Source organism: Microchirus variegatus, assembly GCF_963457635.1.
Source record: "Microchirus variegatus genome assembly, chromosome: 6".
NCBI classification, from domain to species: domain Eukaryota; kingdom Metazoa; phylum Chordata; class Actinopteri; order Pleuronectiformes; family Soleidae; genus Microchirus; species Microchirus variegatus.
This window is the reverse complement of record NC_139807.1, coordinates 6,043,609-6,115,697: the sequence shown is the minus strand read 5'-3', so window position 1 is coordinate 6,115,697 and position 72,089 is coordinate 6,043,609. Positions and strand designations below refer to the sequence as shown.

The 72,089-nt window shown below is 40.1% G+C and overlaps 2 protein-coding genes across 2 annotated transcripts; both read left to right on the top strand.

Moving 5' to 3' along the window:
* Window positions 1-27,465: 27,465 nt before the first annotated feature.
* On the top strand, window positions 27,466-29,237 carry nkx3-2 (NK3 homeobox 2; the record flags this gene model as incomplete). The annotated part of the gene is made up of 2 exons (XM_083891096.1): window positions 27,466-27,838; window positions 28,813-29,237. The coding sequence occupies 2 exons, from the start codon at window positions 27,466-27,468 to the stop codon at window positions 29,235-29,237; spliced, it is 798 nt and encodes a 265-aa protein (XP_083747222.1).
* A 6,693-nt stretch (window positions 29,238-35,930) lies between these two features.
* On the top strand, window positions 35,931-63,042 carry rab28 (RAB28, member RAS oncogene family). Its single transcript, XM_083891543.1, has 7 exons — window positions 35,931-36,014; window positions 41,385-41,481; window positions 45,034-45,122; window positions 47,197-47,326; window positions 58,810-58,913; window positions 59,007-59,084; window positions 62,582-63,042. Exons 1-7 carry the CDS (start codon window positions 35,940-35,942, stop codon window positions 62,672-62,674), a joined length of 666 nt encoding a protein of 221 aa, XP_083747669.1. The 5' UTR covers window positions 35,931-35,939; the 3' UTR covers window positions 62,675-63,042.
* Window positions 63,043-72,089: the final 9,047 nt, after the last annotated feature.

Sequence of the window (72,089 nt, the reverse complement as noted above, 5' to 3'; positions counted from 1 at the left end):
CGCGTTCAGGACGTGTTTTTACTCCATGTCTGTTCAGTATTATCACATTTAATCAGTCAAAGTAAAGTTAACTTCACTGGGAAATGGCTGGTTTACCTCCCGGAGACCCGCAGCTGGTCTCCATGATCGTCAATCATTTAAAAACACAGGGACTCTTCGACCAGTTCAGGAGGGACTGTCTGGCAGACGTCGATACGAAGGTAAGATAGTAAACAAAACACAATTTGTTGGCATCTTTATATAACGTTTATTTGTTATAATATACTCATTGAAGTATTTAATGTATGGGACTGAAATGCTTGACCATAGTAAACAGACCTCTGTTATATCGCGGTTCATTATTTTACTACCGTGACATTTCCATTTATTTTTCACTGCATTTACTTCGACATAGAGACTTGATGTGGGAGAGAAAGTGGTGGTATTCCATTTTTTTCTTTTATTATTATTTTTCTTTTAAAACATTTGAACAGAATTTGTTATTTTAGCATATTTGTGATTCTGGGCTGAAATTGAATCGAACCTGGGCTTTCACATTAAACTGGCACCAGCAAGTAGTAAATGTTTCTGCCATATTATGTTTTTGATTTTCTCCTCTAAAGTGCTATATCAGTTCTTATTGTTTTAATGGGCAGTGCATTAGAGGGCTGCAACTATATATCTTCCACTGATATAACTATTGATGTCAAAGTGATGTTATCCTCTAACAAAGTGAATAAATAATGTTTGCTGCTGTCATAGAGATGCAAAGAAATGACAATATATTAACATTTAAGAAGCTGAACTCAGTGTGACAGCAGGTGATTAATTTACTACTCATTTAATCAATGAAGTGATGCAGCCCTGGTAAATTATATTAGATTTCCCCTCAGTGTTGGTAAATTCAGTGAAAAACAAGTCCAAGAGTGAGCTCGTTTGTCTCTTACTGAAGAAATTAAATGTTTAAGAATGTCCATGCTCGCATGTATTTATATTTACACATTATAACTGATTTGGTCCTCAGTGGTAATTTTCTTGCTTTTACTTTTGCAGCCGGCCTACTTGAACCTGAAACAAAGAGTGGACAACTTTGTCTCTAATCACCTCTCTAATCACACATGGAGCCCACATTTGAACAAAAACCAGCTGAGAAACAACATCAGACAGCTCGTGCTACAGTAAGTGTGAATGGAATGACTTATTTTTTTTGTCTTTTCTTTATCTCTGCTCATGTTCATAGTTCTTTGGTGCAGTAGACGTCTACATTATGCTCTTTCTCTTAGATCTGGCATGCTGGAACAGGGAGTGGACAGGATCGTTGCCCAGGTGGTGGATCCCAAAGTCAACCATATCTTCAGACCTCAAGTGGAGAGAGTGGTCAGAGAATTTCTGTCTCCTGGCAGCTCTTCTGAGGAGCCGCCGGCCCCACTGCCGCCAACAGAGATCAAACCAGAGTGCAGCATTCCTGAGCAGGGTATGTTGTGCTTCAAGTCCAAATAAGAAATACATGTTTTTGATTTCTTGCTATTCATCAAACAAAAGTTCAATAAATAATTACCCTCTTTAAACATATAATGAAGTCAGGTGAGGTCAAGTGTACACTGATCTGCAGAGAACAGCTACCTTGTTTGAAATTCTTCAAATTAAAAGCGACTTGGAATTCAAACTACTTCACTATTCCTGTAAATATTATACTTCCCCCCTTTTTATAAAGAGAACTATGTACACAATTCTGAATACTTGAAGATTATGTGTCAACATAATCACAGAAAAATTTGCAGATAAACACACATTGCCTCATAAGACACACTGTTCACCTAAAGTTACCTGATTACAAAGTAATCAAACTCCTATTTGATTCGAAGAATAATTGTATTTACAGGGTAAAAAAGAGGCCTCAAGTCACTTTTAATAACTATTTATTTTGTTACCTTTTTGCATCTGTGGACTGGCTTCCTTTGTTGTGTTTCTCGTTGTACTTGCAGTGGTGGAAAAATAGCTAATATTTGAGTTGCATTCATGTGTTTTATTTTAATTTTTTGGCCATTTTTGTGCCAAGACCTCTATACTTCACTGAAATGAGAAAACCCAAACATACAGGTTACATACTGTACGCACACCTTTGATGGATGTAATTATCACACCAATTTTATCTGATGCTATGTACGACGTAAGCATTAATCTTTTGAGAAGTTGTTCCATATTTTTTGATAAATGTGTTTTAACATTTGGGGAAAAAACTTTCTTTCCAGGATTCATAATATACTGTATATAGAGTGAGAAGAGTGAATATCCATTCTTTACATACTCCTGTATTGAGATTTAAAACGCAAACAAGTTGAAGTATCTGTTGAATAAACAGTCTCTGACGCTTATTCACAAAGATAACACCTGCTATGACATGATCATATGTTCACAGCATCAACATCGGCTCCAACTACCACCGCAGCCAGTGACGCCATGTCCATCCTGGATACGATAACCTCTCTCAACCAGGAGGCAAGTGTCAGAGCCAGCTCAGGCACAGAGAAAGGTCATACAGGTCAAGCTTCAGATGAGCCCATGGAGCTTGTGGAGAGTGATCAGGAAATGAGTATTGTGGAGGAAGAAGATGGAGACCATGAAGGAAAAGCTGTGGAAGAGGTAGAGGAAATGAAGGAAGCATCAGAGATTTCAATGTTAGAAGTGAAGACGGAGGACACTCAGGAGCAGATGGATCTGGATAGAGAGGCGGGGTTATTAGAAGAGGTGAAGATGGAGGATGAGGATTCAGAAGCTCAGGAGCAGAAAAAGGAGGACAGAGACTACGTCATCAGCAGATTCACTGGAAAACCCTCAGAAGAGAAGCAGGACGATGAGCTGCTGAATCCTACAAGTGAAGCCAAGCAGAAAGCCAAAGAGAGGATAAAGGAAGGTGAGTTGTTGTATCCTCTGCACATGTGTAAATGTTTCATTTACACATTCTTCCTTCTTTAATGGTATATTTTAAATGGAGTAAAAGAACAAAATGTTATTCTATAGATAAAATGTCCTTTTCACTGCAGAATACTCTCTGGAGGACTCTGATCTGGAGGGCCTGAGTGACATCACAGTGAGCTCCGTCCACACCAGCGACTTGTCCTCATTTGAAGAGGAAAGTGAAGATGACGAGCCGATGTCTGACTCGTCTGAAGAAGGGGAGCTTCCTCCTGATGGTCTGAACATTTCACTTGTGTCTATATAAATTATGAAATGTAACTGAAGTAAAAAAAAAAGTGTGAGAAACGGCCTGTACTACAGCTTTTCTGCGACAGATGCAACATTTTTTTTTTGGTATTGTCTTTCCAGATGAAGGTGAACAGGCAGAAAAGAACGACGCCACCGAAGATGCAGGAGAAGAGGAGCGCAAGCCTCGCCGCAAAGCTTATGTTCACAAGCCCTTCCTCTACTCTCGTTACTATAGTGACTCAGATGATGAAATCACCGTGGAGGAACGTCGCAGAAATGCTGTAAGTTGTCTTATTAAAGGCTTTGCTCCTTTGCTAAATTAAATTATGATATATTGTGTAGTCCTTCGTTGTAAAGCCATTCTTTGTTTTTGCGATTCTGTCATTGCTGTGTCTCTCGTGTCCTTGGCTGTCATCTCAGGCAAAGGACAAAGAGGAAAGGCTGCTCAAGAGACAGCAGAACAGAGAACGAATGGAAGAAAAGCGTAAACAGAAAGCAGTGCAGGCTGAGGAAGGTATTTCTGTCTCTCATTTTCGCTTTCAAGTGCGTTTAGAGTTGTGGCCTTGAATTTAGATAGTATAGTCATCCATTTTCGTCATTTCATGTCATTTGTTTTCTTGTCTTTTCTGCCCATTCTGTCCATCTCCACCTTTTTCCACGGAAGAGTAGGGACACATGACATTTTTTTTATCATTACAGCAACCTCAAATGTTTTTGAGTAGACTAGTTTTAGTTTTGTGTGTTAACATGCATTCTGCCATATAGGCTAATATACAGTCCCTCTCTCTTTGAGGCCATTACAGCTATCTTTAAACCTGTTATTGATTGATTTAATGATCAGATTGTGTTCTGCTGGTGTAATAGCTGTATTTTTCACAACATTTTGGAATGTTATGATCAACACAGAACGCAAAAAACAAAAGGGTGGAAGCTCTGCTGGACCGGAGCGTCCCAGGGCCAAAGAAGCTCGTAAAGAGAGGAAAGTACTGGAGAAGAAAATGGCTCTCAACAGGAAGAGGAAACTAGACTCAAGGTAAATATATAGCTGCTTCTCAACACAATCAATTTCTGTGATATACACTCTGCAAATGTATCATTTTCCCCTTTCAGAAAAGAGGGAGATGTTGTAAGCAAGAAGAAAGGAGACACAGGAGGAGAAGGATCCAAAAAAATGGTATGTGAAAGTTGCCATGGGTAAAGTGGCAATCTATCCTTGGACCATTGAGTTGTAAACAAACAACATTGTGTTTGATTATCTCAAAATTAGGAAGTGAAATCTGCTACCTCCAAAACTCCACAACCAAAATTGATTAGGAATTTGTCGGAGTCAGCATCGTCTGATGAGAGGCACAGAAGGACAAGCGGCAGCGTCTCAGAAGATTCCAGTGAAACCAAGAAGCTGTCTGACAAAAACCGGACACACTCCTTCATCCTGGAGTTGGAGCAAGGTTCCCAGGAGGCTCTTAAACAACGTTCGGTTGGAAAATTTGATCGTCTGTCCCGTAAAGAACTTCACTCTAAAGAACGCAAAGAGAAGGAGCGCAGCCTGTCGGATGAACGTGCCAAACTGAAACAAAAGCAGGAAAAGAAATCTGAACATTCAACAGAGGAATCTCAGCAGAAGGATGGTGTTAAATTGGCAACTGAAGAAAAAGCTGAGAAGAAACCTAAGATTAAAAGTGACAAGAAAATGACAGGAAACACAAAAGAAGCGAAGGCATCCGAAGGTGTAGCTGATGAGGGTCTTAAAGATGGTCCTAAAGAGGCAAAGAAGGTTAAAGCGCCATCCACTGAGGCTGTAAAAGTAGAGAAAGACAAGGACAAACTGAAGGAAAAAATGAAGGAAAAGGACAAAGATAGGAGCAAAGAAAAAGAAAAGGCTAAAGCAGAAAAAACCTCAGCAAAAAGTGATTTCAAGCAGCTGCTTCGACCTGAGTCTGCCGGTTCTTCTGAGGATCGGTCTGACATGGAACCTGCACCAGACGGCAGCAAGAAGAAGGAGAAACACTCCAAGGATATCCTGAAAAGATCAAAGAGCTGCACTGAGGACAGGCAAGGAGAAAAGCCCAAATCTACAACTGAAGGTAAAGACAGTGAGAAGATTAAACTAGATCAAGACAGCCAGAAGTCAAACAAGCCGATCTCCGAGACAGACAAAGATCCAAAAAGAGTCAAACCAACAGAGAAAGCCAAACTCTTGGAAAAATCCAAATCTAAAGTTGAATCAAAGACTCCGTTAAAGACTGATAAGAAGATTCAAAGTTCAGAAGTCAAAAGTGCAGCGGGCGCATCCATCACCAAACCTGAGACGACAAAAGAGAAGAGAAAAGAGGGAACCGCAAAGGAACAACGGAAAACCTCTGAAGAACCGCCGCACGAAAGATCGGAAAATAAGAGTGCAAAGAAAAAACTGGAGAAGAAAGATAAAGTCCCAGAAAAGAACGCTGATGCCCAAGAAGAGATGAAAGCACCCGTCGAAGAAAACCTGGAAAACGTTGACAAATCTTCAAAGCCTTCTGTTTCTGCCGTGAGTCTCGAGACTGAAGAACCACTTAAGAAACAATTTCCTCTCCCAGACACAAGCACAGACTCTGAGCCTGTCACCACCACTGTCACCACCTCGTTCTCAGACGACACCTGCGATGCTTTAAGTGACATCACCCCCGAACCACCTGAAGGAGAAACAGAGGCGCGACTCAGCGAATTGCCCTCTGTGCCGGCTGAGGCCGACGCTCTGCTGACTCTCATGGATGTTTGTACCTCAGCGGAGATGAGGCTTCCGACAGAGAGCGTCCAAGAGGAGGTGACTCATGAGATGGCACTTGAGGAAGCTGACATGAAAATGAAAGAGGCAGCACTGACTCTGCTCTCCATGGATCCGGACAGCACAATGTCCACCAGGTTGATGAGTCATTGTCCAAGAGAAGAACAAGAGGTGAATCTGCCCGCACCACAACCGATGGAAATACCTGCAGCTACCGAGGAAGAGAAGCTTCCTCCTGAAACTGAGGTCACAGCCTCTGAGGTGGCATCAGCTCCATCTGAGCAGACTGCTGAGTCTATGGAGGAAACACCAAACAGTGCAGGTATGAGGATAAAAGAGGTCAAACTGTTAATGATATTCTCTCTACACATGTCCGAATGTTTTCATAAACAAATGCTTTATGCTTTTTTTTTTTTACAGAAGAGCTGGAAAGTCCAGAGAAAGAAATGGACACGTCAGATGTTGAAACTCCTCAGGTCCTTCCTTCACAGGTAATTTCTGATTATTGATTATCAAATTAGGTGGAAAGTTTTAACTATTTTATTGGTGCCAGTAAACGTTGATTTAAAAAAATTGCCTCGCAGGACGACAACACAACCTCTAATGATATTCAGGCGCCTTCGAATGAGGATAAAACGAGCACTGCTGAAATCACTGCTGATCCACAGTCGCAGGATAAAATGGCGTCACCAGCATTTCACAAAGAAGGTAAAAACAATAATAATATTCACTTTTTTTCCTCGTATCCTTCATCTTTGCACATTTTTGTCTCTGTGACATTCAGTGTGAAGTATGTGGTTTGTGTCAAGACATTTAAATCAACCAATCTTTGTCGACATCTCTACTTTCGTTAATATTTCAGCTGCCGATGTTGTTGTGTCAGAAACAGAAGAGGTCAGAGGAAACGCGGAGGAAAACGCAGCTTCCGTTGTTTGCGATGCCTCTGAACAAGACTCTGAAATGCCCAGTAAACAAGGTGACCGCTAAAAAACCTGTGGCTTACTGAAATAAATCAGTATTTTCTTCTTGCATTCATATTTAATGTTGTTGTTTTTTATTTTAGATGAAAGTGAGCCAGATCTTCCTGTCACAAACACAAGCCTGGAGGTGAGTTATCATTCTACAGGTTCTAGGTTTAATTGTGTGTTAACTTCATTTTTAAAGTGGGACTAAAATTGTTCAATCATCTCTCAGCCGTCAGTGGAGACAGTCGCTGAGGAGAACCAGGCCACGACGGCTGTAGATGAGGGTACAAGTTTCTCTTCACCGCTAGATGAATCTGAGAAAAAGACACAGGAGGAAGACAGTGTTGCAGCTGAGCAAAGTGATCCCCAGCCTGTAAGTATTGAACCTTAATCTTAATCTGTGCAGTTTCTTCTCGTCTCATTTCCCCAATTTCTCAAACTTTGGATCTGTGACTGTTTTAAAGATGGAAACCAACGTTCCAGAGATGTCGGAGGAGGTCAGAGAAGGTGAACCTGAGTGTCCGCCCAAACTTGTTAAACAAATCAGTGAGTTTTAGCAAAACATATCCACATCTATTGTTACTTTTTGGAGGTTGTAACCGCATTGTTTGTTTTCGTGTCAAATGCTGGAATGTTGACAATAGTTTTATTGCGTGAGTTGAGATATCAATGCATGTTAAACTACAGTTTGAGTTAGATTAATTCTGTCAAATTATGTCCTGCATACACATTTTTATGAAAATTTTTATTTATTAAAATGACAACAAGTCAATTCACAACACTGGAGTTGAATCTGGTGATGCTGCAACAACTGTTTTTACAGATTCTGTCTGTTGTAATTTTTTATAATTTACAGTTTGAAAAAGGTGTTATTGTCTGTTTCTTAGGTAACATCTCCAGCACAGACAGCCAGGAGGACGAGAAAGCATCAGACCTGTCAGAAAAGGTACCCTTTGCCTTAACAATCTCTTTGTACTGTATGAAATTCAGCACCATTTTATGTATGTATTTTTCTGTTTTGTAGGAAGAGAAGACAGAGGGAAGAGGAAGACGGAAAAGAAAACTGTCCACTCAGAAAGTTACAGCTGTGAAAGAATCTGGTATATTGGCCTTTATATAAAAAATGACACATTCAATTAGCATTTTTAATGACATAATCCATTCAGAAAGCAATATTATCATTTAACTGATTGTGAAATCTGGCAACTAAACTTCATCTTTTCTGTCAAATAATTATCAGGTGATGAGAGAGATGAAAAGGAAAGTATGGAGCAATCGTCTGTTGAGGTAAATGCATTCATCGTCATTTCCCTCCTTTCAAATAATGATAATGTAAAGAAAACGGCACATAAAAATCCATTCTTGAAGAAAAAAATAGACTCATTTTGTCAACTTGTTTTTATTAATGTCTCAGGAAACTGAGCAGGAGAAGGTTGTCAACGTGAAAACACCTCGCAGGGGAAGATCATCTAGATTAACCGAGGAAACGGAGAAGGAGAAGGACCATTCCAAGGAGTCCGAGAAGACTGAGGAGACACCGAGCCGCAGGGGACGACGTTCAGGAGCTGCACCCAAAGAAACCACTGCTGGTAATCTGTTAATGACAAATATGGGATATGGACAGTGATAATTATTCAGATGAAAAACATCTTGTAGTATTTCTTTTTCTTTTACTACAAGGCAGCTTAAAGTAGCATTTCTTTTATTTTTAACTTCAGATGAGACGAAAGACGAGGACGATGCTGATAAAACCTCTTCAGGCAAACCAGCAGAGAAGGAAGAGGTAAGAGACGGTGCTTATTTCAGCACCTGAGATAAATATGAGCTCAAAAAAATTGCAGTACAAAAACACCAAGTACACAACCCAGGTACAAACATGTATATTGGGTACATATTCAAATATTGTTTTCTTAATTTGTAGAAGACGGAGGAAGAAAATGCACCAGAGATCCATGAAGATTCTGAGAACTCCACTGACATACGTAAGATGCTTTTTAATTTTGTACTTAACCTCTTGTTCTTTTAGTCACTGCTCTATATAATGACTGATGATGATGATTATAATTGGTTAAATAGTATTAAAATCAGATTTCTTTTTAATCACATTTCTTTGTCAGGTAAATCAGCAGTAAAGAGAAAACTGTCAGAGGAAATGGAGGAAACTTTTGAGGTGAGATTTTTGTCTCCTCACAATAATATGATTCAGTTAGTTGTATTTTAAATTACAATTGGTGTGTCTTCATCTACATTCAAACATTATTCTGCAGGAACCCCAGGCAGAAAAAGAGACAGAGGAGGAAATCAGTCGGCAAGAGGAGGAAATCGGTCAGCACGAAGAGGAAAATAGTCAACAAGAGAAGGAAAAGGGTCAACAAGAGGAAGAAATCGGTCAGCAAGAGGAGGAAAACGGTCAACAGGAGAAGGAAAAGGGTCAACAAGTCGAAGAAATCAGTCAGCAAGAGGAGGAAAACGGTCAACAGGAGAAGGAAAAGGGTCAACAAGTCGAAGAAATCAGTCAGCAAGAGGAGGAAATGGGTCAGCAAGAGGAGGAAAACCGTCAACAAGAGAAGGAAAAGGGTCAACAGGAGGAAGAAATCAGTCAGAAGGAGGAGGGAAACATACAACAAGAGAAGGAAAAGGTTCAACAAGAGAAGGAAATGGGTCAACAAGAGGAAGAAATCAGTCAGCAGGAGGACGAAAACAGTCGGCAAGAGGAGGAAATTAGTCAGCAAGAGGAGGAAATCGGTCGGCAAGAGGAGGAAATCGGTCAGCAAGAGGAGGAAAGCGGTCAACAGGAGAAGGAAAAGGGTCAACAAGTGGAAGAAATCAGTCAGGAAGAGGAGGAAATCGGTCAGCAAGAGGAGGAAAACCGTCAACAAGAGAAGGAAAAGGGTCAACAGGAGGAAGAAATCAGTCAGAAGGAGGAGGAAAACAGTCAACAAGAGAAGGAAAAGGGCGAACAAGAGGAAGAAATCAGTCAGCAGGAGGAGGAAAAAGATCAGCAAGAGGAGGAAATTGGTCAGCAAGAGGAGGAAAAGGATCAGCAAGAGGAGGAAATTGGTCAACAAGAGGAGAAAAAAGGTCAGCAAGAGGGAGAACACAGTCAGCAGGCACAAACTGAGCAGCAGTCTGAAAAAGACAGTGGTAAGACGTGTGCAAGAAATACAAAACCTCTTGTTATCAGTTACATATGAGTAAAATTCGCCTGTGTCGCTGTTAATTCTTTGGTCATTATTGCCTCTGTATTGTATATTTATTTATCTATTTTTTTCCCAGGTTTTTCTCCGTCATTGAGCCAGTCAGAGGAACAAGAGGAGGTTAAAGAGGAGAGCGGCAGTGAGAAGAAACCAGACGATGTACGTTGTTTTTTTCAAAAGTAGTATTTTCCTTTTCAGACTCAAAAGTATGCTTCTTAAATAAATCCCTGTTTTTTTTCTTATCTTCCCAGGCTGAGGAGGAGCAGCAGCAGGAGGACCAGGACATGACTCCAAAGAGAAAGAGAGGGCGGCCTTCAAAGGCAGCAGCAGCCACTGAAGATTCAGGTTAAAAATGTTGTGGCGGAAAAATTAGACATTTAAACACCTGCAGTAATAAGTGTGGCTTCCATAACTGTTTGTTATATTTTTCTTGCAGATAAAAAGGACAAAAAACCTGAAGAAAAAGAAAGTGAGCCGAATGACGAAGAGGAGGAGGAGGACGGAGAGGAAGAGAAAGGAACTGCGACCAGAGCGACCACACGGTTAGCGTCACGCCTGGAAGCCGAAAGGTAATTTAACTGATCATGAAAACTGTTCATGGACACAACAGTTGTTACTCTCTGTCTCATTCATATTGTACTACTTGCACTTGGTCTCACGTTGCACTGGACTTCTGTTTAAAATTATATTCACTTTTGTTTTCAATTACTTCCCTCTGTTGTAAATAACTCTTTCTCTAACTATTTTATTTTCCTCATATTATTTATCTCTCCGTCTTCATATGCCTTCAAACCATTGACCAGAGCAAATTCATAGTATCGTGCAATCGCCACCGTGGATGTAGTTTCCTCAGAAAAATGACATTTTCCACAAAGGACCTGTGTTACTGTGAAACCCAACCTAGAGAAGAGAGTTATGACAGTGTCTTTCACCAGTTATAGAAATGGGTGACAGTGGAACAGCCAAATCAACATTATTATGGTCTGTTGCATCTTGAAGCTGAAATTGACAACTTAAACTTGTTATGATGATGATGATAAATCATTGTACAGTGTAACAGAGAGAGGGAAAAAGAGCCCAAAAGAAAAACAGGTTTGTAGCTTCATATCCCGATATATCTCTTATATGGGGATATAGCCTAAAAATATCAAGATATTATACTGTATATAAGCTATATCGCCTTGCCTTTAACCTTGACATAATTTTTTTTATATATATTGTAATATAGCAATATCGAATGATTAAAAAAAATATATATATATATATACATATTGCACAAGATTTTTTCCCACATCACCCAGCCCTAAATTATGTATTTACCTTGAGTAAAAATATAGAAATATATAATTACTCTAGATATTCTGAATCAGAAATGGTACATTTCATTAGGGATAAGCCGATATGATACTCTGTATCGGGCCGATACTGATCAAAATCACTGGATTGTATATCGGACAGATGAAACCTAACCCTAACCCAAAAATCCTATATATATACACATATGTGTATATATATATGTATGTATGAATATACGTAAATATAAATATATATGTGTGTGTGTGTGTGTGTGTGTGTGTGTGTATGTATGTATATGTATGTATGTATATGTATATATATATATATATTTATATATATATATATATATATATATATATATATATATATATATATTTTTATATACACAAACACACATATATACACTTATATACGTTGTGTGTATATATATATATATATATATATATATATATATATATATATATATATATATCATGTATATCATGTATATATCATATATATCATGTTTCACTGTGCCCAGGCTGTAAAACTGTAAATAAATATAAATATATTTTCCTTGTTTGCCTCCCGCAACAACAGCATTTTAGCCGAGTCATATTGTGGGCTGTTAATTTCTTCTTTATGTGAGAAGAATATTTGTAATGCACTTGGAGAATTATGACTTTGAGTTTGTGGTATCAGTATCAAACATAAAAAAAGTGCCATCCCTTCATTCTATTTCCTTAAATTAAAAAAAACAACAACAACTAAACGACAAATAACTGGAGCACCTGCAGAAAGCACCAGACGACAGTTCTGTAACGTGTCATGAAATCAAAGTCATCTGTGCAAATCCGGCGGCCGTAAACTGTGCGACACTGTATCGTCCTTGGTCGTCTCTAAAGTCAGCGGTGATGAATGACTCTCTGATTATTTTAGTGCTGCGTGTTTGCACTCTGAAGCACCCAGGAGGCATCATCACTGTCACATTCTATTAAATGAAACCCAGGGAGATTTAGTGCTGAAGTAACAACTGTTGTTTCATATTTGTTTTTATTGCTTCGCAGAAACAAGCCAAGTAAACCATCCACCCGGGCAAGTCGACAGAGCGGTAAAGACGAGACCGCAGCTGGCACGCGGTGAGTTTGTTTCACTGAGGTTCAGCAGAACCAACCCGCTTGAAGGGGGAATCCGAGCAAATCTGACTGCTGGGTCTTTGCTCTGTGAAAGAGGACATTTTACCAAACGTTTTCCCGGAATTTCTAAACGTTTTTTCGGAGTTATTTGTGCACAAAATTAAAGTAAGAAATCATTTTTTTCTTGCATTGCCTGAGCTTGAGGGGGAAAGTATATTAAATATCTTGAATTACACTACAGCCACAGAGTCACGGTCAATAAAAAGTAAGTAGACTTGTGAATAATTTGTTATGGTGATATATTGGTGTTTGAGGAGGTTTTTGTGTATAAGTACAAATCCAGAGAATTCAGAAATCCTTAAATAGGCTTAAAAAAAGAAGATAAATTGATTTATTTTTGTCACTTTAGATATAAGTAGTCTTCTTATTTCCCACTGCACTGCACGTCAGCGTATAATCATAGAATGAACAAACCATAATCTTCTCTTAGTGATTTCCATAAACACACTCTATAGAATTTATTTTTTATTTTTTATAATCAATTAGAGCAAGTTCTCTGATTTGTCAGCTTCCTAAATGTGAATATTTTCTGTTTTCCTCACTCTATAAAACAACGAAATCGTTAAAACTCAAATTTAAGGACGCCATTCGAGAAAATAACGGACAGATACATCGATTATAAAAATAATGGTTACTTTTTTAAGTTAATTAATCAGTCAGACACTTATTTTATTCATTTGTGTCGTCGTTTGCTCTGTGAGATACCAGAAATAAAACACAGGAAATGAGATTTCTAAAGAGCCGTGTCATCGTCTTCTCATGACTTGATGTTTTTTCCGACCAGTGGTGAAAAACATGGTCGGTGGGATGGAAACTTTGACCACCAGGACGTTTTGTAAAAACACAGGAAAAATATTAGCAACACATTATGCTGGAACAAGGGAAAGTTTCCAGGAATTTTTTTTTAAATATTATTTTAATTGTATTTTCAGCATTCATTAATTATTAGCGCCAGTTGAAAGACATATTATTACTTTACTTTACACTTATTGCATTAGTGCAATTTTCAAAAGTGTGTTTGCTCCTTTATTTTCATTTGTGGATATTAATTCTAGATTTTATTATTTTCATAATCAATTAATCTGTTGATTATTTTCTCAAGTAATCGTTTGTGTTTGTCAAACCTGGAAATGATGATGATCTCGACTGTCTTGTTTTTGTCCACAAACCAAAATAATTCAGTTTTAATGATTTCTTTGTTTATATGGATCAAAGAAATTAAGAAAATATTCACGTTTAAGAAACTAAAAGAATCAGAAATCGTGTTTATAATATTGAAAAAAAAGCTTCAAAGCGATTCATCGATTATCAAAATAGTTTACTCTTAATTTAGTAATTGATTAATAATCAAGTAATTGTTCTACTCGGCTCTAATTAATTCCTCAGGCTGTTGACTGTTGCTGACACACCCTCTTACGTCTGCGGCCAGGTCTATGGATTATGCAAATGTGTTGTTTGTCATTGTTTTCTCTGTCATCTAAATGCATTTGAACTGTCTTGCATAGAAAACGATGAGTTTCTTTTTATTTGCAGTTTCAAAAGCAGATTTCTGTTCATTTTTAGCTTAAATCATTTCCGTCAAATCCTAGAGCTTTTTCTGTTTTGGGGGGTTTGTGTGTGGACACGTGCTTGTTTCTTAGTTATCGTATTAACAAAGACAAACGTGTACAGCGCTTAATACGACACTTTAGACAAACGCACTGATCCGCTTCCTTGTTTGCCTCCCGCAGTGGGACCAGGGGCCAGGCAGTGGCGGCGAAGGGGGGTCGTAAACGTGAGGCCAGCCCCCCTGCGGTGCGAACCCGGGGTGGACAGAAATCGGAGGAGCCCCCGTCCAAGAGAGCGAAACGTTGAAACCTGCGACAGCAGCGGACAGTGTGTGTGTGTGTGTGTGTGTGTGTGTGTGTGTGTTTTTATTCCCCTTCTTCTTCTTCTACATATCCAAGTGAGTTTTGTTGTCGGGGGTCAGAGAACCTGTGCAGTGAGTTAAAGCTGTTTGTGCTTCATAGTTAAAAAAAAAAGAAGAAGCTCTGGATAGTATTATACCCTCTCTCTTCTGATGGTGGAGTGTAAACCTGAGGATCTGTGTCGAAATCCCCCAGAATACTTTCTACCGCACTACGCCCATATGGTTTGGATCAGCCTTCGTCATTCCTGCGTTTATTCAGTAAAGCCCAGTAAACCAGAGTATTTCAGGCCAATCAAAGGCCTAATGTGCAGCCCAGACCAGATGAAGAGATGAAGAGGATGAATTGAAATTGGCTGTCGAGTCAGTCAGAGACTTTAACATCACCTTTAGTCATGTTTTATCGTTTCTGATTCGTAAGTCCAGACGATGTTTAGACGTAGAAATCATCGCGAATCATCCCGGATTCATTATGAGTTTTATTATTTTAATATTCATTCTGTGAATGAACAAAGTTTCCTCCCTATTTTGTTTTATTTTATGTTTTTAAGTTTTTTTTATATGTATACTGTTGGGCGGGTTAAAGGTTTGTATTTCTCTGAAATAACAGTAGTGTTAGTTAGTCACTGAAAGGAGAAAGGAAAAAAAACATGACAGAACACGAGCAGTTTGTGAAAAACTCGGGTCTTTTTCATGACATATTTACACCCACAGATTTTTTTTTTTACTTCAGTGTAAAGACACTTCATAAATGTGAATATTCCTTTTTCCCCCCGTTCTGTCAAGAAGGTATAAATCACTTTAGATTCTTACTTGTGGTTGGGTTTTTTGTTCCCCGCTCCAAACCCTCGGGAGGGACGTCTTGTGTTTCTCATAATTTAAATGTGTTACAACAAATGGTCACAGTGCTAGTGTACATTTAATTATTATTGTTAGACACTGACATAAATTTACGGAAAAAGGATGTATAAGTATGCACAACTTTGTAGTGTAACGCTTAACGCTGGTCAGAGGTGCTTCAGTACGAGCGTAGAGCCGCTTATTGATGTAATCACTTCACATTATTTTATTTATTTATTTCCTATTTCTTAAATGGTGCATATCTTGCAGTGAGCGTCTGTTTATATCTTTGTCTTGCATCATAGTCGACACATTAAGAGGCTCTAAACTGCAAAACAGGTGATGTACAGAACATACTGTGTAGATCGTTGTAAACTGAATCTCGTACTCGTTCTTTCTGGCTTTTCGAAAGCCAGTAATATTTGAGTAAAAATCACAGAAATATCTTTATTTATATAACACAATTCAAAACAAAGTAGGGATGCAACAATTACTAAATGTATTGATTATTAAATTAAGCAAATCAAATATTTTAAATAACGAAAGCAAGTTTTTTTTTTTTAGTTTTCAGCTTCTTAAATGTGAATATTTTCTGTTTTCTTTGCTCCATATAACAACAGAATCATTAAAACTAAATAATTTTGGTTTGTGGACAAAACAAAACATTTGAGAACATCGTCATTTCCTAGTTTGGGAAACTTTGATCAACATTTTCTAACGTTTAATGGACAAAACAACTAATAATCGTAAGTCAATTAATTGATTATTAAAATTATGATTTGTTGCAGCCCTAAAACAAATTCAAATGACATAAGTATAAAAACACAAATAACTAGAACCACAATAATAAAATAAAAGATTACATTAAATAAAATATTGTAGTATTGATTTAAAGGAAGCTTCTCTGTCATAGGATCTGATGGTACGAATACAATGATGTATGAGGAAAAAAATAAATGTTTATATAAATTAATAGAACGTGAAACTTTAGAATCAAAATATGAAAAGTATTGAAACTCTGATTAAAAGCCTGAGTTCTGTTCTAACTAGAGCCTGAATATAGATGTTTTTATTCAGGCAGGTAAAAAGACTGTTGCAAATAATCCAGTTAAGATGAGATTAAAAAGCATGTTAAATCGATTTAGTATCTTCAAAACCTAGATAGAATCCTCTATTTCCCCTTGATTTAATACACACACACACGGTATCTGCCGGTCAAATGTGTCCAGATCTGTGTATCCCTCTTGTTTATGAAAAGATAAAAAACAGTTCACAGGGCAGAATATACAGAATTGTATTCACTCACCCCTATTATGTCTCGGGCCTTATCTCCTGTGTTTCCTAAATGGATGTGCTGTCTGCAAACGTGTAAATAGTCAAAGACGTTCACCAATCACCTGGGATCGTAGCAGAGCACAGGACATTCCTGCCTGCTAATGGGGGATAAAACTGACAAACTCAGAATGAAATATTCCACCTTCATTATCAGTCTTTACGAGTCTTTAGCTGCTGCACCTGAACTTTGTGGAATCCAGAGAAGCCCAGAGACGTTTTTTGTTTTCTTTCCCCAACCATTCCTGTGGATTGCTACATTTTGATTCCTTCAAGGTGTAAACCCTCTCTCAGGTATTTCCTGATGCTGCAATCCAAAGCCTTAAAAAACATTTAGCCCCAAAATGTCTCATTTAATTTAGCTTTGGGTCGGCTTTCGTTTTTTGCCACCAGCTCTGGCAGACGAACAGCGCTCCTTTCACTTCTCTGATGCCACTGGAACGACATGAGAAGCCTTTTTTTTTTATTAGAGTCATTTGCATTGTAGTTAAAATTATTATTTTTTGTTTCATTTGCTGCCCGAAGACACATCTAACACTTTTAATAGCAACAGGTTTAGTGTTTGAATCCAGCTCAGCGAGGACCTCACAGCAAGATTTTTGAAAAAGTTCACACACTTAAAAACAAATCTGCTATTATTTGTAATTTTTGACTTAAATCTTGCACTTTTGCGTTTAGAAATCAAAAACTTTCTGCTTTATTCACCAAATATCTTTGCAGTCATTGACATTTCCTGATGCAGTGCAGTCCATTAATCAGTCATGTGACTTTAAGACGAACTAAGTTTGCAATCGTCATCCCATTTATTTATTTTTTTTACAAAATACTGATTTATGTTAATAGAAGTTTTATCCAAACGAATAGAACTCACTAAATATTGTCAGTTTTCTATTTTTTATTGTATTATTTTGTATATTTAATTTATGTAAAAACGACGAACGCACGTTAACGCATGACGCGTTTCCATGACGACTGACCGGAAGAAGACGAGCGTGTGACGTACAGGCACCGTTTACCAGCTAGTTCCGTTAGCTGCATTAGCTCGTTTAGCGCCGTTAGCACGCCTACAGTGACACTGGAGCGGTTTGTTTATTATTAAACGAAAGGAGCAGCGCTACAAATAACCAGCATACCTGTGTCCTGCGTATGTTTGCCTCTGTTTTTTAAAGTTTAACGTTACTTTAGAGACTCAATTTTAACAGTCCGGAGTCACGTAAACATGACGTCACACGGTCAGTCGTCAAGGAAAACAGCTAATTCTCCCTGCTGACAAACTGGAACCATAAAAATTTGGCATGTTTGTGTTAAAAAAAAAAAGAAAATATTTAGTCTGTTAATCAGTTGTTTAACGTCTTAATTAACCTCTGCTTTTCACAATTGAAACACATTGTTTTTTTATAAGCTCCTCAGGCTATCAAGAAGTTGATATAAAGTTGCATAAAGAGATTAAATACAAACATATGGTATTTATATTTAAGTAGATTACACAATATTAAGTATAACCTTATACTTTCTAACTTCTGTTTGTAGTTTTCTTTGTCTTTGTACAGACACTGTGTCAGTGACGCCATCCTCATGAAGGAAAATGACCCTCGACAGGAGTGCTGAGTTTAACCCTTTAAGGTATTACTCAACCATTTGGTCGACCGCACTTTAAGTCACTATATCTCATTGGAAAATGCATAAAGCTGAACTCACTAACACTTAATGTGACTTTATGAATTATGTAAACAAGGTTTATTATGAACAGACGTCACAACCTTTGGTAGAGGCCTGTATCTGAAATATTGTAGGGTCTAGTTTAAAAAAAAAAATAAAAAAATATTGATTTCTTCAATGATTTTCCCTTTGCTTTCTTCTTGGTGTGTACCTTAAAGGGTTAAAGTCTGCTTTATGGTCAGTTCAACCTGAGTTTAAAAGTGAAATGAGACAAAATACACTACAGTTATATTTATAACTGTACACGCACTGTTTTCAAGTACTTCTCTGCGTTATAGAAAACAGTTCCAGTCAAATAAACAAGACGTAGATGATGTATCTTAATTTTTTAAATTATATTTAGCCTTTATTTAACCAAGACAGTAGCAGAAGACACAGCTCATGCTCATATAAAACACAGAAAACCACTCTTAACTCTTTCAGGGTCAGGAAGTGTAGAACTTTCGAGCAGTTGTTCAGCGTACGTGCAGTGGGAAATCAAAGTGCGATTGTCATCAAAGCAGTCGTCATCAAAGCTTTGATGACCAAAGTGCTTCTTGTATATAGCTAATCCTTTATTTGTTTTTCATCATCTGTAACTGATCATCAGAACCCGTATGCTTTTGCCAGTTTATAACCTATTAAGTAGTGTATTAAGTTGTGTGTAGAATAAAACAAGCAGACGGTAAAAATCTGGACAGTAAGTAAATTATTCCAAGTATCAGGTGCTGAAAACCACCGTCTGTTTCCATGTTTCCATTTCGAAAGATGAGATAAATGAATTCAAGATTTTTGTTTGGTTTATAATCCTTCACTTTCAGTGCACGATCCGGCAATAAAGCGTATTAAAGACCCTTGAGGACCTTGCACAACACCTCATCTTTTTGGGGGTCTCGTCGCACCTCAAAATGTATGAAGACGGCAATGGCGTTGACCTCCTCGCACCACCACTTTTCTTTGGTTTTGAGTTGCGTCTGAGGGAAGGAGGTGGTTTCACGCAGCTGTCAACTGGAATAGAGGTAAGTGCATGTTGTGAGTAGAGGGGGATCCTGCAGGCAGTGAGTGAGTGAGCCCCCTCACCCCCTCACTGCTGCTGCTGCCTCTGCACTGGGAGTGGTCTTTCCTCTACTGGGGATTTGGCTTTTCTAACTGGCACTGAATATAATGCTCTCTCATTCAGCCAAGCCTCTCTCAAGCCATAAAAGTTAACAGGTGTTTAACGTCAGAAGTGCTTCGTATGAGAGGCATAGAAATGGCCAGCGACAGCGAGCAGGGAGGGGTGGTGGCTTATAGTCTTACAAGTTTTTTGTTTTTTTTTGGTTTCATTCTTCTGCAGTTTTTTGTCGAGATGTGGATGAACTTGTGGCGTCTGAAGCTGCAACACACACATACCAAAGCTCAGAGATATTCCTGAAATATGTCTCTGCTGACGAACATTGGAGGTGGAATTCAGTGGTGCAAATACTTCAGCTTTGTTTGAACTTTTATAAAAGCATCCTACTGTATGTTGCCTGTCCTATGAGACACAACTGTAAAAAAAAAAACTAAACAAAACCACACGTTTTAGCTTCACAATGTGAAACGCGTCATTCAGACTGACGCGTTTTTGCTTCTGCTGGTTTGGAAACGACGAGAACGTCACTTTATAACATGAAAATGCAACATAAGATAAAAAAAAGACATGTAAAAGTAACTATAGATTCTACATTTTCACTCTGAAAGTGTTTTCTCACTGTTTTATATTTGAAAATTTGCCCAGAAACAGTGAATTTGTGAGTAACTAACAAGCAATTAGTTGATTAAGAGGAGATTTTACAAGGGCAACAGCTTAAACGCAAAGAAATGCACTGTTTTGCAACATTGTTTCATCATTATATTCACCAAGGTGTGGTTTGTGACCAAAACACAAAGACATTTTTAGAAAGTAGAACATTTAAGCTGATTTCAGTTTTATTTTCGAATAAAACTGTTTAAAAACACATTAAATAAGTGACATTTTCCTTTTTCCACTACATGGACACTGGCTGACGAGAGAGAGAATCTAAAATACACTGTTCCGCAGTAAATACAAATGTTTTTTATTTATTCACCACTGAAAATAGTCTCTCACCTTCTCAACTGCAGTCCAAGAAGAGCCTTTCGTCCTTAAAAAAATTATTATTTATCATTTAATGAGTGTGAAAATGTGTGACCTGTTTTCAAAGATTCAGTGAATGGGCTGGAAAAACATAGACAATATGATATTATGACATGAATTATACATGAAGTAGTCAAGTTTTTTCTGATTAATAGTTTGAAGTATAAGTAAAAACTGTTTACAGCTTTTGTTTTCTTATCAGATTTCAGTATCTTAACAAATCGAGATGCTCAAAAACTGCTTCCTTGTCGACTTGTTTTGACTGAGTGAATGTACTAACACATGATTTGATGAATCAGTTGTCCTTTATATCACCTGTCGCTCTGCTTTTAACTCTGAACAGAGACAAACAGACAGAGACAAATCTGTCGTCGGTGAACGTCCAGGCCCACTTCAGGAGCCCAGGCTCTGCAGCTGCAGTTGTCAATGACGACCACTTCACCGTGTGAAAAGAAGGGGGCCCGCGATATCTCAAGAATTTCTAAATGGTCCTTAAAGTTTTCATAACTACATCGACCGCCGCTGTTCAAAGGGTGAGCGTTTTACACGTGACACCGTTTTGAGGGACGTCTTTATTTGAGCGTGTGCTGCAGGAGAAAGGAGGACCAGCAGCAGGAGCCGGGAGGAGGCAGTGAAAGGCCTCTCAGACCTGAGCGAGGAGGCCTTTCATGATGTGCTTGAGCTGCGTGCTTTATCTGTTGCGTGCCAGAAGCGGATGGACGCTCGTTTGTCAGCACAGCACAGAGCTGAAAAATAAACTATAAATCACTGGTGCACTATCTACACACATTAATTGGACTGTAACAGGCAGCCTCCTCCTCCTCCTCCTCCTCCTCCTCCTCCTCCTCCTCCTCCTCCTCCTCCTCCTCCTCCTCCTCCACAGCAGCAGCTCCTGTTTCTGCAGTCATGCAGCCATTGCTGGGATGCTTTGAATTTCTTCCAAGAGACGCAGGAACATGCTCCCTGCTCGTCTCTTGGTTCCATTTACTGTGTTAAGCCCTCCTTTCGCTCCCAGGGGCTCTTCTTCTGTTTAGTGCTGCATCGCATGCAAGGGTAATTTTTCCCTTTGGAAAGAGGGTTCAATTGTAACTGAGGGGACTAAAAGCATACTTAAAGCTGACAGTAAACCCCGCCCTTTCCACTTTCCCAGTGTTGAGGTTGGTTAAGGGTGCTATCACGGTGCATGTGATATTTGGTGAGAAATCTATGTTTTGTTTTTTTAAGGGAGCATTTATTGCAAATGACTCTTGGCAGTGCCCTCTCATGCACCTGAACACAATTTGGCTGCTCTTCTCACATGAGAAAGAGGAGGAGGAGGAGGAGTATGTGGCATGCTGTGAACCTCCTCCTTCATACCAGCACGCACACACACACACACACAAAACATTAAAGAGCTGTCATAAACATACCGTGCAGAGGAGGGGAAATGAGATGTTGCCGAGGCGACTGGCATGTTGCTGCATCAAGCAAGATGTCACAAGAAGAGGCAGAGAGGTGGAAGAGGAGGAGGAGGGGGGCAAATGAAATAATAACCTAATGTGCCATTTAAGTTTATTTCTTCACAGGAACAGTGGTGGGAATTTGGGGCGAAACGTGGCGTCACACTGGAGGAGAGCGTGCAGACAAAGAGTCTGAGGACGTCGAGGGGATGGTGTCGCCCCCAGACGCTGCAGACCACCTCTTCCCGGCATGATCATTATGTAGTGAAACATATCATCTTTCCATAATATCACCTTCTTTTTTCGCCCCCCTCCCCTGTGAGGGCACATCCTCGTCATCACCAGTAGAGGGAGCCCTCCAGTGCTACAACAGTGAGTATGAGTCAGCTTCATAGTCACTTTGTGAAAAAGACACGAAATGGTTAGTTCTCAAACAGAAATTGTACTTTTTTTTCACTTATTTGTGAATTTCAGTGTGTTTAGGTGTTAGATAGCTATATAGCTATATTAAACTTATTGTTTCTGCGGTGTAAGCATCAAACAATCTGAAACACACAAAGCAGAAAGTAGAAAGTTCCATTTTTAGAATGAAATTCCCATCATCTTCCCTAATCTTTAATCCAAAATAAAACCCTTACAGTTCCTTACCATTACATAAGAATAGGAAAGACAAATGACTTATTACATCATTGAACATAAACATAAAGATAATTTTGAAGTACTTGTGTGTACTTTTATCCATATACACTTAGTTTCATACACAGAAACGTTTATTATATAGAAGATCTATGACATCGTGATGGTTTTAGCCGCAGATGTTTAAACTGGCTCCACCTCAATCAACCACATTCACGTCAATGACTCAATAATAATGATAACACTTTAACACTGACAGGAGACTTTGAGTTATACTGTTGTTGCTTCTATTATATATATTTTTTAATCCTAATATTTACTTTAGTCATTATTTCTTCATCTACAGCTTGTGCTCAGTATTTGCAGAATATATTAGACATAAAACCAACCAGAACCCCATAATCACCAAGGGGCCCCCGATAGTGTGTTTGGTGAAAAAATACGCATTTTATCATGTTTTTTAGATTTATCAAGCAATCTATAACTTTAGATATATTTAAATATCTAAATAGTGTTGAGCTTAAATGATTTGGTTTTATTTTGTAGTTGAAACTTGCTCATACACACGTGTTCTAAGTTATACAAACTTAAGTCATTAAACTGGTTTATTTGTTTAATTCAAGTTCAGTTAACACATGGAAAACAACACTTTAAAATGTAGCTTTTTCATTCAGTGATTATGTCTGAATTACAGCATTAAATGCAGTGTTCTAATGTCACAATGTACAAATACTTTGTTACTGTACTTAACTACAAAACTCACATATCTGTACTTTACTTTGTTATTTATATTTCTAGCAACATTTACTTTTAATCCACTGCATTTCCTCTTATATATATATATATATATAGAGAGAGAGAGAGAGAGAGAGCTTCTCGATTAGCTGCTTCACACTAGTTTTCACATTCACACATTCACACACTGCAACATGGTGGTTAAGTGTCTTGCTCAAGGACACATAACCTACACATAGACGAGTAGAGGCAGGAATTGAACCTTCCACTTGAAAGACAACTTGCCCTACCACTGATCAACCATGGCTCAATCCTAACTCCTCCCCTTTTTAATACATTTACTTCGAAAACTGAAGTACATTTTATATCTGCAAATTACTTTTGATACTTCTGTACAGTAAATATCATATACTTTAAGACTTTTACTTAAGAAATAATATTAAAAAAGTTGACTCCAATTCTACCAAAGTCCTTTTCTGATAAGATACTTGTACTTTTACTTTTAAGTATCCGTTTAAGGTACTTTATACAAGACTGATTAAATGTGAAAAAGTAGTAAGTAGTGGTACATATATACATATATTTACTATCAAATGATGCTTCTTTTATATGGAACTTTATTGTTTTATTTTTTTTAACAGATCAATCAATTAATGCGTTTCAAATTAAGATTAAAATAAATAATTGATATCTATGATTCACATGCGCACTGACATCATAATTACTGTTAAAATGAAACTTTTATAAAATTATTTTATAATTCATATTGGCCATCAAATACTGTTTTTATTTACCTCCTTTCTTGTATTTAAATTTTTTTTTATATATTAGTTGTTTAACATGTTTAACATAATTTAACCGGAAAATCACAACACAAATAGATGCATAATATAATAATAATAATAATAATAATAATGATAATGTATATAGTATATAGTATATAAGTTTAGCTCGTCTGACATGTCTGTTTATTTTGAATATTATGTTTTTTTTTTGTTTTTTTAAGCTTCCTTTCTCCCTTCTCACGTGACAACACCCACACACGAGAAGTGACGTCACAGACTGTGTGTGACAGTGACTCCCTTCAGGTGTCTCAGGTGAGCGCGCGCGCGTCGGTTCCCTCCGCAGTTGTCTCTTGAATGAAAAAGCAAAGCTGCTGTTTACATTTCCTGCCACTTACAGCTACTTACTGCGTATTACTGCAGCCTCGCAGTGTGGTTACCAAAACACGGCGGAAACCCGCGCTGCTCTGCTTGACATCACAGTGATAGGCTCACACTGGCTCACTGTTGGACAACTGGCAGACACTTGTATTTATTTTTCAGGGTTTTTTTTTTCCTCCTCTCTCTCTTTTTCTTTTTCTCCCAGCGTGTTGTAAAGTCCTGAGCCCGCCGGGTCACTTTTTTTTTCTTTTAGGACAAAAGCCAATAAAAAGAGTAGAGAAGGAAGAAAATAATTTCTTGTCCTGCTACAATAAAAACTATGTGATGATGATGCACCACCAGCGGCCTTGGGTGGTTTCTAAAAGAACAACAGGGTGTGTGAAAATATCCAGACACTGTCGGTGTTTTTTTTTAGTCTGTGTTGTTTTCACTCAGCACATCCAGCATTATTTCACCATGCAGCATCACACTCGTTTCAAACGTGATGCAACTTTAAATGTTAATTTTCTAATAGAAATTCGATGTTTTTGTCTTATAATAAGGTTGTTGGTGGTGGAGAAATAGAGGCTCTTTTGTGCCCAGTACACGTTGAGCTTGTTCCTGACCCCAGATGCAGGAGATGTCAGCGTGAGGAGGTTTTTCCACTGGCCACTAGATGGTATAATATATGCACGCAACAGGTTTGCGCAAGGTCACACAGCAGCAGCAGCAGCAGCAGCAGCGCTGATGAAGTCTCTTCAAATCAGCCTGAGACGAGACCTGGAGCTGGATTTGATCTTCTTTTTTCATTATAATTTACTGACGAGCTGTGTGTATTTTTTATTAATTATGTGCAAAAATTGTATTATTACTATTTTTATTTTTAAAAGCATGCATTTGCGCAAAACACAAAACAGACAGGAGAGAGTCCGTCATTATAATTGTATTTATTAATATTATTATTCAAGTTTTGAAAGTTGGAGCCATTTGTCTAAAACTAATATTTCATGCGCGCATGCAGCCGGAATCATGATTATTATTATTTATAATAATGATAATAATTAATAACAATAAAGGGTAACGGTAAAATAAAAACGAGGTAAGAAAAGCAAAAGAAAAAATCTACATGTGTAGCAGCCAAACTTCTGTGAGTTGAGTATTTCTTTAAATTTAAAATTAAAATAAATTTGTTCAAAACGTTAAAATACTACTACTATTAATAGCTAATTAATATTATGCATACAGCCGCTAATATTATTTACCCACGCTTGTATCATTCTATTTAATAAAAGCTCGTTTCATTTTAAAGGCTGCCTAAAGTAATAATTAAATTTGATTAAATCAAGATAAAACAAAAGAAATGTCACATTTCAAACATTAAAATGAGAAATAAACGAAACAAACAACAGCTAAATCTATAAATACATTTAAAAACAACAACAAAAAAACTAAAACGTTATTAGTCTGCGAGATTTCGAAGGCTGTAGAGAAGCTGTGAGATTCCACGCAGGAGATCAGAGCAGAGCAGAGGTCACGATCCACATCTGCAGCATCCGACAGATGTTTGTCCACTTACAGCCGCGCGCAGAGTCACAGCTCAGTGTGTCTGACCACGCTCGTGTTTTATTCTCCACGTGCTGCACATAATAAACACTGAAAATTAACGACCTATAATTTAAGGCTGCGAAAAAAATATGCACCGAGCTTCTTTTTTTTCTCTTGATGAAAAACAACTTTTTAAAACGTTGGAAACGTGTTTTACGCACAGTGGATATTCTGCAACATTAACTGAACCGGTTTATTCCAGGTGTTTAACTTTATTTCACACATACGCGTCATTGTTTATGATACCCTTCACGCGCCGAAACAAACCGTATAATCTACAAATAACAAATATTTCCTTAATTTAATGAAGGTCAGTTTCACAGTACGGAGAAAGCTGTTGATTAGTTGACTTATATCTCACAGAGAATAGACGCAAGGTTGGTTTGGTTTGCGCACAAACCGAGGCCTTTACCTGGTCATGTAGCAAACTGTCAAATGAAATCAGACAGGTCAAACACTTCGATGAGACTAAAACGGGTTTAAATTAAACGTAGACGGACAGAGGGAGTTGGTAACAAACGGTTACGCGTTGGTTAGTCTCCAAAACCGTTGCCAAACTCCCATACCAACGGTTTTGTTTTTGTAAAAAATGAAATCCATCCAATCTTGTCCTTGTGCTTCATTCGGAGTGATGACATTTTAACATGTATTTAATGTTTCCACGTTCTAGTGTTGCTGCTCCAAAAACAAATCTACGTTCTTAAGATTTCACACTTTTACGCACGGGACGCAGCTTTCCCTTGACAACATGATTTTTAACCGAAGCTTGCACTATACTATATTTCAGACAACAAATAATCATAAAACCCTCAAGGATCAGTGTTCCTAATTACACACGCAGAATTATAAGCAGAATCCACGCAGAGATTCAGTTTGTTCTCGTGTTTTGGATTAAAGTTTCCAATGGAACACACGTGTGTTTTTGCAACTTTCATCATGACAGTTTTGCCTCCTGTGAGAAAAAAAAAGCGTCCAGTAAACCTTTTTTTTCCCCATCCGGTTGAATTATGGCGTGACGTCATTTACAGTGGCCAATCACGACAGAGCTTCCCTCTTTCTTTGGGCCAATGAGAGACGACGAGCAGCGCTTGTCAGTCACAGGTGAGGGTGGACGTTAAAAAATATTGGGTGAAAAGAGCCAGAGAGTGGAGCGAGCCCGGGCTGATGACAGAGCTGTACGGAGGAGCAGCATCGTGCCTGCGGATGTAGCAGGAACTTTCCACGGCTTCTCCTGCGGGGATGCGACCACGAACCCACTGTGGAGGGGAAAAGTTAACAGCGACAGCAGAGCTCCACGAAGGGAGGAGACTAAAATGTCCATGAAGTGACTTTTTTACTCCACTTATCCGGGCCGGTTATTTAGTCAACTTGAAGACAAGGAGGAAACTTTCTCTTTTTTCGCTGTCGTGAAAATGGCCGTTCGTGGCAACTCGCTGATGCCGTTCTCAATCCAAGCCATCCTGAACAAAAAGGACGACAGCCGACACTTGCCAGATTTGGACATGTGTTTCTCCAAGTCTGCGTGCTGGAAAATATTTGGGGAGATGAACGGCGGCTCGAGGAGGGATGACAGTGCGGCGTGTGAGCCCACGGAGCAGAAAAACTACGACTCGGACTCGGGACTCAGCGACGACAACGACAGCAAGACTCCGGCCACTTGCAAGTCGGAGAAGGACGGGGACGCTGCGTCGGACGTGCCCGAGGAAAGTGTGCTGGAGGAGACGGACCATGAGTCTGCAGCTGCGGAGAACGCTAAGAGCGACAGTGAGCCCAACAACGCCACGGGTGAGTCAGACCGAAACATTCGCAATGAAACTGTACAAATAAAATATTAAGCTCTTTGATTTGATTTAATCCGTAAAGGATTCGCGTAAAGCGCGTCACACACTTGATGTTGCATGTTTTATACTGCTGTGGAATCATAACCAGAGCCTTGATTGTGATAGTGTAGAATGTCGCGGCTGTTTGCAAAACTTCTCCACTTTTACGCACAGAAATGTACAACTTTTACGCACAAACATGCAACTTTTACGCACGGTCATTATCAGACAACACTGTCTGATCGTTCATCTTTGGCACCACCACAAAGTTTTTTTGTTGTTGTTTTTTTTAAAATGGACATTGAGAAGAGAGTCGTTACACTTGAGAAGCGAATTCGTGCTGCGTCAATGATACGTTTTTATTCTGGATTTACGCGAGTTAAGTGTCAGAAATCGTGTTGAATCGAGATGTACTTTCTCAAAACAGTCGGTTGTTTTTGCTCTATTTTCACAAGTGATTTCAAAACACCCAGACACTTTAAAACAAATGTAACACAGACAACGAAACACCCACTCACACTATGTGTGTGTGTGTGTAATTTGCTTTTTATTTATTTGGATTCTCTTAGTTCCAACAAGGCCTTTTTCTCGTTGTGCACAGTGTGTGTGTTCATGTGCATACGCATCGGAAAATGTCTAAAAGTTGCAGCACTTTTGACTCATAGATGAATCCCACATGAACTTTCAGACCCTCATGTTCTGGTGACTTTGTCCTTGAATAGTTTCTCCTCCAGGTTCACGTCTATATACGTGCACACTTCAAATGTTATCTTTTTGATCGGATGGTTCATATTTTCAAAGCAATCAGATTATCAACTGTGCCTCCATTTATCACAAACATATATTCTGCGTATTTGACTCAAGATATTTGAGACTACAAAGCTTCAGATAAACACAGGAATTTACTTTCATATTCCGTGTGTGCGTGTGTCTCCCCAGACTCCAGCACGTTGGACGAGAAGAGTCTGGATCAGCCCAAACAGCGGAAAAAGCGCTCCAGAGCCGCTTTCTCCCACGCGCAGGTCTTTGAGCTGGAGCGTCGCTTCAACCACCAGCGGTACCTGTCCGGGCCGGAGCGCGCGGACCTCGCGGCCTCCCTGAAGCTCACAGAAACTCAGGTCAAGATCTGGTTCCAGAACCGTCGCTACAAGACGAAACGCCGCCAAATGGCCGCCGATCTCATGGCGTCCACCCCGGCGGCCAAGAAAGTGGCGGTGAAGGTTCTGGTGCGGGACGACCAGAGACAGTACAGCCCGGGAGAGATCCTGCGGCCCCCGCTGCTCTCCCTGCAGCCGTCCTACTATTACCCCTACGCATACTGCCTCCCTGCGTGGACACTCTCTGCGTGTGCGGGGAACCAGTGAGATCTCAGTCATGACTGTATTTATTCAGATCCTATTTTTTTTTGCTCCCAGGAAATCAAACAAAATAAACTAAACTATTTTTTTTTTCTTCTGACAAGAGGAGGATAATCTGCTCCGCGTAATCTGGTTGAAGTGCCTCTTCGTTGCTGTTCAGGCCGAGAGTTTTTACGCATCCACAAAAAAGTGACTCCTTAATTTGAATTAATACAGAGGAATCCCGATACAGACGATATTCTACACGATTTAAAGTATAAAATCGTGAATATCTGAGCTGTGGGAGGGGCTGAGCGATGAGACTGGACCTCTTTTTTATAAATATGTTGAACTCTGAGGAGTGACATCAAAGTCTTCCTCTGGTTGCTCGGGATTCCCTGAAGGACACCTGAAGCCCCCTCCCCACTCACCCCACACCCGGACCCCATTTTGTGACCCCGAGGCCTCCACAGACTCAAAGTGTGTCACCTTATGCTGGTTTATATTATTTTTTACATGCGCCTTCCTACCTCTGCAGTGATTGGAAATATAGGCAATATTCCATTGACTATTCAAATAACTGTCTCTGTTACAGGTTGTGTGTGTTTTTTTTGTTGGTTTTGTTTCCTTGCTGTGTTTGTAAAGGTAAGATATTTCAGCACTTTTTTTGAGCATATGCATTATTACATTATTTCAATGTAAAACAAAAAAAAAGGAAAGACATTATAATTCAGATATTTTGTACAGTGTCAGACTGAAAAGAGGGTGTTGTTGTTGTTGTTGTTGTTGTTGTTGTTGTGTTGTTGGCCTGACAGTGATTGTGTGGCAGGATAAAACAGGATAAATTGTACATGTGTTACTCCTGTTCAATGACAAAAAACATTAAAACATATCAGGCATTACCTCCACTTGAATGCAGTTTTATTTGTAGGCGTTTTATGCTGGAGTGTACCGTGGGGGCAACGGAGGAATTATTTTAAAAACAAGTCTAATAAAACAGTCTGATTTTATTAATAATTGTTACAAATTTGAGAATATTGTTATTTCACGTAAAGCGCTGGTTTATGGTGTAATTATTATTATTATTACTGAACGCTCAAAGGCTGTTGGCCTTAGGGAAATACAAAATATACATATTAATATTTACTGCTTTTAATAAACAAATAACAACTATTGCTTATGTTTAATGTCGTTGCATAAAATCTGAGTTAATCGTTTAAATTATCGTTTTATTGTTGGCAAAACTGATTTACGGCGGTTTTTCGGTGTTTTGAGAACACACACAGACACTAAAGTTAAAGTTACCTATATGGCAAAACCCAGAAACTGGTTCGTCCATTTAATTTGTTCATTTTCTTGTCATTTTCTCCCAAACTTCACTGATACGATATTCGTTTTTCTGCAGGAAAACGTATTTCCTAAAAGTGGAAAAAAACCTCTTCGATTCAAGTATTTTCAAGTATTTAATTTCCTCTTCCTCATGTGGGCCACCGTGACTTCTCTTCCCAAACAACACCTGTCAAATAATGATGAATAGCACTGTGATTCCCGGACAGGGTAAACTGACAGCTACCTTTAGGGCTGCATGTCAACACAAGGAGAGGGGTATTCCGGGGTTAAGGAGTCCGTGTCACTGCGCTTAAATATAAACCAAAGAAGCGGAAAAAGGAGGAGATTCTCGTTTTGTTGCAGTCTGTACAGACAAGTGTTCCTATTTTCAAACGTGAACATACCATTAATGTATAACGGGCCTAAAGTCCACTCTGAATTTGAATTATTATGGGAGTATCGGCTTATTCTGTCCGGGTCAGACATTACAGGCACCTTCTCACTCCCACTGATACTGTACGTTTATAAAATGCTGTGGTAGTCTCACAGCTGTGTACATTAAGTCTGACCTGTGTGGAGTGGAGGTCACTGAGTCACAGAGGTGTCATTTATTGGGATCCAAATGTGAAAATAGTCTATTTCAGAGCTGACATCCGCAGTGCGTAATGGCACTCTGCTTTTGCGCACTGGCGCCTTTACGCACGGACACGTGGATATAAAGGCAGGGTTTTGTTTGATCAGTGCGCCATCTTTTCTTTTTTTTAAACCCCATATACTCAAACAAGTCCTCCTATACTGACGCACGGCCCCTATATGTTCTAAAATCTGATCTGCTTGATGCAGGTATATACAGTATATAGAGAGAGCGTATAGCCATGCACCCGAGGCCATGATCTCCAGCGGGAAGTGATGCTCCTCATTGTCCCCGAAAGGACAGAGGAGGATACTGAGGAGTGGACCGTCCCACATGACTTCCTTTCATACCTGCATGTGAAGATATCTGATATAGAGAGACATCGCTTTGGCTGTTTTTTTCCTTCCTACCTGCGTTTGTTGAACTACAAATACCCTCATCGATGTACATTAGCCTCATTCCACTGCGTCAATTTTTTTTCATACTTTACGTTTATTAGGTGAGGAAAACACTTTTTTTTTGTTTTTTACTTATGTTGATTGCACATTTTTTAACTGGATTTTGGGAAATTAAAGGTGAGACATCTGGAGAAGATGTATTTTATTTAAAGGCGAAATTACAACACGCACCAGGGATGTTTACGCACAAGCGAGGCACTTTCTCGTGTTATTCAACAAAAAAAGGGAACAGCTATTTTTAATCTCATGGTGTTTTCAATCTCAGGGGCAGTTGCAATTTTGGGACTTTCTTTTTTTTAACCTATTGTGGTGGAAAAAGAAAACATGGAGTTGTAATGGCATCCCAAGAAGCCTTTTTTTTAGTCCGCATGGTTTCATTGTTATTGGGGTTTTCTCGCTGTCGAATGATTACAACGTTTTCTCCGATCAAATGCGGTTTGCATTGGCCTGAACTGATCTTTACCATCTCGCATCCACGAGTCAAGGACAATCCCGCCGCGCGCTCTTGACTTCTGTGCTGAGCTGTAATTATTTGCACTTGTTGAGACTCTCCAGCTGTTGATTTATATCAAGTTACAGAATGAATGATAGAAAATTGGCATTTAATGGACGCGCTACACACACACACACACACACACACACAGACAGACGTGGACACGTGAACTCATTTAAACTCTAAATTAAGACTTTTGAGTCAGTTCGACCAACTCCTCTTTTATCACGTAATTCGTTGGATTGCTGTCTCTCTTTTTTGTGTGGTGGACAAAGTGAATGGAGCTCTTTAAAAGTCAGAAAGTTCACGGTTTACCACAAAAATCACGCTGCAAAAATATCCATTTAACTTCTCGTGAGTCTCGTCCGCATTTGGTTTTAAATACAGACTTCATTCAGATCAACTCTCAATGTTATTTCATTTAACATTATAAATGCACCCCGAATTAAACCGATGCGTAATAATCAACAGAAGGTAAATTGGCCTATATTGTTATTTTATATTCTTGTAATTTGACCAATAATTGCACATATTAAAAAAAATAATAATCTGGCCTACGTTTTATGAATCAGGTTCAACCAGCAAATTAAACGCGAAGCGAAGTTGAAGTCATAAAATATAAGCGTTTGTTTCATAGAACGATTTATTTCTTATACTCTTCACCGTAATTTGCAGAATAAAACTCCGCATATTTTATATATCATAGTGAGAGTGCTTGTTTTGTTTTAGTGCATGAAAATTATCTTTAATTAAGCAGCATTTGCAAACTGGAAAAACCTTTATAAGTTAAAAAAAATAAAAATAAAAATTAGGTAGGTATAGGTATTTTTCATTTGATCCAGTCCGAATACTGTATAAACTGTAGTATCATATCCCTTATTTGTCACCAGAGACGCACTCTTCTTCACTGCTGTGTCCAAGAAAATAATTCATCCACAGTCGTCTCCACGGCAACCTCTAAAAAAAAACCTCAATAAGACTTCCGGTGATTTGAAAGCTGTCAATCACACCCCCATGGGCATTTTTTTTTTTTTTTTTTTTTGCAGGACGACACGGACCTGACTGACACTGCCACCTGCTTCAAAGTGGCCCAGGTGCGAATTCCTCGTCGTCCCCCATGTTCCAGGGACATCCTCCTCCTCCTCGTCTCCTGAAGCCAAATGTGAAAGACGAGCCATGATTCAGGTTCAGGTTCTGTTGTTTTTTAAACACCACATGAGTTGTTTTTTAATGTGTGACAAAACCTATGCACAAATACTTCAATAATATGTCATACCAAAGAAAAATTCATGACAATTTTATGCACACATATACAGTGTTTGCTTATTTCTTTGTGTTTATCAATTACTGGAAAATACAACTCACACAGGTGACAAAAGGGCTGTATGGTTCAAATTCCACATACTGTATTTCTGAATGTACAAAAAGTCCTGATAATCTTCTCTTGACTACAGCCTCTGACCCGAAGTTTCATCCTTGTGTTTAAGACTTAAATTTAATTATATTGTATTTACTACACTGACTAATTCTTGGTATATTTTGGTCCCAAACAAAAAAAACTAAGTGGTATAGGCTTCATAAAGTCCCATTATAGTGATTATTGAATCTATAGAGGATAATTGTATAATTTACACATGCAAATATGTTACTAAAAAACAACAACAACAAAAATAAACATCTTTTAGCCAATGCCCATTTTGTCAGAACATCCATGTTTCATTCACACCTGGTAATATATTGATATATCTGAACTGTGACACTGAGAGACTCTTCAGCTGTAATAAATAAAAAAATTAAAAATAAAACGGTCTTTCTATGAACAGGTCGGCTAAGGAATAACTGTCCATAATGGTTTACTGTGATGTAAAATCCTAATAAAGGTGCTGAAAATGTTGGAATGTGTCTGGGAACTGTGTTTTTATTCAGGTGAACTGAAATCATCATATTCGACTCCCCTCCATGCTTAAATAACCTTTACAGTTACCCACAATGCCCGTGTGTGTGTCCATGTGTGAACTGAATGAATGTTAAATAAAGCAATAACAATGTTGGTGGACATTATACATCATAGTATATCACCTGTTTGACATAAAGTATAATAATATCACAAGTTTATGTCTATTCGTGGAGGAAATATGACAACATTTAGTCAATAGGTGCAGAATACACATAAATAAACTATTTATGGGTTCAAATTAAATGGTATTGTGTGCACCACAATATTTTCTATTTTAAAATGCTGCTTTCAAACATTTTACTACCAGGATATTCAGGACCCACAGACACCACAACAGCCTCATATATTCACAGTCTGTATCATTTCTACTTAATCTGATGAATCACAGTTTTTGACATTTAAACCACCAGAGTAAAAATATAAACTTAATCTGGTCCACATGCTCCAGTTTCTAACCTTGTCTTGTAGTGGGACGAGATCACATGCAAAGTCCTCTGAGTCTGTGTGTCTGTTAACACATGCAAAAACCTCAGAGGAAATAGTGTTTTTACACCATCGGACGACTTTTGTTAGTAAGACATCAGTGACTTTGTTTGATTGCTGAAACACTGAAAAAACACTTGTTAACACAGTCACTGCTTCTGTGTCATAAACCCCCTTCTCCCCCATATTGAATTTAAAATTGCAGAAAAACAGGGAAGGCTGCAAACATTTATAAATATTTGTTTTATTATTCACATTAATGATTACGTTCCTTTACCTTTTTGCTGACAAATGACTTTCACTGTTAAATATCAGTCAAAAGTCCACTTACTTTCTGTTGTTTCATTCATCAAACGACTAATAATTCTGCCTCGCAGTGTGGTATCAAAGGTTTTCTGTCTCTCTCAGAAATAATGACGCTTTCATTCACAGAGAGCGAGGGTCAGTACAAGTCCACACACACTTCTGTCCGACACTGCAGAAAGTTGATCTAAAATCTACAATGGAGCCGCATGTGTATCAAAAGTAAAACAAATCATTTATGTACATTTATTCATAATAATAAAGTGTTGACACACACACGCACAGATAAATTCACACACAAATAAGCATCTTGATTAATTAAATAAGATGAGACAAAATGTTGTTCATGATTCTCCACATGGGTTTGTGTTTAAAATTGTCAAAAGTAATGTATTTATTTATTTATCATTATATTATTGTGACCTTATAAACTATAGCCATCAAAAGTACAATGTTTCCCTCTGAAGTACAAAACAGTATTTTTTTCCCCCCAAATATATAAAAATAATAAATAATTTTCTACTAACTAATTTTAACAGGAGATATTTTCCAAAAGTTCTGCTTATGTTTTTATATGTATATATAAATATGTATATTTCATATTTGTATACATACAGCACATTTACACTTTGACCCCTGTTACCATGGCAACTGCAGCGCGTCACACACGGGACGCAAGCACCACACACTGGCGCGAGCTGGGTTTCCGGTTCTGCTGTTGCCCCTTTACCCGTGAAAATGCTACGGTGTTCGTGGCGCCAGTGAAAACACGGACAAACTGTCGTGACAGTTGAATTGACAGCTTTTGCCTCGTTTCCGGTAGATATTCGCTCTCGTGTTTTTTGTTGTTTTCTTTTTTTAAACCGTGTAGATAGTGTTTTTGTCGCAGCAGCAGTAGCAGCAGTAGCAGTCAGTCCTGTTAGCAGAGTCAAAATGGCGTCGGTTTCCCCAACAAACGCTCGTCTAATCCATCTGTGATTAGCCTCGTAGACACGTTTACACGCCGCGGAGAAGCTTGAGAGTGTTTCGGGTTCATACAGCGACACAGTCGGGGCACATTTATCTCAGCGCCATGTCGGACTCGGAGGAGGAGAGTCAGGACAAACAGCTCAAAATCGTAGTGATTGGAGACGGTGCTTGCGGGAAGGTAAGTGTCTCTCTGTGTATCGCTTTCTCTCGCGCACACACACACACGTATCCTGCTTTTCGTGGTAACCGTGTCGTGCACCGTCACCATGGCGACTGACGCTGACTTAGCTTAGTCAGCTATGTGCTAATAACACCATGGGCTAACAGTCTCTCTCAAACACACACATGTTTGCCCAGCATTCGAAGTGAGGACCCTCATAGATATAATGCATTCTATAACCACTTACCTGAACCATAACCATCACAACTAAGTGCCTAACCCTAACCTGAACCTAAATCTAACCCTAAAACTAGGTCTTAACCCTGAAAAAAGCTCTTAAATGTTCTGAGGACCAGCCAAAATGTCCTCACTGTATGGTTAATGCGTTTTATTATCGCGCATGGGGCTCAAAAGCACTTACAATAAGTTAATTGTGGTGATTATCTGTTATCATGTTGATTGAGAATGAACAAAAACATCAATATTTCACCATCATACAGTGCTTGTTGTGATCTTTCTTAATGTGCCTATAGGGAGCTGAATCTCTCCCATCTATGAGCTCATTAAATAATTTTTCAATTAAAATACGTATACCTATCTGTGATGTTTCTGACCACTGTAAACAGACAGGAAGGTACACCTGTAAATCATGTTAAAAAACATTTTCCCCCCGAATAATATCATTAATCGCAATAAAATCGTCCCATTCCTAGTCCTCACAAAGCTACTCGTACAATAACACACACACATTCACTGTACATGGTGAAATAAGTAGTTGGTTAGTTAGACCCCACTCAATCAAAGTACGGAAACATTTGTGTAATAACTGTTTCCAGTGAAAGCCAAACTACATCAGTAAAAGCACAGATTAGTTTTCAATATTTTCACTAATTTAACTTTTGTAAAAAACAAAAAAGGGACTGCAGGCAAATCAAAATGTCTGCTGTCAATTGGAAGTGATCAAATTGGATTTGTGTGTTTGTGGCGTGGTTTTCATACCCGGATGCAGGGGAAAAATGGTGGCTCGTCGTCTTGCTCTCCAAATAATCGCCCTGTCAAGTTGCGGTGCAAAGCTCCTTTTGTCGCCTGGTTTTTCTTGCATGAACTGCGGGTGTGATGCCCCCATTACTGGTTTCAATGTCGTCTTTGTGTGGTGCTAAAGAAGGTTTGAAATCTGATTTTAAGCAACCAGAAATCCCATTTCTTTTTGTTTTTCTATATGAATAATAAGGATAGTGCACAAAAATCAGATGTTTATGGCCATCTGAAGAGGACCTTGGATCCATGCAATGTGTTAAATGCAAAAATACCAAGCTTGTAGTCACATGACTTTAATTAAGGCAAAACTTGCATCACACACATAAACTGGTTTATATGTGAACAAAAGCACAGTATTAAGGTACTTGTCCTGCAACAAATGATGTACTTTCTGTACTCCAACTCAACTTTAGAAAACATGAACACAAATCACAACCAGAAACACAGGCAAACACAAAACATATTTCTATTTATTTATTTCATTTGCTCATTCTGCCTCTGGCCTGCATCTGAGCTCCACAAACCTCAGGAGGATTATGATGGTTGCTAATGGCAGTAGGAATTACTGTAGTGTATAAACAGAGCGATGATGATTTGGTCGTGTTGTTGGCGTCCGTAATGTGGCATTACTGTCTTCTTCTTCTGGATCCTTGCTTGTGTCCTTGTCAAAAATGGTCAGTTTGGTCATTCCAAGCTGTTCTTTCATACAGATGGATTTAAATAATTGTTTGCGGGTTTTTTTTCCCTGCGTTGTTGACCTTACTGTGACTCAACAGGACGGCTGATTGTTTATGTTGCAGTTAAGAAGAGGAGACTTTCAGACTCGAGTCATGAGTGCGAGTGCATATGATGTACGGAGGCGGACACAATTTCACCGGGTTATTTGGCAGCTCGCTTGAAGTTTGTAGACATTTGGATTGAAACGTGAATAATTACACAATTTTTTTGTTTGTATTATGGGGTTATGTTTTTTTTTTTTTTTAATTAAGTGAAGTCTTGATAGAGACAAAATATAAAGATCCTGACACTTCACAACAACAGTAATATTCATTAAAAATAACACTATTTATTGTGCATTTTAATGGCTACATTCAAGGTAATGTAAATCTACATGTTAGACTGTACTGCAAGACAATTTAATCATGAAATAAAAAGCTTCTCTTCATCTATTATACGATCTATTCTATTCTATTAGACATAAATTAACCAAAAATAAGTTAACTTTTAATTCCTCCTTCAAGTTCAGTTTGTGTAATTTAGTGTTTTGAAGATTAAATATAGGAGCACAATGAAGTTCCACTCCCGGGCTGCATCACAGTGCTGCACTGTATTACACAGAGTATGGTAATTGATAAAAGAAACCCACCGTTTGCTGAAGTCATGATCTTGCAGCTGGTTGTTGTTTTCCGTCAGTATACCTCTCTTCTCCAGGCCAAGACCCCCTTATGCATCTGGCTCCAGATTTAAGGAAATTATGTCTGCTTAATCCCTATAATAGATGTTATTATTTTCTCATTTGATAGATTTAAATAACACTGGGAACAGAGTTTGTTTCTGAAGGATGAGGAAATAATGTATAACTTTTCTTGATGCATTGTGTTTGCCCGAAGGTGATGTCATGGTTCCCTTTCAAAACCACTGGACTAAATCCTTCAGTGTATTCATTAAAAAAAAATGAAAGAGCCAGATTAAAACAGTCTTACTTACATCCACAACAGTGGAATTTTTTTTCCTTCCCCCCCCTTTGCCACACCAAACAATTATTTGCAGGTTGCCATGACAATTCAGCCGCGTTTCTTCTTCACTGCATCTCAAGTCCCGCCGAATGAATCAGTGCGAACGCAAGAGAATGATGTCAAGTGCTTTTCGGCTACACATCCCCTTTCATAACTAATCTCTGCTTCCTCTGGGAGAAAAAAAAAGAAAATGAATGTAGCAGTAATGGTGAGACCCAATGAGAAAAATGAATGTTCTCATTCTGGAAAGTCGACATTTTCATTTGGGGTTGGTTGGGTAGGGGGGCGGGTGATCAGAGAACACACACAACTCAGTTCCCAGCAGATACGCTACATTAATAACCCTCCCCACACTGCTGCCAGGTGTCAGCTCGTCACTGTCTGAATGACTTACCTGCTTGTCTGTTTTGGGCAGAAAACAGGAGCCCTGCCCCCCATTTTGAGTAGGCACCACTGACTGACATCTTGAATGCCGTTTCCCCCCTTATTAATGTCAATTTGCTCAGCAAATTGCAATCGGATCAGTTTTTCTTGGACGCCGTAGTCAGCGGTATTTTCGCTTGTGGTCGGGTGTCCATTCAGAAATAGAGGGGCAGATCTGAGACGGCCTGTCCACCTGAGCGAGATGTTTTTAAAATATGGTGGCTTACGTATTCAGGCGCTGGGCATTAACTTAAACACGGCACTGTTTTTCAATCCGATTCCCAGCAATGTCCTCAACAGAGGAACTCTCCATCGGAATAACAACTTTCTATATCTGTCTGGTCTGTCTGAGGAGAATAAAGAGGCAATTTTAATACCATTCTGCAAAAATGCTCGGCCTCTCTCTCTCTCTCTCTCTCCTACGAGTTGCATCACATGGACATAATCAGCTTGCCATATTTTTTCCCTCTCTCTCTCTCTCTCTCTCAGTTTCTTGTTTCAGTAGAACTTCCCTCATTTCCCGGCACTGGTATCATCGCTGACCCTGTGCTGTTCTCTGTTGGAGTGTCAGGATTACGCCAGCTTTTACATTCGCTGGTTAGCTCCAATTGTATGGTGGAAAAAAAAAGAAGGTCTACGTTTGAGGGAGGAGAGCCAAGCTACTGGAATGCCAAGACAAATGGCCGACTAGGCCAACGCGAGCATGTGGAATAAATTTTTGCTGTCCGAGCTTGTTATTCCTGTGTTGTCAGTGATTGTTTGGGCTACTTAAATGGCCGATTTTCTCCTTGTTGCGTCAGTCACCTCTAGTAATTTCTCAGCCTCTCTCCAGGCTGTGATATGCTCTGCGTGCCGTGATTTGAAAAGTCTGCAGGTTAGTGAACTTTTAAAAGAATTAGGTGGATCGGAGTGTGTGCCGCACCTCCTAAAGGACATGTTGATCGAGAAAGACGTGGTTAAATGTTTTAAAAGTAACAAGACTTGAAATAAATAATAATTAGAGCTTCCTTAATTAGAGTGTCTTACATATTCTCTTCCCTGGAGCAGTTACAAAACAAAGTTCGGGCGTATTTGAAACTGTATTTTGCTCAAGGTAAACCCCCCTGGGTATGAATGGAGATAGATAAGGGCACAGGCTCAAGTGAAAGCTTAGTTGACTGAAAGAAAAGAATTTAGTTTTAAATCCTCTAACTCTCAGTGATTGTCAAGGACCACATTAAAATGCATTTGCTGCCACATGAACACTCAGATAGTCCCATTGCTTCACTTTTCTGTTGTGTTTATGTAAGCACAGTGCTCTAAAGATAGCTAATAGACATTCAGCACTTCATTTTTTTTTTCCCCCTATCCTCATCCATCAAAATGAATTAAACTTGGCATGTCAAGCCTGTGCTACGGATTCCCATGGATTTCAGGAGAGCCCCTAACATGCTATTTCTTTCCTCCTCAAACACAGCAGTGACAGTGATGGAGGTTTTATAATTTGTGGCAATTATTAGGTCTGCTGTCTGGAGACATGACACATACTCCAGCACCTGTTTTTGCTATTCACGTTGAATTTCACTGTCACAACTGCAGCGCGAGCAGCGAGAAGGTAGAGGAGACGGACAATTACATCAGTGTACGTTTGAGTCAATCACGTCGGGTTTTTTTTTTTCTCTTCTGTAGATTGTGACGGATTTGTCATGATGAAATGAGTGTCGTGCAGAGCTCACTTTCAAAGTTACATTGCCCTAGAAATCTGGCCGTGCACTGTAGTGGAAAAGAAACACATGGAAGTGTTGTGATATGATAACTTATACCCTTGTGTTTTTAGAAATAGTAGAAATTGAAATATTGTAAAAAGCTTAGTTTGGCACCTCATTCTCTCAGTGTGAATGAATTAAGTTTTTTCTTTATTTCTGCTCACCACTGAAATATCCCTTTTTCAGGAAGTTCTTTAATATGCTGTATATTTTCTCTGGAAGGACTTCTGCAGCATCTTACGTTTTGCTCTGGGCTATGCTATGATTTTCATTTGGTTTCTAAGTTATGTATTTATGAGTGAATATTGTCTACCGGGCAAATATTATGCAAAGAATCACCTTTTATCTTAAAAGCATTTTCTTTGAAAAACACATTAGTTTAAATGCCATTTTGCCACTCTCATTCTCTCTCACTCTCACTCTCTGTGTCTGTCTCTGTTTTTCAGACATCACTCGCCACCAGGTTTTCACAGGAGGCCTTTGGGAAGCAGTACAAACAAACCATCGGCCTGGATTTCTTCCTGAAGAGAATAAGCCTTCCAGGTGAGACACCTTCATAATCTTTTTTTTGGGGAGTGTCTGCTTGTTTGGAGGAATCAGTGTGGACACGTGCATTGTGCTTTCGCGCAGTGGCAGAGATTGCATTGAGACGGCTGTGCCTTGATGTTAGTGCCCGTTTGGAACTGTGATATTGACCTGAATGTTTTTGATGTTGACGTGTACTTGACATTATCAGTGTTAACCCTTTAAAACCTAAGCCTCAAAATGTCCGTCTTTTAGACTTATATTAACCATAAGTAAGTGTTTTTGCCCATTTTTCCAGAATAACTCTCAATATCTGGCTGTTATTTACAATTTACTGCATGTTAAAATAACAATAACAATTTAAAACGAAGAAAAACCAAAAGTTTTATTGAGATAAAACACTGTAGTTGTACATGAATGCCATGTTTTTTCAATGTTAAATTTGAAATTCAGTTGTTTGAGTTTTTGTCTCAATGTCCAAAAACAGGCCAAAAAATGGAAACTGTATACAGGCGTTTTTTCCAACTCGCTCCTCTCTGGTGACAAAGATGCTGATTTGCTGCATTCCTGCAACAGTGCGAGGGAAATTACCGTAATAACCATTTTGAAGTGCAACTTCTCAGCTTTCAGAAACCGTTGCATAATTATGGTTATGCAAAGTTCGCTTGTGCAAACCTGTCGCCTGCGATACGCTTGGTATTACAGGGTTAAAACGACCTAGAATGTTCATTGACGGTTAAACAGGACCCATTTTTGCAAAATAATTTTCTGTCATATTTTTTCTGTCTCATATTTTCTAGTCCTACAATACTATTTTTCTTCAGGTTAACTCCATTAACTGTTAACTGTATCATTTCTGGAAGCTTCTTATTGTGGAGTGTCTGCCACTTCTCAGGGTTATTCACCCTGAAAGCTCTTCCCCCCAGAGCACACTTTTTTTTTTTACTCCACAAGGCCAGTGGACAGTTTATGTCTTAATGGGCGAGCCTCGCTCATAATTCTGTGGGCATGGTATAGAGTAAATACATTAACATTTTACATCCATATTGCTTATCCCCAAGTTCAACTGATCTTTGTCCTGCACCGCATAAAACGCTCATGTTCTTATTTATTTATGTCGAACCCACTGAAATAAAGCCACACACTGTATCCCCCTTAGATTTGTAAAATAAATGTTTATTGACAAATGCTATATATAGACTCCATTTTTTACTTCCTACCATGTGAAATGGGGATTTTTCTCAGCATTTTAAATGGCGTTGCTCAAACTCTGCCAAGGCCTAAGCTCCAGAAATCTGCAAAGTGGCTCCATTCTTTCATTACTAATAAAACAACATTAAGCAAGGGCAAATTAAGTGCTAAATGTAAAAGTTATGCTGATTTGTGACTTGGCCGAAGGATTCTATTTTGATTTTGTGTCAGTTTCAGCTTATGAGACTTAGAGGAACTAAAGCCCCAAAAATGTTGTGGTGGAGTCAGCAAGAAAGAGCCAACTAAAAGCACAGGCTGGGCTCAACTGTGTAAAATGAACTTGAACAAATGCTGTTAATCTCTTTCCAGTAAGTTTCTTTCCTGAAATAATCAGTGATCCCTCAAGCGTTTAACTGGAGGCTCTGTTTAAATGTGGGCTATATACTGAACGTGTGTATCACTGGGCAGCAACAACACAAGGTCTGACACCAGAGTTGTTAAATGTCCCATTTTATGGGGAATTGGGTGTTGATGAGCTGATGAAGAGGAGGGCGGCTCTGCGAGGTGGGTGGTCCCAAACTTTGTTGGGACCTCCATTCTGCCTTGTATTGGAGAGATTGTGTGGCTCTCCGGGTTTCTGTGGGGCTATAAGGATCTACTGCAGCAGGAGGGGGGGGGGGAAGCCTATAGCCAGTGTTGGCCTCACTCTCCATGAAGGCCCGGCTTGTCAAACTTAATGTACATTTTTCCAACGCAGGGAAAGGTGAGGTGAGGCCGACTGGCACACAATAGACTCCTCTGTGCGTGATTTTTATAACAATGCTCCCCCCAGATGTCCCTGCCAAACCAGTGAGGTGTAAGTGGTGACGGGAGCAAGAGTAAAGGTGAAATTTACTTGATAAATCCTGTCACACTGAAACGGTTTTAACTGAGTCGTGTATACGGACAGTCTAATAAATGTGCTCCTTTTTTGACCTTATTCCTATTCAATACAAATTACCCGACATTAGGAAAAACCTAATTATTGCGTTTGTCTGACTGAAACCCAACTTTGAAACCCAACACACCCACATAATGAGTTTGGGAGTCTAATAACTATTACAACTGGACCCAAATTGGCTTTGACGCTCTGCTCTTGCTCCACACTCCCCACCCTCAGGCGTTGACCCAAGCACAGAAGATGGAGACAGTCCGCTTAAAGATCGAACTTATATATAAGTTAATGGATGGTTGGAAAAAAAGACTTGAAATTGTGCTCGTTATGGCATCAACTAACTATGGCGTCGACCAGTAAACGCCTAATACTGACAATTTCACCATTTACCGTGGCAGAGATGCTGTGTGCAGTTACAACTTTCTGTAAGCTGAAAAATGTCAGCGAGTCTCTGTAACATAAATAAAGCTGGTGTCGGAGGATGGGTGGGGATGGCTCTTTAGCCCATTATTCATTGCACCACTCGGTGTGGCTTTACATTGACACTGTATAGTCTGGATGTAGCGACTGTGAACCTCAGCGTTTCCTCTCCCTGCTTTATAAAGGGCACTCATGAAGGGGTTGAATCGTCCAGCCGTGTCCACAGGGTATGCTCTGCTCCCCATCACTGCTCCAGCCCAGCGCAGGGCCTTCATCACACCAACATAAACTCCTCGCTGTCTGGTCCTTCCTCCTCCTCCTCCTTCTCCTGTTTTTTTTGACTACTTTTTTTTTAACCACCCCTTTCATTTTCCAGAGGAAGAAAATATTTATTTGGATTTGGTTTTTGTGCCTGTCCCCCCCCCCTCTCATTCACTCTTTCCTTCTCTTTCCACAGGCATAAGGACAGGAGTCTTCTTTTCCTCTTATTTTCTGTTTAATTATTGCCATTTTCCTTAACAGCACATAATTCTCCTCACTTTCCTGACTTGGCAGGAAATGGCACAATGCAAACAGCTCTTCCAAGGCTAATAAGTAATCATTTCTGTACTGCCAGTGTATTGAGGCTGTTTAAATAAGAGCATACCTATTCATCCCTCTCAATCTTAGCTCTGGATATTCTTGGATGTGAGGTGTGGGTGACCTGCCAGACAATCGTCCTTAACATGAAAGATCAATCACTGATTTATTGTTACCATTATGTATATCAACAGTGTGGAATTTAATGATACAAATTGCCCCAAATCATCAATTATACAGGCAGCTCTAGCTGTTTCTTCAGGACAAAAACTTAATTATTAAAAAGGGGGGAAGAATCTGGTATGGAAAGCCACAAACTGTGGAATTTTGACTATTATTCTCAAGAAAAGAAAGAAAGACCTATGCCCAGTTTCTAGAACTGATTTGTAAATGTGTTTTTCACTTTAGATATTGATAGCATTCCTGTCTGTTTTCCCCCACTGTAGGTAATTTGAACGTGACCCTGCAGGTGTGGGACATTGGAGGCCAAACGTTAGGAGGGAAAATGCTGGATAAATACGTGTACGGCGCTCATGTAAGTAATAGCCCGTCGTCCTCCTGCTCTGTTGCTACTTTTCATTCTTCCTCACAGATATCTACAGCGCACGTGTCTGTTTGTCTTGGAGACAAACGTGTTTGACTCCATCAGCCTCAGGAAGGATAAGAGATTCATAAATATACAAACATAATGATGTCCCATATGGTGGAAAAGTCACTGGACAAAGTTCTGGTCCGAGTTATTATTAGAGCTTTGGTCGTTTTCATTCAGAGGCTGCCACTCCCTACCTGTGGAGCCAAATCATAATAAACTATCATTTGGATTCATAGTGGGCATTGCAAGTCAAAATCAGCATGTTTCTACTGATTTGACATTTGTTACACTTCATTCTTTCTGTTTAGATCAGACGTCTTTTTAATGGAATATGTACATAGGTGTATAGAGGCCTATTTCCAGCAACCATCTCTCCAGTGTTCTAATACATACATTATTGGTACATTGTGTTTGCTAATCGCTAAATCTATTGGATGATTAGAAAACCCTTGTGCAATTATGTTAGCACAGCTGAAAACAGTTTAGCTGATTCTTTATTTCTATATTTTCTATTAATTTTGCAACTCTTTTGATGAATAAAAAAAAATTGTATACGTGACCCCAAATGTTTGAATGGTAGTGTGTAATACAGCTCACTGGAGGTCAATACTGTATATAATATATTCTGTGTAAAATATGATTTAAATGAAATGATCTATTTACGCTCACCTGTCATTTATGTCTGCTTTGTTTGTACAACACATTGCACACATGGGTGATCTTGATGTGCATTAAAATACAATCAGAGAAAACATTCAACACAAGCATCACGTTTGTCCTTGGCGTAACATAACAATGTGCTGATTAAAATGACAGCTGTAGTTTTTGTGAGTGCGTACTCGTTTTTTGCATGTGCCGTCAGCATCTAGAGTGGGAAGTGTTGCCGTAGACGTGAAGTGCTATCTGTCATCTGCAGAATGCCTCTTGTCTGAAGGGGACCTAATTAAAGAGCGCGGTTTGTTTAATGCGCTGCAGCACTAAGCGAACAAGACACCAGCTCTAGTAAAGCGAGACAGAGTGAAATGCAGATTCTTTTCTATTCAAAAACACCCTTGTGGTTGACTGTGTTTTCTGTACTGTTCTCCACACAGCAGCCCAGTGTGGCTGCTTGCACTTCCTTTACTATCTCACAGACATGGTTGCCACAATACAACACTTTGCTTAGGGAGTTTCTTGTCTGGGTTTTGCGTGAAACTTTCACACCTATTGTTCGCCACTGTGCGTCCTGTAATCAATCATGGCTGTTTCAGAAAGACCTGCCGTAATTGTCAGCGGCGTGAGCTGTCGTCACCGACTCCACGTGTTGTGACAGTGCATGTCTGCCCCGAACAAAAAGCAACAGACACCCCTGAAGTCATGTTGCATCATGCAGTAAAAGTCGAGACATTTACCTTGGCTCGTGTTCATTTTCAGTTCCTGGAGAAATAACAGAGTAATGAAGTAGTGATAGCAGACAGTTGAGCCACGAGATTATCCGTCTAGAGTCATGCCAGCAGTTCTTGTATCGCTGTTTACACGTTGATTAAATTCTTGTTCACTCGTTGAGTAATTAATGTTCTTATTAAACAGCTTCTGGTGTTTGCTCAAAAAATGTCTGCGCTTGTTATTGCAGCATAGTTTCTGCAGTGCCCGTAATGCAGCGTCGGGGATTACGTTTGGGAGGAGGAAAGTGTTTTTAGGTAGACAGCTTTAATTCATTAGGTCAGATAACCACACCTGGACTGTACTCTGGTTATTTGTTTGGCAAAGCAGTTTTTTTCATTTTTAAACAAGATCCACTTTGAGTTACACAGCCTTTCTTTGATCATAATAATGCATGACAGTCTGTGTGAGACTGTCCCCTACTCTAAAAAGAGGAGCAGTGCCACCTACTGTTCCCATGCTCACCCAGTAGTACCCGTGTCAGCATGAATATAAGGTGAATGAGTACAAAATCGAGCTGCGCGCTCACATCCATAATTCACTGATGTAAAAGTGTGATGTCATTAAATGTTCCTCTGTCTTTTTTCCAATGCAGGGCGTGCTCCTGGTGTATGACATTACCAACTACCAGAGCTTTGAGAATCTGGAGGATTGGTTCGGCATGGTGAAGAAGGCCAACGAGGAATCTGATGTCCAGCCTGTTATCTCCTTGGTGGGCAACAAAAGTGAGTGTTACACATAAGAAAACACACCTGATTTCCTTAGGTTTTCCTTGGGTTGAAGAAGCACTGCAGAACTTACAAATATACATAGGTTTTGTCAATCAAGTTTGGATAAGAGTTCATTTTTATTGCTCCTGAGTAGCAGCAGATGACGAGTCCAGATTTTTTCATTTCACCCCGACGTGTTATTTCACTTTGCGTGTCTGTGTTTGTGCGTGTAGGAGTGAGTGTTTGATGGTAGCAGACGTGTTTGTTAGAGCACTAGATAACTGATCGGTGTGATAAGCCTGTTGATAAGAGAGTGAGGCTTTGGAGCGATGGGAGAGCTGATGTTTGTGAAATTGTGGGAGTGAAGGCCAATGATTTAAGATCCCCGGGCCAATGGACTTAGGGCACCGCTTATCTATACCCCCCCACCACCCCTCCTTCTCAGTCAATACCCATCTGCCCCCCTCTTCACTCAGAGCCTGCGCTCCTGAACCAGAGTCATTGGTAAAAGAGAGGAACTCGACGTTAACCAGACGACTCGCCTACTATCAGCCTGCACCCATCCACCCATCTCCAAAATAAAGAGTAATAATGATGACTCTTTTTAAACATCCCCTTGACAGATGTGGAGTCATGGCGGCTGCCGTGTTATTGTAAAACGAGGCGTCAGAGTGCGTGTGTGTGTAATGGTGACTTGTCCACCTTCCTGGGCAATGATGAACGGTCAACAGAGTGGTGCCTGCACACAGGAAGCTCTCACTAATGTTACTCAACAGGGACCACAGGTCATGGTTTTAATTCGCCTGTCTAGAGCAGATTCCCTTGTCTTCGCGTCCGTTGCATCTCTTAATGCCGCGGCTTTAACGTTGGGCGCCTCTGTATTTAGGCTAGGTTTTGGGTGTGTGGCTGAGTGTGTGTGTACTGTAATATTTAAGTAGTGTACATCCCGCTGTCAGCCTCCTCACCCCAACACTCACACGTTCACTCTCCCCCTAATGGCTCTATCGCTGAGAATGGCCCATGTGTGTTTTCTTTCTGCTCCTACAAGCTGAAAAAAGAAAAACAAAATCCCACACAGATTGCCCCACGAGGAGCAATCAATTACCTTGTAAGACTTCATGGATCGCAGGACCCTCCCATCGTCTTCTTTTTCTTAAAGGGACCTTGAAGAAAGTTAGTCTAGCTATCGAGTTAGAAATGTCCACACCTTAAAGTTTTGTTTTACTTTGTCTTCTCCACACCCAGTCTGAGTTTTTTGTTTGTCTTTCACTAAAGAGTGTCTACCCTTTTTTTTATATATATACCACTTTCGTTTCTTGAATGCTTGGCACATATTAACAATAAGACAGAGCATATGAATGGATAGCACAGCATTCTTTTGGGAGCAGAGTTTAGATTTCTTTTATATTATATTGTTCCCATGATGTTTGACTGAGTGAAGCAACATATTTGTGACAACCGAAATAGAAGCACAGACATAACAAGGAGCTTATAAAAACACAACAGATTTATGTCTCCGTGAGAGCTTGTCCTCGGGGAGATTTTGTCATTTCACCACTCAGAATCTTTAGTGCTTGCACACAGATAAACTTGAAGTGAACACTCATGTGCATTTACTTGTTGGTGAAGCAGAAAGGCTTATTTTCACATACCAAAACATCTGATTCAGTTTTATAAAATTGAGTTAAGATAAGATAAGATGGTCCTTTATTAGTCCCTCCGTGGGGAATCTTTTTATTGTCACAGCATCAAAGACAGTTAAGATAAAGATAATAAATAATAAAGCATGCATTTCCACATAAAACGTTGAAATAGAATGTATATTATAGACAGTTACCAGAATATATACAGTACAACCTTGATATTTGCAGTATAAACAAGGGTTGCACATGATTTATTGTGTATGTATATTGCACTTATGTAAAGTATATTATATATATCGCACGTGGGATGAGTAACCCGTTACGTGTGGTCTACTGAGAGCAGTGCTTGTTGCAGTTAAGGTGTCTGTTTTTCTTATTAACAGTACATGAAGCTGTCCTAAATTCCTCCATGCATGCCCTGCTCATTTAATTTAAACACTGTCTTCTTTACATAGTATACTGTTTACTTGTAATTGAGCCTATGGACCAGACTAGTTCATTAACGATGCTGTCCCCTCCTCTCCTTACATTGCCCTGACTGCCCTCCTGTGCCATGTCACTGCCGGGGAACAACCTTCCCTTTCTTTGGCTTAGCATGGCCGGCTGAGGTTAAGTGTGCTTGTTAAGCACCAGTATGCTGGACTCCCATGCCCTCTGCATGCCGCCCAGGAGCCTTGTGTTAAATAACGGCACCGCTTGTAACAATTCGCAGAGGAAACCAGTGAAATGTTTTACTGAGGGCACACATATGTGCATGCAGTTATTTACGCGACGGCATTTCACACGCAGACTCTCACAGCTGGCATAAAGAGACACACTTGCTCATTTTTTTGAGAACACATGGGCTCAACTCTTGGTCTTTTTAAACATACTATAACTGTTTATTATACTGCAGGCCTGCGTAACACCATATGGTACACAGGATCCTCTCAAGAGAGATGTTGGCTCGTCATCGCCGCCATTCGAGTGTTTCGTTTTTAGTGGATTGAAAAGTGTTGTGTGTCTTGAGCGGCATCCAAAACAATAAATTTGGTTGCATGGCGATATAAAAAATATGGCATACTGTTAGAAGTCTTAATCCATTTTTTTTTCATCTTCTTGTGTGTCATAATAATAACATATATTATCATTTTATGAGACCATCTCTGGTTTAAAATGACTCGTATTACTTTTGGAAATGGCTGCACATATTTCTCTTTAGACATTAAACCTGCGTCGTTTATCAAACCAATTTGTTTTTATTAAGCGGGGATCGCAGGACCCCATGCTCGCTTCCCATTTCTAGCGCTCTCTCCCTTAGGAACTCCAGAGCATCCATCATGGGCTTGTACAGCCCTTATTTGGGTGACTTAAATGGGTTCAGTTCTCTTAACCTCTCCTCATCACTCATGGCTTCTTACTCCGAGGTTCTAACACTGTTCACTGCCGATCCACTCAGGCCTGCCATGGGAAACGTTTCCTGCTGCAGGGAGATAAGGTCCCCGCATCGAGACAATTAGTAGACTTTGTCTTACCTGCCTTTCTCTTCTGCTCTGTTTATTATTCTGCTCTTCATCCTTCTCCAGGTCCCTATCTTAAACCATCTCTTAAAACATACTCGCTCGTTCATTTCCATCCCTTTTCAAACACTTACTCTCTCAATCACACTCTCGGACTCTTCTCTTAACTCTTATCTCGCACATGTGTCGGCTAACACTTCTGCTGTAGCTGCCTTTGCTTACAGTACTGTCTTTTCATTGGCTCTGTGTCGCTGTTGTGTGAAACAACATGCGCGTGTTTGCCTTCTGCACGCTACAGCAGATCTCTCTGCATACCGTTACCCATCGCACTTCTCTCTCTCTGCAGTTTTCCATCCATCCATGTGAAAGCTAAAGCGAAACATGGATCTCCCCTAACTCTTGATTCTCGCGAAGCATGTCCTTACCACCAACATTGTTGGTCTCGAGTTGTTTGCCCTCTTGGCAAGGACTCGGGAGGAGTCAAAACTCCCCCTCTCCTCCCCAGCTCTCTAACCCCCATCACCTCCCTGCCCCAGTAAAGCTGCCACAGTTCCTGTCTGTTCAGTGTAGGCCTGCACATTTCTTAATAGAGAGATGCTCAGAAGTCCAGGAGTGCAAAGGAGCTCAATGTGCTTCTGTTTTTGGTTGAGCTCAAAAATGTTTTTCCTGGCTCAACCCACTCCTACTTAGGTCCTCTTACAACAAACTAAAAGGTCCTAATTGCCCCCAAGGGAAAGGTTTAGCCACAATAGACATGTGGTGGGACAAAAGCCCAGTACTCTTACCCCAGCACCCTCACCCCTCCCCAGATAGAAGAGATGAACACGTCAGCAGTGTCTGTGTTGCATTGTGGGTAGCGTGACCACAGGTCCGACACTGTAAAACATTATATATCCAGTATATAGACCCAGTAAGGCATGGCATACGGTCGGGTAAAGATCTGGAATGTTTACAGTTTACGGCAAATCCAGTGTTTCCTGTTTTTCTTCACATTTTATTTAAGGTAAAGGGTCAGCTGAGACGTGTGTATCAAATTGTCTCAGTGACCGCAGTGACTGAAGCGTGCTGTCTTTCTGTAGGTCTGGAAAAGATGGGAAATAGAGATTTGGATTACAGCAGTGATACTGAGGGTGGAATGAAGAATTACTGCTGTATTACACTGTGGCTGATAAGTCGGTGTAATATCACAGCTGCAGATGACTTGTGTCGAGCAGTGATTAAGAAATATCCAGACACATTTATTTAAGCCTGCTCATGCAGCTGATAGGTGGTCCTTTCCTCTCCGCGCAACCGGTGATTCTCGCTCAGTGAACGAAATGCGAAAGATTTACTCGTAACAACCGTTTGACCCAGCTCTGGTCTCTGGACTCATCCCTTTTGACTCTCATGCCTGTCGAAAGCCTGGAAAGTCCTCATTCATTTTAGTCATCCATAAAGCAAATATTGTTGCACATGCAGTAGATGATCAGTCTTCGAATACCTTCTTGTGTGGTAAGTCATGGGCCATTTGAGCTGCACAGCACAGCTTAGCCACCTGACCTGAAGGCAGCCTGGAACCCTCATCATGTTTAGGCTGTACTTTATTTCTCTGCTGCTCCACAACATTGATATGGAGGAATTCCTGGAAGGGGCCTTGCTGACACAGGGTTGGGTAAATAACCGATTGATCTGGACCCACAGACATATGTTATAAATGTATGTCAAATAACATCTTTAGCTAGATCTACTTTTTGTGGTGTTAAGCTATGACATCACTCTCTTTGCACCCTGCTCTTGCTTCAGGTATTTTACTTCACACTCAATTATATGCTCAGACAGTCTTAGACTTAGGCCATTGGACTTAATATATACAATAAGTGCAGATGCGATGCATACAATCACGAAGGCCCCCCTGTGCTCCGTATAATTATTATAGCTCATAGTTATGCTGCCACCTCACAGAGTCATGTATTACTGCTCGCCCATAAAAGTCCACTTAGTTTAACAGCGACAGGAGAGCTCAGAGGACATGGCCAGTGAAACCCCGGGCAGCGTCCTGTGCGGTCGTCTCAGAACTGGGTCTTTTGTTCAATTTTTCATGAGTCCTGTGGGCCTGTAAACCCAGTAAGGCCCTCAGCCCCCGTGTTTTACTGTAGCAGCAGTGACAGACTGGTGCTCCAGCTCTCTCTGTGCTCGCAGAGCTACTGTGTCTCCTACATCCTCTGACCAGGGAGGAAGACAACATTGTTTAACTAGCCGCTGTGGAGTATCTGATTATGTTTTAAAGTGTGAATGCGCGTGTGTATTTTCACAACTGTGTGTCTGCACATCACTTCACGACAGACGATCAAATGACGAGATGAGCTGTGATCAATGAACTGTCGACAGAACACTTCTGACCTAGTGGAAAGCGAGTCCCCTGATGGTCCCAGCCCGTTTCAGGCCACCGGGGCAGGGGCGCCGCAGCACAAAGAGCGCTCTGTCTCTGTCAGGATTCCCCGAGGACTCCTGCACGGGCCCTGCTCACCTCGACAACACCCGTCTAGTAACAGCAGTTCATCTGTCTGTACTCGCTACGAAAAAGTCATGATAGTATCTTGCCTTCAAACTTTAATATCATGATTGTTATTTCAATGAATTTCACCACAAGTGTACTTAAATTTATACAATGTCCAACGTTATTAAAAACCTAGATTCAATTGGCTACATATTGCGCCGCTACTGTGCACTTATGATCTGTTAAAGTGAAAGGTACTATTAAGATCTTTCAAGATTTTAGATTCATGTCCACAGAAAGGGAAACTTTGCCAACTGTAAACAATATCTGCACTGTTACACTGTATAATGAAATGTGCAAGAATGTGCAAGAGTGCAGTCTGTAAAATTGATTCTTAATGAAGGCATAGTGTCTTAAAAAGGAAGAAAACACACCATTTTCTGTGCACTTCTGTATGGCACTATATTCCTATAAAAAATAAATGAAACTGGGAAGTAGCCAGTACGTCTTTGAAGGGGAAAAGTAGTTATTGTATGCAATTTCATTATGCTGTCCATATTTGAATGCTGGTACAGACTTATCACGCCCCTTCATATTTCAAAACCCACAGAGTTTATGAGCTTACTCCAAGTCTTGTAGACCAGTTGGTCATTTTAAGTGCCTCACATAAATTCTACTAGTCATTTGTTTTATTAGCCACTTGTGCTGTGAAAGTTAAATCAATGTCTAATTCAATCACACACCACACACACTACTTTTTAAATGGGGACCTATTTTGCTTTTCCCCGTTTGCTGTCATACACGGCGGGGTCCAAAAGTGCGAGACCACTTTCCCATGAAGTGGTCTCGCACTGTGTGTAGGGTTGCACTCTCAGATGTCCATGTTAAATACGGCCAATGATTCAAATAATGAGGCAAAAGTCTCGTGTGAGATAAAAGCTCAGGCGTCGGATGGCTCCGAGTACCAGGTTCCTGTGGTCTTCTGCAATGAGATGATGTCAGTTTATCACTGTAATTTTATATATTTATATTTAATCATCTCAGTACAACCTTTTCTAAAAAAAAATAAAAAAAACAGGCTACTTGAATAATATGGCACTTACTGTAGTCCAGGATACAAATACCTGACACTGCAGGTTTACAGTCATTTGGCGACAGCAGAATAACACTTACCTACGAAAATTAGCTTTTATATTTCCTGACGTTACATATTTTCCACTTTAGTCCAGCATTTTCTGACTATTAACAGCAACTCTTCCAAGACTTACTTTATTTCACGCGCAACTCTAGCGAGAAAGACTTTAATCCTTGTACTTCTGTCACGATAACTTACTTTTGAAGTCGTAATCATTTGGCTGCAGCACTTTAACCGTTTTGTGAAGAGTGGTTATAGTTTGTCAATGAACTTTGGTGCAAGAGTGACAATCATGTCAACTCATATGGTTCCATAGTGAAAAGTATTGTTTCATAAAGTATGGTCTGAGGGAGAAAAGCAACAATTATGGTTCACAATAATGAGGTAAGTGAGGTACTGTTTCTGTGGTTGTCTGCCGTCATTTTCTGGATTATATTTTTGCTGTATTTGACTCAGTTTTGGTTGCTCTCATTTGTAGACTGGCTCAGTATCGTCGTCTGTAAAATAAGTGACATTTCTGGTCTATTATGGGGACTGGTTTGTGGCATAATTTGCATGTCAAGGTTTCTTGTCCTTCCATAGAAATACAAGATTGCTGTGGCTATCCTTGGTCCTTTTTAAATCCATTTTCAGATCGGAAAATTGTGTCTTAAAATTCTCTAGAGATCGACGTTCACATACGGCAGAACATTGTCTGGGTCAGATGAGCTAATAACAGCAGGAAAATGTGCGAAACATTCAAGCAAGGCATTGCTTGAGCATGCACAAGGTAGGACACTCACTCGCTGTAAATGATCCAGAGCAGAGTTCTTATCCGGAATCTGACTAGGGATCTGGCAGGACAAATTCCGGAAAAAGTCTGGCACGGCTTTTTGCGGATATTAAATTGAAACTCAAATTGTTGTTCATGTAAGACTTACGGAATAGATCTGGGATGTTTCAAACTAAATGGTGCGTGGTGAACAATTCTCTCAGACTGTTATGAGTCATTTCATTAGGAGTTGGACCTGCTCTGATAAGCCTTGGTGTCACTGTACAGTCTGAATTGGTTCATGGTCATCGCTGAGGCACACCCATTTAACAGGGCCTTAAAGGCGTAGTGTGAGGTAATGTTGGAAGTGATAGGTTCTCCCATGGGGTTGATTAGGCTCAACCCTGTAACTTTCACTTAATGGGATATGACCCCTCAGAGCCCCAACTCTCCCAACAACGCACTAACATCCAACCATTACTACCACACACACACAGTTCACACATTCCTACCTCAGCCCTCAAACTCCCCACAGTACCAACTGCTGTTTAGTTTAATGCAAGGCTGCCGGCAATTAACTGTGTTATGTCAAGCTTATTCTCTGGCTGTTGCTGGCTGGGTAAACTGTTCCAATTGGTCCCTAGCAGCCGCCCTGGCAGAACAGTAAGTAGGTGTCTCTGTTATCACAGCATGGTTTTAAGAAGCCCTGTGAGGATCACACTGTATGTTTTACCGCTAATAGCTTATTGTTTTTGTCTTAGCAACATTTGTTGGTGAAGTACAAAGGGGGGAAAAAAAAGGAGCCAATTCAGAAAGGGGTGCCATTTATGGAACCAGCGGTGCCATCCAGTTCACAGCTCTTAAAACCTAGGAGATTATGATGAAATGGTTAGGATATGACGTCTAAATGGAATGGAACAACAACCTCTGCCTGGCTCACTAGATGTACACTGCGTGTATCTGCCTGCCATTAGGTGCTAATTTCTGATGGTGTAATGCAGACAAATACGTTTTGATGATTGTTTTAGTTGTGTGCACATTCCACATATCTCATCTGTATTTTTGTGGTGTTTTCTTGACACAGAATGAACTGTTTTATTAACAGCGATCTCTGTAAAACAAGCAAAACACGTCTCCCACATAAACAGTATTTTTAAAGGCAACTTCACTACTTGAAATAGTTCCACTCAGTATTCCACATAATTAAAATATACATTCATTGTCGTTCACAGTCGTAGTTTGTGTATCTTCTTTTCATTGAAGGTGGAATAACAGGGGACTTTTATTTTAAAAGCATACCCGAGGCAGAACAATCCAACAAAAAACCAACCACCTAATTTCAACTTTAAAAAATGAAAACCTCTCCAAGTCTGGCTGGTTTTTAGGATAATCAAGTCTGCCAGTAAGAGGATTCTTTCCATGAAGGATCTAAGCTGACGTCCCCACAGACACTAATTTGTGGAGAGGCACATCCATATTTTCTTCTCATTTGATTGTATTCCCACTTATTTCATAGGTTGCCACAATAACAAAATGTTTTTTTTTTGTATAGCAAAAGTCTAATTTATCCAGCAGATATTAATCTTAAACTGTTGTCTTGCAATTCCCTGTAATGACAGGCCAGACCTTTTAAATAAACAGTGATGGTGACCAGAGCGAGGAAGACCCATCGCTCCTGACGAGTGATGATCCCCTCCACTATCTCTATGTGCTCGTAGGCCTAAACAGTTTATTTCGTGTTTGCAGTCACTTCCTAGGGGTTGTTAAGCTGATGTACAGTTTGACAGACACAGAAGGAAACCAGATCATCGGAGGAAGATTGTTTTGACCTGATAAGTAGAAATGGGTACATTAGGGAGAAAAATGGAGCATAACACTGAAACTGTGGGATTAGCCTTGTATTCATTTTACACAGACAGATGCCACATGCTGTTAAATTCTTGCGTGAGAATGTGGGCCCAATTAGAGTATTTCTTGAGGAGCTGCATACACGCGTTCACACATCAAGATCTTGAACCTTAAACTGCCACCATGAGTTTAAGGTTTGTAGCCGTTGAGGCTGAACCTTTCAGTCTTCCCCACATGGTCTATATCATTATTGTTTTCCCAGCTATTGCTAAAAGCTGCTTTCAGACATGAACTAAAGGCCGGACATTTGTCCTGCCAGCTTTTCCAGTCAAATTCCTGGACACGTTTTGAATGAGCTCATGTGAGAACACAGCAGGAAAAGCTCTGGATAATACTCCGTGAGTGAGTGGGCGAGCGTCCTGCCTCCTGCACGCCTTTCGCTTAGATGCTACGGACATTCTCCTGCTTTTGTGAATGCTACTCAGACAACCTCTCTCTGCATTCATTATATGAAAATAGCAATATGGAAAATATTTTGAGTAAATAATTACTCTTGATTTGTCAAAATAGTTGCTATAAGTACTATTTACTTAATTCTCGTACTGTTGCATTTCTGTTTAGGATCAGCTTGATTTACTGTCGACCTTTTCCCCACGACTGCGTGTGTGATGTCTGTGTCGTACTTACCTCTTCGACCTACACTGACGCATCTTCCTGAGCCACTTTGTTAATGTTGGCTAATCTGACTGTGACACATGATTGATAACCTTTCCCAAGTGTGCAGGATCCAAAGGATTAGTTGTGTTTACTCGTAGTAGCATGCTGGGTACCTCCGCTGTTAATGACTAGAATTAATAACGTGCTGACGCCTATGAGACAGCTATGTTTATGTACAGGCACAGACATGACAGTCTGCCCTGGACATTGAGTAGTTGTAAAAGTGTCAGCTCTTGCCCAGAAAGGTTTGTGTTTATATGTCACTTATGATGATGGTAATATTTAGACTGAAATTATTCTTTCAAAATGTTTTTTTTTCCTCTTTGGATTGGCCTTTTAACATTTATGGGTCATATGGCTTACTGAGATATTAATAATACCGGATTAGTGCAGTGTTTACATTTCTTCCTTGATATGTATCTGTCTTTCTCTTTGTCTGCTTCTTGCTTTATCTTCACACACACACACACACACACACTAAAAAGGGGGCATGAGAACGGGGTAAATCCTTGACAACTTCAATGAAACCTTACACAAAGACAAAAACTCGGGGGGACGAGAGAAACGCAACACCGTACAGTAGCCTGTATGCACCAGATAGCGGGTGTGGCCACCTTTCCTCACAATGCCAGAAATAAAGAACGAAGCTATTACTTTCAGCGGCAAGACCCCCAGGTGACCCTCTTCATCGACCCCTGCGTGACCCCATAGTGAGGAAGGAGAGAAGCAAAGCGCCCGGTGTCATTGCACAGGAGTCAAATGCACAGACACACAATCACAATAGCTAAAAAGGTAGGCGCTGTCATTGTGCGCTCGCGGTAAATCAGCGTAAAGGTGACAGTCCCAGTTCTTGGGCCGCAGTGCCCACCTTAAGGGCCAGCACACTCATAAGTCAAACTGTTTTCTCCATCTGCACTCTCACTGTGAGTGTAGCCTCAAGACTTTGGTCACCCACGTATTGTTCCTTAAGTATTCCTCTGCAGCTGGGCTGGTTTGTCTGTTTCGGGTCAAACAGAGGTTCATGGCTCCAGGGTGCAACTGTACTAGGCTTACACTAAGGAATGTGTCATATCAAGCTTTCATGCCAGCTGGGAAGAGAAGCTCGGGGCTACTGAATCGACATTTCGATTCTCAAACACATACTACCTGCACAAATTTAATGTCACAACAAGTGGCCTCTGCGGCGGCAAGGTTTGAAAGCAGCATAACAACTGAATTACACTTTGTTTTCACATCTCTTTACGTCCGCCATCCGTGTACACTAGGCAGACCCCTTCCATCTTAACTGGAGCGTAAACAGTTATCTTTTCTGTTTATGTTCTGATATGTGACAGTTAACCCTGCGAGAGTGCCGTGTAACCAGTGCGTAAATCTATCTATCTATCTCTCGTAAGTTTGTCTGACATGTCGCGCTGTGTTTTGTCTACAGTCGACCTGGAGCACATGAGGACAGTGAAGTCTGACAAACACCAGCGTTTTTGCCAAGAGAACGGCCTCGTCAGTCAGTTTGTGTCGGCCAAAACGGGGGACTCGGTGAGTAACGGCTGACTCGACATGTCGATAAAAAAAGTGGGCTACAGAGTGAATATAATCATCCTAATTTTTTATTGGTATTTCTTTCTCCAGGTGTTTCTTTGTTTCCAGAGGGTTGCTGCTGAAATCCTTGGTGTCAAGCTAAACAAAGCAGAAATAGAGCAGTCTCAGGTAAGCCATTATAGCATCATTCTGTTCCATTTCACCAACATTTATCATTTAGCAAATGGTAAATGAGAGAAAGTTGGTGACGTGTTGGGATTCACCTCTGCTGTTATTATCTGTAATGTTATCCCTGAACCTAAAGGTCCAGTGTGTAAGAATTAGTGACATCTAATGGTGACAGTAGGATTTCCCTGCTCACCCCCCTCCCTTTCCCAAACATGTCAGGAAACTAAGACGGCCTTTGAATACCAGATAGGATATCATTCTTTGATTGTGTAGCGAGCTTCTGTTTCAGAATGCTTATTCAGACTGGTTTGTCTGTTTGGATTGCTGCAGAAACATAGTGTGGCCTTCATAAAGCAAGATACATTTAAAAAGCTTTATCTAAGGTGATTGTTTTTATTTCAAAAGCAGTTCCACACTTAAAAAACATACTAATGGGTAGTATGTATTCAATTTCTGCCAATAAACCCTCCTGAACTGTTACACACTAGTCTTTAAGAGAGGTCATGAGGAGTGTCTTAGGTCAATGGAGGTCACCACACACTGTAAAGGACCTTTTGCTTTGTAAACACAAGTTTGTTACGTCTGCCTCCTGTAATGGTCTACGCGCCGCAAACACCGCCCATATGTAAATATTACCACATTGATCGCATTAACGCGTGAAGTCAGGGGTTAAAGGTAGGCAGTTGTAGGGCGTGAAGATCGGCCGCCTGATTTATTCCCATTATCTCCCACTGTTTCGGGCCAAAATGGGGGTCTCGGCTTGCCAGCCAGACCAAGGTGCCCAGTGGTGGCAGCTGCAGGATTTACAAGGTCACCTCCCACTGAAGCATTAATCCTGGCTCTGATATGAGCAGTTGGAGCCACTCTGGCTGGGTAGTAGTTGATGAGCCTGGGGGCTACAGAGAGGTCAGGAGAGCATGTAGGGGAAGGACTGGTCAAATTCTCAAGCCCTTCTTTTCTCACCAGCACTGCTGATGCTGAAGACTCACTCTAAATGACCACTGACTAATGGAGCTGTTTGTCTACTTTCTTCATCCTCACCTCCCTCGATAGCCCGGTCAGTAAAGGAAAGTGCTTTAATCCAGGCTAATTGTGCAGGGTGAGTGGCCGGGTAAAGGTTGTTCCTCACGGAAGAGACCAGTCGACAGAAACACTCACAACTTGATGAAATCTAGAGTGACCTTAATGTTGGACACATTCATAGTCATCATTTAATGTGCATTATCTGGATTGAGGACACCAGGGTAACACACGATGCACCAAATATGACAAAAGTCAATTTATCGTGATTTTTGCGTTATTGTCTCAAGAAATGTATCATTCAATTTTGGTTTAACGGGGAGAGTAAAGTGCAATTATCAAAAATGTTGAATCAAAATACTTGGATAAATCAAACAAATCATCTATGTATAAGTATAGTGGTTCTGGTAAATCAACAACCACAGTATAGACATTCTCAGTCGACATAGTGCAGTGGTTTAACGCTGTTGGACGCGAGAAAGAAACCTGCATTTGTGTCACTGATACAGAGTTTACAGGCTTTGAGCACTCGGTGGCTCTGGGTCTAGCTGTGGGGCCGTTGAAGCCTCATTATCAGATGTCAGGTTTACAGAGCTGAACACGCGGGTCACGACCTCTGGCAGTATTATATCTGCCTGGCAGCCCTCTCCATCATGCTCCTCTGTCTGCTCAGATCAGATACAGAGGCCGCGGATCACTCACTGACTCCGACACCAGGCTTCGGCAGCTCGTTAATCAGTCAGCCAACCACGGCTTGGTAATCAGCCATGTGGTCAGGTCCTCTGGCGTTATTCAGCAAAGAGTCCGGCGCTCTGTTGGACTATTAAAAATCCAGCACAGACTCATTTGAACTTGATTTCCCACGAGATCTAATATTATATATTCCTTAAAATGTTAAAGCTAATCCAGAATAAACCTTAATGTGATGAGGTATTTCATAGAATCACACATTTGTCAGAAAATGGATTACTTATAAACACTTGGAGTGCTAATAAATCAAAACTAGCAATTTAAAGGTATTAGTCGGGAGTGTATACCATTTATTGACATTTTACAGTCAAATAATTGCTCGATTAAAAGTAATCTCAGAGCTTTCAGATTGATGACATGGGATTTATTGCAGCTTATAATGTCAAGGACCAGAGTAGTTGCTCACATTAGATGTTATGGTTTTGGACCTTAGCTCTTGCTTGGGTTTTTCTTTTGCTGCTCTGCTCCATGGGATAGTTTTTTTAAAGCTTGTATTTGCATTATTTGTGCTTTTGTTTATTGTTGTTATATTGACACACACTAATTGGATCACGTTTTTGTGTGTACCCATGGAGACAACCGGTTCCTTCATGAAATCGAATGGGAAGTTTATGATGAAAAGAATCATTAATAGCAGCCTTTATTTACTGTGTTATGTTGTTGTTCCGTTTATGTGATAGTTATTAAAATTTAATATTGAGAGGACTTGAAATTATTATTTTTATTTATGTGTTTGCCGGTTGATTACAATTCTTTCTCTCATCTCACTCCATGTCCTCTGTCTCCACATCCTCTCCTCCTGTTTGCCCTCACACTGCCTGGCGTTCTTGTTAATCCTTCACACCATCATAACACCATGCCTTTGTCTTTTTTTCTTTTTCCACCCTCCTGTTTCTTTACTTACCTCCATCATTTCGCTGCTCTGACGTGGTGAACCTGCTCAGGGGATTGTGAAGGCTGAGCTGGTGAACTATCCACAGGATGAAGGCCCAATTAGACAAGAGGACACCCAGAAAAGCAAAATATGTTCTGTTCAGTAGCAGGAAGTATGTCTGCACAGACCTGTTTATCTGATAATAGCATAAACAGTAGCTTTGTAGTTACACATACTAGTTAGATTAGAGCTCTAGAAAAAGAAGATAGAACATTGTCACCCCATCCCTGAGATTTAATTGTGCTGTCCTCGTAGTAGATAGAAACAGATATACGACATCAGTATCCGGATATAGATCATTTCATATTTATTACATATTTAATTCTGTTATTTACTCCAAATCACAGACATTGTCTCATAACCTCCAACATGAGGTTGGTGACAGTGGAGAGAAACAGAAACTTCAAACTTGGCACTAATATCATTTCTGATCCATTCTTTTAACAATTTAATCAGAAATGCATTGTGGGCCACATTAAAGATGACGTCTTCTGACCCACTACTGTTTCACAATGACGATTCGCTGAAAACATCATTGTCTGTGTGAACAGAAATTGCATGCACATTTATTTTCATTATTTTCATATAGAGTGGGAAATATGTAATTTTGTGTGTGTTATTGATGTTGGTAGAAAGTGTGTTTGGACTTAATCATAACGCCTGGGTGGAGGTCACTGAAACATCCTCTAAAATATGTAAATAACTTGTTATACGTTTAAACCCTGTGATGTTTTCACAGAAGTTTTTTTTTTAATTTTTTAAATAATGTGTATGTTTCTGGCCTGTTTTTCAGCGTGTGGTGAAGGCAGACATCGTGAACTACAGCCAGGACACCGTGGCCAGGACAGTCAACCCCCCACGCAGCTCCATGTGTGTGGTGCAGTGACCTCCTCATTCACACACACAAACACACACGCACACACACGCACACACACACACACTCTTCAGTCAGTATTCCTTACGTCAGGAGTTTTGGAGTTACTGGATCGTTCCGTGTTCAGAGAGCGCTCTCTGTGTTCCTGTGTGCCAGCTGAGTGGGTGAGATGAAGAACAGACTGTGTGGTTTTCAGGTCTCGGTCTGTTGTTTGGGATATTTGGCAGATATTACTTTTTAGTATGGTTCACCAAAAAAAGGAAATGGGACCTAATTTTTTTTACATGCAGCTATTACTTTACTCCAATGATTGATTTTTAATAGATAAAAAAAAGTGTTAGTATGAAGCTGGTTGTCAACTACTATAATCATTCACTCTTGTAGACGAGAGCCTTTTTCTACATTTCATCCTCTGCTGTTGCAATTAGGAGCGTTTTTCGGTGATTAGAGAGAGCTATAGAGTGTTTCTAAAGTTACTTTAAGCATGTGTTTCATTCATCTCCGTCCCGTCGACTGCAAATTGCATTCACGGTACGAATTTCGTGGGACATTTGTGAAATCTGTTAAGGATTTAACCTGGTTTTAACATCCATCCTCAATGATCCGATCATGGCCAGATCTTGAATGTGTCCTCAGATCTGATCACAGAAACCACACATTAGTCCACATCCTTGATCCTCCTCAGGATGGATGAGAAGATCGCCTCCTCGGCTGATGTGTCCGGCCAGCTGTAGTTTCACCGTTTTTTCCTCCACTAATCAGCACTCTTACCTTCAAATAATTTGAATGTAACGGTCAGTTCTTTCTCTCGCGCATGGACATGCGCACACACACACGGATTTACACAGATATTCTTCAGAGGACACTGCATTGCATTCCATTTCATTTGGACAGCATCAACAAAGTGTTATAACAATTCAAAGCCTGACCTAACCACAATTAAAATCTTATCCTTGAACTTAACCAGTTCCTCAGAAATTAGGTTCTGCCTCATTAGGACTACTGGTCCTGACCAGGTCAGAGTTTATACCAGAAAAGGCAAAGAACTATTACTGCTTTGACCATTTGACCAATCAGGGGAGGCTCGGTCTTCTCCTGCATCTACGGTGATATCTCAGAAACTAATTATGGTAAGTACATGAAAATGAATCAGGCAGTGAAATATTTAAATCATGCAGGACAGGAGTCCCAGAGGACTAGGATCGGAAAACCCTTGTTCTAAAATGTTATTGTTTTATGTAATGAAATGTTTTATTTTTTTACTACAGGAACCATATATGGTACCTTCAACTACCTTGACTTTCTACATGAAAATGAAAAAATTGAGAAAAAAAAAAACTTGTTCAATCAACGAGAGGTAACAAATACACACACACACATACACATACAGATCTGATCATACGGTAACAGGAGATGCATCCTTGAGTCATTTTAATGACAGTTTGATCGGATCACCGAGGATGGAAATTAATTCCACGTCTGAACGTGGTCTATGTCTGTTGTGCTCCTCTCTCAGAACAGAAGAATGCTATAGTTCACTCAACTGAATCTCTGTCTTCAATTTGCCAAGTCGAGGCTTACGCTAGCAGTGCTGTGACGTAGAGTGTGTACTGTTATTTTACGTAGAATCATTTCAACTTCAAACTTTTCCACATATTGTTTTTTTTATTCTGTATTCTTTTTTAATTCACATCATTTGCTTGTCTCTAATAATATGTCTGTAGGTGTTTTACTGTTAAGTCTGTAGTCGCATTTCAATGATATTTGTGTCTCATTTTCACTGATCTGCTCAGATGCTGTGTTTAATAAAGCCGGACGGTTACGACTCAGGAAGTACCTGAATGTTGAGATGAGCACGAGGTAAAAAGGAAATGTGCATTTTATTCAGTCTCCACATTAGCCTTATTCAACTGTCCGTTATAGAACAGAAGTTTGCATTGAAGGAAAAAACAGTGACTTTGTCCACTCAGATATTGTACATGTCCACATTATAGATTCTGCACTTAAAGGCATGATGGGATTTAAAGGGGTGTCCACCTCCCTCTTTATCTGAAATACTGTATATTTAAATATGTTTGTACTGTATAAACTTCTCCTCCGCTCCATCGTGCATCCTGTAAAACAAATGTATGCTTTAAAAACTTTATGATTGTACAGTCGGAACATTTAGCTGAGAGCGAAACGGCAACACGGTTTGTTGTGTTTCTGAATAAAATTCTACATGAAAACATCTGTGCGTTGCTTCTGTGAATTCATACAATGTGATGATGTTATGTTATGTTTGTGTTGTTGTGATGTTATTATATCATAATAATATTACTTGATATTACTACTTTATTACTATCTGTCCCTTTCTCTCCTCCTTCTTGTCCCCCATTTGTTCTTTCACCGCAACCGGTTGAGGCAGATGCTGCACATTTTTGAGTCTGGTTCGGTCAGAGACTTTTTGTGCATGTATGTAAATTGTCGACATTCTCTTCTCTGTATAATATTGTAAATGTGTTTGCCTTACTTTTTTACAGTGCCTTGAGTAACATGTTGTTATTTGGCGTGAAACTAATTGATTGACAACATTGACAAATGTTGTCAGGAGACGCTGCCTCCAAGAGCTCTTCACTGTTGTGAAACCAGCAGGTTACAAACTTCAGTTTTCCTTGGATCACTCCTTCAAAACAGGTAACAACAATTTCTGTAATTATGGTATCTATCATTTCTTTTAAAGGGATGGTTGTAATTTGTAATTCAACACTTATTGTACAGTATCAGTGTGTCAACATGTGCAAATTTCCATTTTAGTAAACATTTTTAATAACTTAGTTAGTTTAATAACTAATTAATTATGAAATTAAACAATTGTAGTTTCATCAGCTTTTACTTCCTAACAATTTGTCAACTGACAGAAAACTACTGTCTATATCCAGCGTTTTAAATATGCAGATTTGATGTTTTGAATTGTCTAAGACGGATGAGGATGTCACTCTGTTGTGCGTGCATTTAAAAGTATCCTTCTATGCGGTTTCAGCATTAAATTTGCTGCGCCCTGCAGACATCGCGAATCAGCAAATGACTCCGAGTATAGTTTTACCGAAAAATCCGAGCTCTTTGAATGTGTGCGGCGCTCCCTCATTACTCAGCCTTTGTTAGCTCGCTGCCACGTCCGTGCCTCGGTGTCATTGCAATTTTTCACTCCGTGATTATAACATAAACCAACAGGAACGAGCCCCGGAGGTGCTCATATGAGCAGCAGATGATGGAAACTGGACTATAGCCGACGAGGGCATCGGCAGATTAAGCGTTCGTGTGTTGAAATTCAAGCATAAGACTGAAACTTGACCACCTGAGAGATCCTCCTCTATACAGACCAACCTAAGTCTCTAGTAGCTAATGAGCCACCTGGTCTTTGTTCAGTAAATCCTCCTGAAATGGGCCCTAAATCCACCCTGGACAGATGATACAAATGGCTTCATAAATGGTTGTAAGCTTTATTAATTAATCACTTAAGAAGTCTGACCTTTTGTCGCTGGCACACAACTGTAAGACCCACCTGGTTCTGGGTTTAGTTTTCTGCTGAGTCGACGTCACTGAAACTGTACGAGAAGCACGAAACGTCTTACATTTTATCTTTATTAAGGTGTTGTGAAATATCACTGGCTAAAAAACAGACTTGAGACTCAGCCCAGCTGGGGTCGTTCCAGCACACGTGCATTGTCTCGCCTGAGTGGACGTCTTAGGAATTGTCTCCGCTGAATCTTTTTGTCAGGAGCTGTCACTGACGTTGACAGGCGAGACTTGCCCTTGGCTTTGCTGCTGTTTGGACAGGTGTTTTTGTAAAGAAAACAACTGCGGCCCTGTTTCCAGCTTTAGAAAGTGCACACACACACACACACACACACACACACACACAACAGCAACAGCAACAGCGTTCCTTTACAGACGGAAGGAAAGACTATCACGGTGTGGATAATGCCTGAGAAGGGTGAGGCGTTTGACAGATTAGTTGAAGTCAAGGGTGATTTGCATCAAAATGAATATGTGTTCTTGATTGTTTTGGCAGCTTCATGTGAATCCATGTGTGCATGTGTGTGTGTGTCAGGCTGAATCCATACGACTCCATTTATAAACGCATAAATTCTGCTCCAGATGCGCCTGCCATCTACACCACCTTGACGTTTTGAGAGCTTCAAAAATGGATGCTGCTGCCTCTGTTTAGTCCAAAAACTGTGAGGTTGCTTTTACTCTGACTGGCTCCAACTTGACCATCAGTTATGAATGAAAAGTTGTGTTAACTTCATCTCAGGTTCAGTTTCACCTCGTTCTCTTACAGGACTCCTTGCTTTTGGGAAGCTAAGCAAACAACAGCAGAGAGGAGAGATTCAGCTTCCTGTTTACACCAGCGCATGCATGTCTCTGTGCATCTGAATCATCATGGGATACAACATTTTCAGGTATGAGCTGAAAAGTGTCTGAAAGCAGATCGATTCTCCAGTGAAAACGTATATATATAGCAGCGTGGATGTAACCCAGAGGTGGTGCTCTGTGTTTGCTCCTTCTCCATCTCAGACAGGCACAACGGCGGGAGATGCCGAGGTAAACAGACAAACTGTCCGATGTGTTTGTTGACACTGAGCTAACCACTGTGACACGTTAAATTTGCTCAGTACTTTGTAGTCTCGGAATAACCTGCGCTCCATCATGAAACCAAAACACTTCTCGTCCCTGAGAGTCTTTGCCTCAGCTGAGTATTTACTTCGGTGGGCACAAGTCCTGTTTTTGTTCCTCCTCCTCCTCCTCCTCCTCATCGTCATCTGTGTTTCTCATTGCAGGAACTCTGCGATGACAGTCTCAAAAAACCACACATGACAAGCTGGTAAGAGGGCAATAGTTGTGGGCTGTGCTTCTTTTTTTTTTTTGTGTGTGTGGGCAGAACGGAGCCAACACCCTCGTGATTACCCACTCACTCTCTTCCGTTTTCCACCTGTGCACGGTGCCAGACCCACAGCGTTGAGGGAGCATAGGCAGGACTGAGTCAACCCCTCTGATGAGCTCCAGTCCCCCCCCCCCCCACCCGGTCCCCACACTGGCTCCTAGTCTCCAGTTCACCGGTGGCGAGCCAGCAAAGAGGAGTGACAGGCAAAGCAATGCAGGGCCCGAGCTGGCATCCACTTATTCAGCGCGAGGGTGAGCCAGCAGGACTTATTTCCCAGGCTTCTCCAGACGTTTGCGCTCATCTGTTGTCTGTGGGTGTCCCTAAATATGCTCATAGATATCTGAGAACTGCTTTACAGACGGCAGCTTGTGCGGACGCGACTTGTCCCGCTATAGGTGCTCACTGCTAAAAGGCACATGATTTATTTTAGGGGCAAGGATGTGGGCATTCAGAGGGGTCATATTTATAGTCTGTTGGTCTGGTGGAGAAGACCTGCCAGTAAAAGCACAGATTCTGAAAAAGAGGCATGGGGACAGAAAACCTAAAGTCTCTCTCTCTCTCTCTTTCTCTTTTTTAGAGGCCATGGATGATTGCTATTTCCAGTGGGCTGTAATGAATAGCACTTAAAAGTGAAAAAGCTCTTGTATCAGATTGTCGATGCAGAGGCGAGGGGGGAGCAATGAGAGCAATAACAAAGCAAGAGCCTCTTTACAGGGTGGGTATCCTTTCAATATCATACTATTATGTTATGACATGTTATCCCTATAGGTAAAGGACTCATTATTCATTCACTGTCAAACAGATCCTGCTTTCAAGCTTGTAATGTGGATTATAATAGGTGGATTTAAGGGTATTTACATCTGACACATCAAGGTGTAAGTTATAGGGGCGCAGCTGATACGCAAAGTCACACAGAACCAAACTCCACCTGTAATCCCTTTTTATCGTCTCCCTCTGGAGACTTTTTTTTGATTGGCACCATATCGCGTTTAACCGCACGGTAAAACAAACCACATTTAGGGCCCGCAAATAGACGCCTTCACACCGACACACATGGGAACAGGAGGAAAATAGCTACACCGGGACGTCAAAACCACAACGTTATATACTGCGCGTATATATCTTTTATCAAATGTATAACTTTCCTCTCAGAAATGTCTAAGCCCCCAGTTACCAACGTTATACTGTAATGCACCACGCTAAGCTCAGCGCGCGGAGGAGTCCAACTCAGCTGTGTGAGATCGTCTCAGGTATCAAGTGATATGCGATAGTAGTAATTATAGAGTGAGTGATGAACGGTGGGGTAAGAATGCAGAAACACATGTGCCAATCATTAGAGTAGTATTTTTTAAGATATGACTTTAAGATGATTGATATCTTAAAAATGTTAAAATGACCTATGTGACCCACTTACACGTCAGTTAACCCATACTATCTTAGCCCTATAACGCCTAATGTATCATATGTGATACATGAGTTTTTCAGCCCTCCACATGAGCAGTGTGACCATTTTTTCCCTGAAAAACCAGATGTATAAAATTATGTGAAATCCGACAGAGTTGCAAGCACTGCGTATAGGCCACTTTGCCCACCCTGCCAGTTCCATTGCTGCACTGTTTTGTTGGATTTGTTTGTGTATTTTTTGTTGAAGAAAAAAAAAAATTTGAGCATTGTGACCCGCCGTATCAAATATGATACAAATTAAAACTCCTATATGGAAATTGATATTTAAAAAAAAAAAAAAAAAGAAAGAAAAAAAAATGTTCAGAAGGACCAATAGAGGCTCCAGTTTCAAAGAATTTGAATTTTCTGTCAATTATTTAATGGTTTGGGCTACAGGGTTAAAAGTTCAAAATTTTATGAAATCAGCATTTTTCTCTTGAAACTGTGAGTTCTGTGTACTGTGCCGCCCCTAAGAGCAAGGTTAGGTTAGGTTTAAACCGACCAAACTAAAAGACTATAAGGTATCTATTGCTATGGATATTTTAGCAAAAAAACACTGAGATTTCTTAACCATCTCTATATAAAATAGTAATTATATATATATATATATATATATATATATATATATATACATATGTATATATATATATATATATATATATATATATATAATAATGTGTGCACATTAGTTAAAAACTGTCTTTTTTCCTGGGGTGTGTGTGTTGCAGAATGAACTCATCCTTTAAAGAGATCACAGTTAAGGACTCCTCTGACTCAGATGCCTGCAGATCAAGTGTTTGATAAAGGATCTGCTCGGTTAGAAGGAAACACAATGATATCATCATGTAAAAATGACAGCAATGATTCAACACCTGAGCATTCACCGCCTTCCCCCCCCCCCCTTTCTTCTTCAGCAGCACCTGAATCCAGCCTGTACCTGTCTTTCAACACACACACACACACACACACACACACACACACACACACACACACACACACACACACACACACACACACACACACACACACACACACACACACACACGCACACACACACGCACACACACACACACAGACTGGGTGGGACCAGCGCTGGGTGTCACTACTTACCGCATCCATCAAACATTCCCATAAAAGAGTTAATAAGTGCGGTGAAAATATAATATAAGGAAGGGAGGCAGATTACAATCATTACTCAGCTCTGCTTCCCTCTGGTCACCGTTGCTTTGTGAGTCCTCGCTCATTGTTCCCCAATATACTTTTGGTCCAAAACCTGATATGAGGCCTATTCACTGTTTTTAAGTGCTATTCATTACAGCCCAATGAAACGCGTTTATCCATAGATGACACTTTGAGGCTTTTCAAAAGGCTACTTAAGAGATACTGCAGCACTTTTGAGACAGAAACAGCTGACATGTGGAGGTATGCTAATTCCATGTTGATCCGTACCTCACATTATGTCCCATTTAACGCGCGACAGAGTGGAACTTTCGTTCGCTTATTTGACTGGAAAATCCATTCAGTGTGAAGACTTCTAACTTCAGAACGTCAGTCACTGTGAGGAAACGACAGTGTGTGAACGCGGCGCGCTACTCCATGTTTATTGACATCCATGAGTGACTGCTTCAGGTGCTCGTCTCTCCACCGGGACGATCGCTCAATCTGCAAAAAAAAAAGAAAAAAAAATTGGGTGGAAATGTGCTAAAATATGACATCTGTCTTTTCCAAAAGAACAAAAAAAAAAGGTAAAAATATTGAATTCTTCCTCTGTGGAAACAAAAAAAACAACACACATGGGATGATGTGTTCAGAGCGTACATGTCACCAGTGAACCTCCGCAATGTCAACTCTTCAGGAATCAAGAAAAACTTTTATTTTTAGCTCCATGGCATCAGCGCATTTTTCATCTTATCCAACCGGGGATTAAAAAAAAAGAAGGGGTTTTCGATCTCCTCAGCTCAGGGAAGAACAATAAATAGAACGCTACATTTATCTGAAGTGAACATGAAAATCACCAAAAACCTGAAGGTGATGAGTTTTGCACATGATTTGACGAATGAAGCAAATACAGAGAAAAAAAAACAAAAAAAAACCTGACTCGATATAGTCATGTTTTTACTCAAAGGATGAATGCCAGCGTAAGAGAGAAACACATTTTTTGTCCTTTGAGTTTCTCTCTGTCATATCAGGTTATCTTAACGTGCGAAATTCCTGCCACGGCTCGGGCCGAGAGACATTGGACGTCGACCAATCATAACTTACAGACTTACACGAGTTATTTGACTTTCTCCGTCCGGGGAATTGACTCGACTGTGCCACTGCACCGGGGTATGTGTGCATATATTCAGAGTTTTATGAATCACTAAAGAGAAAACTTAACACATTTATCACCGTTTTTAGCAATGAAAGCTGAGGACCAAAACACTGAGGAAGTAGTGTATCCGTCCATAATCTATAACACCTATTCTGAGCGGATACTGGACTCTAATTAACATCATGTTAATCTGTATGTCCTTGAATTTAGGGAGCTACGTGGAGAACCAAGAGTAAAAGAACACGCAGCAGACGCTTGGAGGACATGCAGTTTCCACACAGAAAGACCACAACTGAACCAGGATCCAAGCCAAAAACCTTGCTCCTGTGAGGCACCAGTGCTAAACAATCGCTGCACTCTGCACTTGTGCGAGTAAACGACGTCATCGCGCTAATGTGATTTAGTGAAATTGGCTGAATATTCACATTATTGTGTTCAGCAGTGAGTTGCAGCTGAGGGAGGAGGAGGACTCTAGTGTTTTTGTATTTTACTTAATTTATTCTAAAAAAAAAACGTGACCCTAATTATCAAAGGTCTACTGTGTAATAATTAGTGACATCTCGTGGTGAGATTACAGATTGCAACAAACTCCTCCGCTCGCTCCTCGATCTGTACCGGAAACCCCCGATTTCTTCATCTCCTGTTCCTAGGTTAGGGTAAGGGTTTCTACAGGAAGTAGCCTGAACGTGGAACAAGTCGGGTTTGTCAAGGAACTACGGTGGCCTTCACATACACAAAAAAAG

Bases quoted from the DNA above. Each gene is read 5' to 3' on its own strand.
- rab28 (XM_083891543.1), top strand. From the start codon at position 35,940: ATGTCGGACTCGGAGGAGGAGAGTCAGGACAAACAGCTCAAAATCGTA. The intron at 36,015-41,384 runs GTAAGTGTCTCT...TCTGTTTTTCAG, and splicing joins GAGACGGTGCTTGCGGGAAG to ACATCACTCGCCACCAGGTT. The intron at 41,482-45,033 runs GTGAGACACCTT...CCCCCACTGTAG, and splicing joins GAAGAGAATAAGCCTTCCAG to GTAATTTGAACGTGACCCTG.